Raw genomic sequence first — 72089 nt, forward strand, 5'->3', positions numbered from 1 at the left:
GTGGTCTTCCGCCATGTTGTACTGCCTCACCACAGACTCAAAAATAATAAGAGTCCACTGACCATGGACTGAAACTTTTGAAACCATGAGCCAAAATCATCATCATCATCATCATCATCTTTCCTCTTTTAAGTTGCTAATGCCAAGAATTTGGTCACAGCAATGAAAATCAGGCTAATACAATTGGTCCAGGCTCTGAGCCTCCTAGCAGCTAAGTAAAAAAAGGAAACATAATCAGTTTCTGACTTCTCCTTATCTTTATGGACCTTAGAAACAAAAATGGACTAAAAAAATTCAAGCACAACTGGATGGAGTCTAAATTGTTTAGAGGATCTCATCAAAAGGAACGCTGATTGTCAGCTTCATCCTGCCACCGGGATGGGACTCTTTCTGTGGCGTTTGTGCTGGGTGAAGGAGCCGTCAGACATTCAACTCTGGCCTGTGGGTAACCAGCCACTGGGTGGAGCAGGGAGATGACCGCATGATCGGATAGTGATGAAAAACGATTTTGACAGGCCAGAGCAGTGAGCTGAATCCAACAAGATGAAATTAAACAAGGACAAATGTTAAATGCTTTTCTTAGGTCACAGGGAAAAAAGGATGGCATAAACCCAGAATGGAGGAGATCTGGCTCATCAGCAGGCAATTAAAAAAGAAAACACACACACACACACACACACACACACACACATACATATACACACACACACATACACACACACACAATACCTGTAGGTTTTACGCTAAAACCATGATACTCAAAACAAAAACAAAATCAAAGTTTTTTTTGGTGCAATTTTGCACAAAACAAGGGATATAACTGTTCCATCCTTCTTTGAGATTACTAGACTACCTTTGAGATTAGATTCTGGGGACCCTACATTATGTCTATGGAAAATAGGGTACATGCCACCATTAAAAACAGGTTTTGAAAAAGCAAATTATTGTCAATAAGCTCCTCTACCTAACCTAGTTATTTCCATAGCTTACATGTCATTTTTTGTACTGCACACTGTACTTTAAATAAAACAAAGCAAACACATCCTATTAGAGCACATTTTGATGAGTGGTTGATGGACCACAAACCACAGTGGTTCATGGACTCCACTCCATGGATTTCAGGACAGTTGAGCAGGCAGAGGGTTTCATCATGGGGGAGAGATGGGCAAGAAAAGATTAGGCTGGTCCCAGGTTGACGTAAGGGTCATAAGGAATACTGGTTGTAAAATCCTCATAGCTTTTCAAGTGCCTTCTCTTTTAAAGAATGGATCTTATCCTCACAATAGGTTTGGAAAGTTTTGTTGTTTTGTTATTATTAATATTTCCATTTTGATAGATAGGCACATTCAGATAAAGATGTAAAATGATTTCAGAAAAATCACACAGCCAGTGTGCAGCCAGGCAGAGGCACAAGCAATGTGTTCAAGTACAGCAAGACACATTTAAGTTCAATCTTCAAAACAAATATCTTCCTGCAATTTGGACTTGAGCAAAGACAAGCAGCCATCTCCAGATTTCCATGTAGACGGTATCTCTAACGGAGCAATGAAAGAAATGTATTGAAGAACTGACCATTGCCGTGGCTATCAAAATTTTTGACCATAGCCTATATAAGAAAATATATTTTGTATCATCATCATGGGCACACACACCACGGCAAAAGTTTAACACACTAGATGGGTGTGGTGGCACACATCTATAATTCCAGCAGCTCGGGAGGCTGAGGCAGGAGGATCCCAAGTTCAAAGGCAGCCTCAGCAACTTAGCAAGGCCCTAAGCAACTTAGCAAGACCCTGTCTCAAAATAAAAAATAAAAAGGGCTGAGGGGCTGGGGCTGTGGCTCAGTGGTAGAGCGCTCGCCTAGCACACGTGAGGCACTGGGTTTGATCCTCGGCACCACGTAAAAATAAAAAATAAAAATAAAAAAAGTTATGTGTCCACCTACAATTAAAAAGTAAATTTTTTTTAATAAAGGGCTGGGGATGTGGCTCAGTGGTTGAGTGCTCCTGGGTTCATCCCAAGAAAGAAAGGAAGGAAGGAAGGAAGGAAGGAAGGAAGGAAGGAAGGAAGGAAGGAAGGAAGGAAGGAGTTATTTTAACACACTAATGCAAATAATTACTGTGCATTCGATTCTTTTCTATTTATTTGTCTTTAGTGCTGACCTTTAGTGCTGATCTCATTTCCCAGGTCATTTCACCCAGACTCACAAACATGGAAGTAGAGAACTACTTATTGGGACTGCTTGGGTGGGTTAGAGAACCAAAAATTTCTCCCCAACACTGAAATGCAAGAGTACTGGGTCTCCCAAATTCTGTTATATAACTTTATAAAAAATACAAAGAACCCCAAACCCTCCATAGAAACGCTTTTTTTTTTTTTTGTCTCCAGTTTATTGTCTTTGCTCTCGTTCTGGTTTAGTGAATGTTTCCACTCTTGATTCTACTGCTTCCAGGATCATCTGTCCCCATCTATATACTACATCATGTGAAAAACCCTTTATTACTTGACATTACCCACCCCCAGCAGTTACAAATCCTGCGATCACACTAACAACTCTATTTCATTTTTGTGCACCAAGTTGAAAAACTTTTTTCAATGTGGTTTTTGAGAGGCCATGACCATGACCTTGAATGGCTGGTGCTAAGGGTCAAAGGAGGCAGTGTCTGCTGAGCACCATGGACGGGCCCCGGCCCAGGCCAACCCAGATGATGTTGAAGGAGGTGAAGCTGATGGTGATGAGGTTACCATGGTGAGGCTCCTCTCCTCTAGAAACCAAACCTATGAAATACCCCATGGTCTTGATGTGCCTTCTTTAAGCAAACACAAACTGGTTTCTAAAAATCACACCTTATTATTGTTTTTTTAAATCTCTAATTCTTTTGAGTAGTTCAAGGTCTTAGCATTAAGCTCTATGGTCTGCTGTTTCCCTGCCTTTTCCTTCTGGTTTTAAGCAGGACATCTGACCAGTCTCATTTTCTTCAGTCTCTCATAGGCTCCTGTGCTTCCTGCATCACTGGCAAGTTGCTATGTGCATCGAGATGTAATTCAGTGCCGCCAGAGACCAGGGTTAGACTAGAGGAGCTGGTCTTCTGTGGTTTGGTGGCTTCTGTTCTCTCCTAGAAATGTTTTCAGCTTGGAGATCATTCTTTTTGAACAATAAAGAAAAAAATATGACACTAAGCAGTTCAATCCTCAGGTCATCTGTGAACACCATGCTACTCTCACTCACAGTTGGGTCTGTCTCTTTATTGTTCAATTTATTTTGAGAAGTCTCAGCACATTTTGGGTTTGGGCAGCTTCCTCCTCCTCCTCTTCCTCCTCCTCCTTCTCCTCCTCCTCCTCCTCCTTCTCCTCCTCCTCCTCCTCCTCCTCTTCTCTATTGAGCACACTACCACTGAGCTCCATCCTCAGCTTTTTTCTTTTTTTGAGAATGGTCTTACTAAGTAGCTGAGAAACTTGCTAAATTCCTGAGGCTGGCCTTGAACTTGGGATCCTCCTGCTTCAGCCTCCTGAGTTGCTGGAATTGCAGGAGTGTGTCACCATGCCTGGTGGGGTTTGGGCCTCTTGGCACATTCAGGTGGTAGGTGTTTAAAGTCCCTGGCCAGACTGCTGGATTTAAACCTCAGTCTTCCACTTACTAGCTGGGTGATGTTGAACAAGTTTCTTCACCTCTCTGTGCTTCTATTTCCTCATCTGAAAATGGAAAAAGACCTATTTACAAATGGAACAAGTCTTATTCCATCTATATTGCAGGGGTTTGTGAAGTTTAAACAAGTAGAATTCCTATAAGCTCTTGTGGCATTAGTTGGAACCCTCTAAAGGCCTCTGTTTTCTCTTTGCAGGTTATGCACTGGATGAAATTCCACAAAGGCCCTTGAAGTTTTGGAATTTCCTTCCACAAGATGCTTTTACTGAATAAGACAATCCCCGCAAACCAAATGTTCTCTCTGATGTGTGGATGATAACAGACAATAAGTGTGTGTGTATCGGGGGGGGGGGGGTGATAGAAGTTCATTGGATTAGACAAAGGAGGATGAAGGGAAGGGAGGGGGATGGGAATAGGAAAGACAGTGATCGAATGAAACATCACTTTCCTGTGTTCATATGTGAATACGAACATCATGTACAACCACAAGTATGGGATCCTGATTAGGATAAGTTATACTCCACTTATGTATAATATGTCAAAATACACTCTACTGTCATGTATATCTTAAAAGAACAAGTTTCTAAAAAGTGGAAAAAAATGATGTTTTTCCTGGATCTTTTGATACCTGCTTTCATAATGGCCAGGATGTGTTTGACTACACTCAACATTTGTGTTGTTCTCTGGTCAACACACCAAGAGGAGAAAGCCACTTTGTCTAATTCCAGCCACTTCCCCGTCAGGGAGCAAGTTGCTCTTTAGGAGTCCAGTATTGGCCATTCTTTGTGTTTCTTCTGATTTCTAAGCGACAAAACCCTGTCTGCTAGGCAACCCAAAACGCATCAGATGTGCAGCTTGCAGCAGAACAAAATTCCCGTATGTGATAGGAAACCACGCTCCCTCTGCACCGTAACATGCCTCCCTGCTGAGTGTCCAAGCTTTCCAATCGAGATAACCATCCTGATGCTGCACAGAACAGTTCTATCCAGCAGCAAAAATGCTTGCCAAAGACTAGACAGATTTTTAAGGACCTGAGGCCTTCATTTCTAGGGAATTACTTGTCCACAGGAGAGCAGCAAGTGCCAGGGAACTTCAGGCATTGGAAATAAAAGCCAAATAAAACAGCCCCAGCCTCAAGGAGCTTCCAGTTACAAGGGCACCAAGATTAATCTAGTCTCAGGGTTAAACTTGAACTGTAGCCACGTGTCTCTCACATACACAGGCCTGACAGTTGACTCTTTCTTGAAGTTTTGTCAAATTTCTAAAGCACCTAGGTCACCCAAGAGGTGATCCTGAGGTCATGGACAATGGAATGAGAACAGCTTGGAGAGACATGTGACATTGGAGAAACCTTGCTAATTGATATCCAGAAGGGCAGCTGGATGGGAATTGTGCCTGGATCGCTGGGGAGGGGTGGGGGAGGAGTGGGAACTGGTCTCTCCATGAAACAGAAGACACAGGGAGAGAATGTTAGTTCTGGGTAAGTTTTACTTCATTAAAGGGAAATGAATGACAGTAACAAAAGTAATTCTATCAAAAGTCTCCACTGATTTTTAACAAAAAGGATGGCTCTTAAATTCTCTGTCCGATGGCTTGATTATTTGACCTGGTTTCCCTTTTAGTTGAAACAATAATTTCATTTTTCTGCACAGGAAAAACAGTTCTTAGCATGGGGAATGGTCTCTATTCTCTCTAGACCTCTGTTTAAAATTTTTCTTAAAATAGGTGATTCCTCCTTTTTTTTTTTTTTTCTGAAATGATATGGTATTTTGATGAAGGCCTTCTAGATCTCTTGAAATTCTGGTCGTTTTCCTTATAATTTTCAAAGTGATCTGTTTCAATGAAGAGTTTTTATAAGAAGTTTTTTCCCCCCAAGTTTTGTAATAAACTGAAAAATGGTAGCAAAAGAACAATTGCAAGTAAACTAATAAAATAGAATATATTTATTATAAAAAGGCACAACATAACCTGGTTGGATTAAGCAGTGATTTGAGATAAGCCCTGTGTGTGCTCAGAGTTGGGGGCGCACAGCATTTGCACAATGATGGCCCAAGAGTGGGAACCAGGGAAAGTTCTAAGAACACATGTGTATAAAGGTGTACAGAGAGGCAGCAAGTGACCTGGGTGACAAGATGGCTGAGGAAATCCACTTACATGGAGGAAAGATTTATCTTGACTCAGTGTCAGAGGTTTCAATCCATGGCCAGTTGGCTCTGTTGCTTTGGGGCCTGTGTCAAGGCAGAACACCATGGCGGGAGTGAGTAGTGAAGCAAGGCTGCTCACCCATGGTGGCCAGGAAGCAAAGAGAAACAGAGGGAGGCACCCATGTCCCAATATCCCCTTCACAGACACGCCCCCCCCCCTCCACTGGGGCCCAGCTCCTACAGGGTCCACCACCTCCCCCTGATGGTGCCATGGGCTGGTGACCTAGCCTTGAACACAGGGCTTCTGGGGGACATTTAAGTTTCAAGCCATAATTCACATAATATCTCACTGGGAAAGAGGCACCTACTTACTTCAGTTGTTATTAAACATCTGACAAATGAGACTGCAACACGGATTGAGCCGGACGGAGTTGGGCCGGGGATAAGGGGACTCCGATTCACACACAGCCTGCCTTCATTTCTCTCATGCACTTCCTGGGCCTGAAGATGCATAGCTTCTGACATGAGGACTGGCCTGGTACTGCGGGGAAATGGCCTGCTGAGTAGTAGTTAGGATTCAGGGGACTCGGGGGGGGGGGGGCTGGTGGGGGGACAAACAAATTCTTAGAGATAATCATCTCAAAAAAATGCGAGTCTTTGCACACAGTGCCTGCAGACCTGAGTCCAGGGGCAGTTTTGTACCTTGGCCATCATGGAAAGGGCTATTGGCTGCTTATTGATCTTTCCTGTCACACTGGAGCAGAGTGATAACAAATCACTGTCACCAACATCATCTTGGAACGTGGAGGACAGCAGTCTATGCACACATCATGTGACCTTCTTCCTTGCACTACTAGGAGGATGAACAGGAGGAGAGGAAATTGATTTATTGATTAAATGCATGCTAGAAGAAGGAATCAGGGAGGCCAGCACTTAAGCACTTGACCGAATAGCAGAAAGTGATTATTCTAGTTGCAGGAACTTCCCAAGTGACCCAGGGCAAGTCACTTAACCCCTTTGCCTCAGGTTTCCTCATCTGGAAGAGGACTACCTTGCTCAGTAACCATGATGGGGGAGCATGAGGACTCGCTCAGATGGCTAATGAGTCAGTTGGTAGGGTTGACCTCCGAGTGGCTCCTCTACTGCACCTGTGTGGGGAAATCCCTGGGAAACTTCTGCACCTGTGCTAGTGCCAAGGCTCAGGAAGGGGCTATGAGGCAGGCTTGGCCAAAGAGGTGCCATTAGAAAAAGGAAGAAAAGCAAAGAGAACATCAGGTCCTACTAAGGGCACATCTTTGAATAAGACAGGTGGCACATGCACTTTCTCAGGATGAAGATACTCATAGAAGGTCATGCATTTACTGAAACATAAGCCACGTACACCTAATGTATCAAAAAGCCAAGTTTTGGTGTGATGTACAACCTGCCATTGAAACACATCGGTACTGGGGATTGAACCCAGGGCCTCATGCAAGCTAGGCATAGCACTCTACCACTGAGCTACACGCCAGCCCTGAGACCCATCTTACACAGAACATGGTGCTGATGTACACCAAAAGTTGTGTGATCATCTCTCCACAGTTAGAGGTAGCTGGCATATTTGATTGGCTTGGGACAATGTTTACCTGATCTATGGAAAGGTTGTTCTTAAATTTTGCATTTTCTTTTAAATCTAGAAACACAATAATTGGGAATTTGTAAGTTAACCTGGAACAACAAAATCAGACCCAAACAAATCTATTCAGTCCCAGTTTTTCAAACTATGAAAAAATCAGTCACTATTTTTCTTTGGTCTAATGAAGTGATTAAGACACCAGGAACACAAGTCTCTTGACCCCAGTCTTAACAAAGAAGGATTCTTTTTTTCTAAGCAATAAAAATTGCTTTGAGATTTTTATGCCTCTGTATGCTTCATAAAGGATGATTAAGAACATCTAGAAGGCAAAGGACACGGTACCACATCAGGATGGTTAATTTTATATCAACTTGACTAGGCCACTGCACCCGGATATTTGGTCAAACATCACTCCAGATGCTGCTGTGAGGGTACTTTCTAGATGACAATACAGTTCAATGAGTAGATTCTGAGTGTGAGTGAAGCAGATCACTTTCCATCTTGCAGGTAGGACATATCCAATCAGTTGAAGACCTTAATAGGAAAACACTGCATTTCTGGGAGGAAGAGGAAATTCTTAGCAGACAGCCAGAGATCCAAACTGCAACCCTACCTTGCCCATGCTGGACTTGTCAAGCCTCCACAGTTGCATGAAACAGTCTCTTAACATACATCCCTTCCCATATCCATCCCATCAGTCCTGTTTCTCTGGAGAAGCAGACACTGAGATAGGTATTACCAATGTGTACCAACACATTTTTTTTTTTTCTCCTGAATCCATAGGATTGTACTTTCCTAAAAGCTCAAAAGTTAACACTGGTCCTGCAACTTGCTTTGGATATTCAAGTGGAAGTGATAGGTGTCGCTTCTAAGCCAAAGCACTTAAGGGTCCCGGAGTGATTCTTTATGTGCTCCCACTGTGGCAGCAATACCAAAACCTTGCACTGAGAAGGTGAAAATATCAGGTTTCTGTGTATATGGAGCACGAATGAGAATTATGTTGTTTCAAACCACTGAGATTTGAATATTTTAACACCAGTTGGTGTGTGGGGCAGGTTGTCCTGTGTTGCAGTAACACCTAATCAACTATACATATTACAAATTTGCAGTTTTTTCAACAGGGCTTCTATTTGATGTAAGTCCTGAATAGTGGTTTGAAATACTGTATGCACTTGAGGGTAAGAAAACTGTTTCTCTAAAATTATGTTAATTTTTCACAAATTGGTCTTGCCTTTAATCCAATTATAGGTATAATATTTTGCCACAATGATCAGCATCCATTCCATTATAAAGCCCAGAATACATGGAGTTCATAGGGATTTTAACAGTTTTGGAAAGTAGGCCTTGAAAACTGGTCTATCCCCACTGTTTCAGGGTTTTGTGATTTTATGAAGTTCTAGAATATGTCCATCTTTCTATCTGCCATAACTCTGAAATTATTAAGAATAAAAGGAGAGGTTCAATACTGCAGATGTATCAAAACTGATCTTCAAATAAAATAACATCCATTGTGACTGTTCAGTTTAACCATAGAAAATCTGGCTTGTGCTAGGTGGGGGGAAAGAGAGTTAAAATAAGAGCTGAACCACATGGGCCTGCAGAGAAACAAGAGATAAATAGATGGAAATAATTAGATTTCAAAATTATCCAGTCCTGAGTTTATCTAGAATTTTAAGATAGAAACATACAGTTAAGTTGATCAAATTGGAAGTATTCAGATTTTAAAAAGAAGTCTGTTTTGGTCCAATTAAGTGTAGGACCATTTTCCCACATAAATATGTAGACCTAGAATGGAAACTCTATTGCTTCATTGTACGTGGAGGATGTGAACAATGTCATACTTACTTTCCTATCCCCATGAGGCACAGCAGTGTCTGCCTGCAGCTGTTGTTCATTAAATGCTAAACTGATTTCTGCCACCGCTTCCTCAAATCCCTACTTGCTGGCCACCTCCCCTACCTTCTAAAGGAAGGAACAGAGCAAGGAATGGTCAGGGCTATCTCCACTGTTCTCTCCCATGTGGAGTGGATCACTGCCCACTCCTACAGTCCTGCCCCTTTGGATAACTGGCTCCAGTGGTGAGTCAACTGATCTGTCAACATCAGCGACACTCACACGGTTGCACTGCCATGTACCAACAGGCAGCAGCTACTGGAACTAAAGTAGCTGCTGGCTATTCAGACTCCAGAGAGGTAGGTCATGGCTAACACCGCACCTCTCAGGAGTCTAGTTCAACAACCATCAGGGCAACCTCACTAAGGGCAGTCAGCATCATGCTGCCGAGCACCAAGCCTCCTGAAACAAGGTTGGAAGAGAGAAGAATTGCAGTTGTCTTTCTTTCATCAACAATTTCTTTTTGTGGAAGAAAAACAAGGGTTGAAGCAGTTTGGCTGTGAATTGCAAGGTCATTGCGTGGGCTGTAATCTGCCTTGGAATACAAGTGTGAGCCAATACTCTCGAGGGTCATTTGCTTTGAGGACAAAGTTCAGTGCAACAAAAGGCGTTGTCGGACCACAGTTAGGAAAAGTCTGGATCCTCAGGTTGGAACACTGGACTGAGGTCACCGGAGAGTCAGTGTGCTTATCAGAGCCCATTCCCCTCTTGAGGTTGCTTCTGTGCTTAAGATGTAGATTACCACAGCCTCCAGGGTGACAAGCCTCACACACCAAGTGGATGCTACTATGTTTCCAGGCCTTAAGGAATCCCTTATGCATTTGTTACTATTTGCCACATAATTAGAAAACTCCTAGCATGCACTACATATTGACTCAAACAAGAGGCTCAAGATGTAAACCATCTCTCAGTAACATTCCCTCCCTGAATGCTGAGATGGAGAACATAAAAATCAGACCACATGTCTGCCATCTGTATTTGTACTTGTCAACAGCTCTGTTTTGGGATAAACAGTTTTGAAATAAGAATCAATTCAACTTGTTGGAAGATTAGCCAAGGAATAGCTCAAAGACCAAAACAGAATGTGAAGTCAGATAGTCTAAAAATCAAACACAATTTTGTTTCTCACTAAACATTCTGTTTTGTCACAGCCCAGGAGAAGTGTGGCAGCCAGGGTTTGAGGAGGGGGGGGGGAGGGGGCACAGAGACAGGGAGAACATATTTAGTCAAGTGAAAAATTCTTCAACCTAGAACAAATGTCTTTGCTTTGCTGCAATTGGAAATCATTCACTGACCTCTAGGAGACTACAGTTAAGAAAAAAGTAATTTTGGCATTTGTACTTTGTTTCACAGTTCTACTACTTGAAGGTATACCTGGGAGACAGCTTGCGCTGGTCCAAGTGCATAATGCAGCCTTTATTATCATAAAAATGGTAGCATTTCCCAAAGTCGATCTTGATTAAAAGTAGTTCCATGGATGAAAACACTACTTTACCACAGAGCTATTAAACTGGAGAGATGGCAAGGGGAAAATAAAGACTCATATACTGAAGGGGAGGTCAGGAAAGAAGTTAGCAAAAATAGGATGCTAGATTGGTGGGAGATAACAATGGAATTGCTTTTAGAGGTGGCTGATGTGAGTGAGTGAAGGGACAGTCACTTGGCTGCCCCACATACTCTACAAAACAAATGAGAACATGTGTCCTCCACGTGGAGGGACATCCATTTTCTCCTTAAAAGAAGTCATTTATAAAAGAGCAAATTGGTGATTTGTACTTACAAACTGGACCCTTTTCAAGCCCCTGTCAAGAAGTGATAAATTATTGAAGCAAAGTATAAAGTGTTTTATTTTCCGTGTACACATAGGAAAACCTGGTGAAATGTTTCTGTTCACCTTTCCTGAGTTATTAATTAAAAAAAAATGTTTCCGATTATTCTCTGATCTTCAAAATAAATGGCACAAACGCCACACACGCCCCTCCAGAGCCAGCACTCCTTCCCACCTTCCCCCCTCATGCCCCCACATCCTTCAGCCAGGCAACTGTTTCAAATTGCACCCCAGCTCCAAACAGGGATGCTGCTGAGACTGGGCAGGGAGGGAAGAGGAGGGCCGATGCAAGCTCACACAACGGTCTGGTGTCCATTCAACCACAGCACCAGATATATTTGTTGTTACTAGAGACAGAGTGGAACTATTCAGAATGCAGCAGGGTGGGGGGAAGCTCATTAGTAATTGTGCAGATCCCCTCAGCAGGAGTCACATAATCCAGAGACACTGCCTTTTGCCAGGCGATATGAAAGCCTGGGGTTCCTATCTGGGACAACTTCACTCTTGAACACAGCTCTGATTTTAAAGAAAGTTTTCCCCAAAGCCAATTGCTAAGCAAGTTAGAAGAAATTCTTTCCCAATCACAGCTTAGCAACTGGAACCTGAATGAGTTTATGAGCCCTGGGTTTTGCTTTCATATAAATGACTGAGTTGCACGGAATGGCTCTTTCTCTCCTGTGGCCACGAACTGATTAACACTGATGTTACACTCCTAAAAGGAGCAAGGAAACCTAAAAGGTCTAATTGCACAGGCGGAGTCACAGGGTGACTGCTGACAGGAAGGTTTTTGCCCAACTGGTATATGGTTAATTCTTTAGAATTTCTCTCCCAACTCAACTGGGATTTCCACTCAGTCTGTGGAAGTGCCACTGTTAGAACCCCCATGCTATTTTCTATCTAGGTGACTGAATCAGCAGCTGAACTTCTGACCTCATGGCCTCTTTTTATAGTCTCCAACGGAAACTGGATGCCTTTGTTGAACATTTTTCACCCAAGTATCTTGTATGTGAGTAGAAGGGGAGAGGATAAAGGAGGAAATCTCTGGAATGTTTTAATTATATACCCATACATGCACCACTGTAGTCTGCTGAATAAATAAGGCAAAGCGAATGACATGACATTTAATAACCTTGTAGGAAAAAACAGACTTTGTCTCTTGTTTTTAATTATTATAGCATTCTATACACTGACACAGAAGTAAAAGAAAATGACTGAAACTTAAATGTGAAAACTCTTTACAAGTCAATCCACAACTTTATACATTTATCTTACTCACATGTCAGTGAAAAGTCACCAACTACTATGAAATCAGGATAACTTATAGCACAAAAGAATCAAAAATAGAAAAACTTTCATTAAAAAATACATCCAACTATGAAAAGAACTGCTCCTTGGTGTCTTCACATCCTTCTCTTCTGCGTACTTATGTATAACACTGAAAAGACAAAAATAAATATTTAGCAACTGCTGTTAAGTATCGTAATAGCAAGTTTTAAAAGCAAATTTTGGCTTGACACCTCGCAAATTTAAAAGGAATGCTCACAACATACAATTAATTCAGGAACAACTACACAACTTGTTTTATGAGTCTAGACCTGGGTTTGATTTCTTATATGACTGCAACTAATCTTTTCCATCCACTGATTGACTTCACAAATTGTGGCCAGAATGATAAACAGGAAAGTCCCTTAACTATAAGACTTGTTCATTAGTAATCGTGCAGATCCCCTCAGCAGGAGTCACATAATCCAGAGATACTGCCTTTTGCCAGGCATTGATATGAGACTACTCTATCATTAAAAGCACAAAAATGGTACTTTTATTATCAAAGTAAATCTACCAGGCTAGATTTCAGATTAGGAATAGTGTTTTTACTCATCTCTCCAACATAATTGTAAACCTGCTGCTCACCTTTTCAATTGCACCAGGATCAACAAAAGCTGAGTTGTTTTTTTTTGTTGTTGCTTTTCCAGGCACCAAAGCCCTTAGTCTGAGTTACCTGACAGAGACTCAACCTTTGGTATTATCCAGTTTTGCTTTGCTAGTCTTGTCATGACCCCCAAACAGAACTCAGTGGGGTATGTCGTATTGTGAGAATAAGACAAAACTGGATGATGGGTCACTGGTCAAGCTGTCACCAGAGGTACATTCCTTCCCTAATCCCCACCATGAGTATTCAGATTCTGACAGGTTTGTTCAAAGTGAACATTAAGGGATGTCTTGGCCAAAGAAAACAGCTCAGATTCATCAATTAAGTCAGGATTCTTCTTAGGAGCTGAAGAGGTGAACTGGGAATCCAAAGATAACAACTGCATTATAGAAAAGGCCATATGAAGGCAAGCACTGAATGCCACAAAAACACCTCTGGGGAAACTGGACAAGTCTTAGGTACGAGGAGCAAGTGAAAGGCTCCACCTGTCATCACTCACAGAACATCCTGTGGACTGTTGCTATCAGCTGTCTTAAGGCAAGATCATAACACTTCTTAGTAAAAAGAACACGAAAAATAGGAGGAGAAATTCTACACCCTGGAAGCATCAAAGCATGTATATAAAGACATGATGCAGAAATGTGGTCCTGCAAAGATAGAGGCTAGAGTATCTACTATATGACTCAGGAAATTTCACCCATAGCACAGAGATCCAACTGCTAAGGGAGGCAAAGATCTCCTTGCCAAGAAGCAAAGAAATCAAGAAAAAAATCTGAAGTAAAGAACCTGAGAGCTCCATTTGGGGAACAGGACCAAAATGTCGGAGTTGGTCAAGGGATAAATGCCATAATTCAATTTCTTCCCCTTCCTGCCAAAAATTCAAACATGACTTCACTGGATAAGTTAACTTGTGTTTTGAAATGAAGTACTTAAATAACCACAGTAATCATAGCAATATATTAGCAATTAAAAAGCTGAGTACTTCAGAACCATATTTCCTATTTTTCCATTTTTGCCCTATTTAAGGTATAAACCTCTACAAAAAGCATGTGAATGCTTTATAAAAAAAGGTCAAATAGGATAAGCTAAGCACCAAATTATGTAAACTCAACAGAGCAGGGAAACAGCACCCGTTCTTACCAGACTGTGAGAAGCAAGAATATGTGTTGGGGGAATATAAATATATGGAAGAGAATGGGGTTCCAGATCAGTATACCAACATCCCTCATCAGCAAGAGAAGGAGAAAAGAATTTCTAGTTCCACAATTCCATGATGCACCTAAAAAAAGAACTGGCAACACTGAAAATCCAAGACTTACAATCATTTAAAAAGAAAAAAAAAAAAAATCTAAAACTCAACCTTCAAATGATCTAGAAAACCCCCTAGTACTCCTGATTATAAACATTTGAAATAAAAGGCTTATTTCAAATGCTGTAGAACTATAGAGTGAAGAAATATTACCATTGTTTCCTCGGATAAATGCATCCCCATACTTATTCTTCAGCTGTCCATTAACATATTCTTCTGTCTGCTCCAGGGCTATGTTCATGTAGCCATCCAGGCAAGCTAAGACCCCTAGAGACAGAACGAGTCAAAAACAAGATATACAAAGTAAGTAAGAGTTGAAAATTACAGGGCATATCTTAGAACTGACAATTTCTTTATTCAATAGTCCTTAAATGCATAATATAAAAATTCACACTGATAACAAAACCCAATAGACTTAAGCACAAAACAAGCCTTTATTCTACGGCACTCTGAACGAAGGCTAGGAAGTGCATAATGTGAACATGGTCACACATCACCACTACAGGACAAGCAACGAACTGTCACTTCCCTCCTGGAATGCTTGATCACCACAGCAACTTTAAAAGCCTTCACAAAAGTAACAGAATAAGAATATTCCAACTAAAATGCCATTCTCTGGACACCAAAGAAAGGAGTGGGCAATTATGCATGGACAAATGATCCTCGGTTCCAGTGGCATTTCTTACTTTAGCCACTAAGTGAAATACGGGTCTGGCAGATTTATTTCACTCTTTCACAACATCTACTGCAGCAGATGAATGTACTCCAGGGTTAAGAGGAAGTCTCCACAATCTGTTAAAATAATAGAAGAGGAGACAGCAGGTGCTCCTGAAAGAACATCTCAAAGCTGTGACTCACACTGAAGAGCAGCTTGAGAATACAGGGCAACATATTGCATTATAACACATCCCATTCTGTTTTGTTACAGTTATAATATTTTCAAATCAAAACTAATAAGAGAAAAACAGCTAAAAACATTCTAGGGAGCTTTCAAGGAAACAGTGTGAGTAAATCACTTTAATTGTGTTAAGACAGTATAAATTTTGCAAAATTTGACCAGATGATTTGTTTTCAAAGGCTGAAAATCTGTAAGCCTCTAACTCTCAGCATCTAATTTAAAGTGCTATTTTCTAGGGGAAAAAAAGAAAGAAAATAAAGCAAAACCACACACTACAGATTCAATTTGATTAACCAAGTCAACAGTTTCATTTAAAGTCTTAACTTCATTAATATGCACCTCACTCTCTGCTTCTGCCCCCATTATCCTCCACACAAAAAAGTTTCTTTTCAAAATTGTGTGTGTGTAAGGAGAGCACAGACATTAACCTAAGGGAATTCGGAGAGAGGCTGTAAACTTTCAAAGAACCAGAATGGACTGTGAACTATTAAGAACAATTATTTCCCAGCAAAAGAAAGCTTAAGACACAACTTTGCAGTCTGGTTCCTGCTGGACTAGATTACATCCAAATCACAATCCTAAATGAGCAGGAAATGTCTAAGATATGATATGCAACTATGAATAAAAGCTAAACAAAATGATTATTTCAAGATGCAAGGTTCACTTCTAATGGGAGTATCTGTTTTCGAAGCAAAAGTTAAAAAAACAAACAAACAAACAAAAAAAACCTGCTCAGGAGGTTAGAGTTATAGTCCCCTTCCTTCTCCAGGAGATTAAAAAGTACTACAAATAATAGGAAACAATGTTTTCTTCAACATTAAAGAGAAAGAAACTCTGTCAGAAAGTTACTATTTTTTTTTTTGGTACTGGAGATTGAACCCAGGGGCACTTTGCCCCTGAGTTCCATTCCTAGTCTTATTTATTTATTTAATTTTGAGACAGGGTCTTGCTAAGTTGCTGAGGCCAGCCTTAAACTTGTGCTCGATCCTCCCACCTCAGCCTCCTGAGTAACTAGATTACAGGAGTGCATCACTACACCAGGCTTTTTTTTTTTTTTTTTAATTATTTGTGGTTAAATAATAAGCACATTCTTTTAGTAAGGCCCCCTACATAGTGTAAAATATTTTGCTTTAAGAACACAGAGATCATGGACAGACAATCATAAATGAAGAAAAAAGTATGGTTATTTCCCATGTAAAAGGCTGTTTGGTCTTGTTAATAAACAAAGAAAATACAAACAAAACTAAATATCACTTGCTGCTACTTAGATTGGAAAAGAAAAATAAAAGTTCATAAAGGCTCTGAGAACATAGAGAAGAAAAAATGTTGGACCTAATGGAGGACCAGCCACCTGGCAAACTCAAAAATCCCAGCCTAGGAGATTTATCCAGAAAGACACTACACACTCAAGATGTGCTAAAAAAGCAGTTGCTTTTAATGGCAAAAATTTGTTAAATAAATCTCAGTAGTCATTAAAGGAAACCAAGTAAAAACAAAACTGGTACAGTCACATGAGGGATTCCTATGTAGCCACTAGAATTTTTTCCATACTGTCACAGAACTAAATGTGTTAAATAAATAAATAAATCAGGGTCATGTGCAGTTGATTCCATTTATGTAAAATAATATACAGAGAGATAAAAATTGGGAAGGCAGATTATCTCTGGATGGTAGAATTTGAGGAGATTTTGTTTTCTTTACTTTTTCTCCATGATTTGTTTTTAAATTCTTTCTTTCTTTCTTTTCTTTTCTTTTTTCTTTTTTTTTTCAGTACTAGGGATTGAATGCATGGATGCTCTTCTACTGACATGTCCCCAGCCTTTTTAAATTTTTTATTTTGAGAGAGGATCTAAGTTGCCCAAGCTAGCCTCAGATTTGTGATCTTTCTGCCTCAGCCTCCCAAATCTGTGGGATTACAGGTGTGTGCAACTGTACCTAACTCTATTTGTTTTTAAATTTCTAAAAATAAAACTAAAACATGTATTATACCTTTATAAATATTTTCCTTAAAGAATACAGAGGAAACAAAGTTAAAAAGACTGATGCCTTCAATAAAATGGGTACTAAGAAAATACTGAACACAAAAATGTCCCCACCCTAATCAACAGTCAAATATACTCAAACCCGAGAAGTCTAGTGATCACTTTATCACCTCCATAGGGCTCATCAATAAGTCAATGGGTGAAAAGCAGTATACAGAGACTTTATAATTTCTCAGTAACTGGTATAAATCCACTAGTTATAATACAAAATTCAAATTAAATTAGTCATTAATGTCGACAAATAAAGCAAGCTGGGCACGGCATGTGCCTGTAGTCCCAGTCAGGAGGCTCAGATGGGAAGACCACTTGAGCTCAGGAGTTCAAGATCAGCCTAGGCAACAAAACAAAAACAAAGAAAGAAAAAGAACAAAGGAAGGGAAAAAGCAGTAAAGCAGTGGCTTCTTAACAAGGTTCCTGACTTAAGCCTGAATTTGAGTCCCAGCTCCTCCCTTTCTATGTGGGGATAATCAAAAGAGACCTCAAAGGATTCATGTTCGGATAAAATGAAAATGTGTTAAAAAGATCAACACACTGACATGTAGTAAGTTCTCAACAAAATGATGTCTGCATGTGCAAAAAGAGAAAGCTCAAGAGATTACCATCATTAATTATCTAGAAGAGACCAAGGCCACAAAACTTTGCTAATGAATTAATCATCTATACTTGTGAAATACTCTACGTAATTTCATGTATCTTAACTTTGCAAGATTTGGGGTTTAGCAACTTTTTAAAATGAAATTTGGTATCACTCCTTCTGCAAAGTTAATTTCAGAGCCTCTTAAAGAGTATGCTCTACAAGAACAGAAAGGCACCACCCAATACCCCACACATCACATAACTGGGAAAGTCAGGCTATAAAATGATGCTGCTCAACAGCCGCCTGCCAATCTGAAATACTTCTGCAAAAACAAAGGCTGCTGCACAAAGGCGTTCTTCACTACTCGGTTATTCCTATCTGAGTTGATTGTGAGTCCCTGGCTCCCACCAGGGAACTTTGGTTATGTATCATCTCCAAAAGGAGACAGAGTTCACACAACTAACAGCGGAAGTCAGAAGAACACACTTTGCTGTTAGATTTTTCTCTCTAAAAGGAACCATCTCAGAGGTACAAAGAGGTAGAAAAAGAGCTGGACATAAAAAATGTTGATGATCAATGCTTTTTTGGTCTATTGGGTACCCTGAGTAAGTCACATTGGCTTATTTAGTTACACCAGTGAGGATAAAACATGAAAATATTACCTCGATAATCCACTCCAGAATTTAATTTTACCACAACTGGCCGTCCGATGATTTGCTTTAAGAAGTCACTAGGGGTTTGCTTCCGCAGACTCATTTTAACAATCCTGATTAGAAATATGAAAGGAAGCAATAAATGTAATGACAAAAGTTAATTATTCAACCAAAAAAACCTTGAAGCTAGGAAACTGAGTAGGTAAGGACCACGTATGAAGACTTGGTATTATTATTCCACTGCTACTACTACATGACCACTAACAAGTTGTCAGTGCTTACTATGAAGCCAAGTGTTTTACATGCATTATTTCATGCAGTCCTCACAACATGGTTTCATGGCAGGGCCTCACTGGAGCGCTCTGTATTCACAGAGCAGCTACTCCTTGTCACCTGTCACTGCTATCTCACACACAGCATACCCATTACAACCACTACTACACTCACCATTTAATGAACACATATTTTATGCTGAGCATTCTATTAACATCTTTAAAAGCACTATCAAATTTAATCTTTACAGGAACCTCAGGGAGAAGGTCTTTCTATCCCCATTTTGCTGATGAAAATAAAGACACTGAAAGATTAAATAATTTTCCTCTAATGTGATGAAACCAAAATATGATGTAACAGTCAAGTTCTAACTAGTCTCATTTTAAAGTCTTCTCTATATACAAAGGCACATTATGAACAACTGATGTCTAAACAGTACCTATGAGGATAATTATTATAATCATTACTGAAAACTAATAACTGAGTACACTACTCAAATTGGTTTTTTGTTTTCAATCAAAATAGTCAAACATTGTTTCATAAATATCACTGCTTATTTTACTTCCAGTAAAATCACCCAATGATCTGATTCAAGTTCAGGATCATTGTTTGAGATGTTCTCAAAGTGAATCTGTGTATCTAAGCAGTTTGGTAAGCTGAAATGCCACGAACCAGTTTTCATTGGTTCAACAAATACTCATATGCAAACACTGTGCAAGAAATTCAAATATACATCACACACAGAAGCTGTGACCTTAGGACCTGAGAATCTAGAAGAATCATCTAAACGCTTGTTGAAGGGTCATAAGTAAATAAGTGATTACATTTTCGGTAAAATAATTTTCTCTTACCAGGAAAAGCCAACACCTAGGTTAAATAAAATACAAATTTAATAACTATCATTTGGACCATCCACAGTACCCACCTACAAGGATGGTAATATTTTTTTAAAAATATGATCAAGTAACTATTTTGTTCAGCAAGATTCAACTTTGCCACTGAATTGCCAGCTCATTTTTTTAAAGCAGCACAGCCTCAATAGATAACTAAAATTACAACAACTATTACTACTACTACTTAGTCCACATAGCAATTTTATTTATGTGTTTTCAGTGCAAAGAGAAAAATTACAAAGTAAATACTGTAACAGATTCAGTACCTTTAATGAGTTTAGTAAAAACAAACAAATGTTCTCATTCATCTATAAACTATCTATTTATGTCCCGCATATTTACCGTTTTATGGCTAAACAACGATACTCATCTCATCTCATGAATCTTAGAATCATTTCCTATTGCAGATGTCAAATCCCATTATGCCAGTTTCTTCATGTACAAAATCGAGATAAGGTCAGCTGTCTATTTAGCATTTAAAAAAACACACTAAAATACACTGTGATGGGAAAACCTAGTTCACAGGTTTAAGTGTAAGGGATTAATTAATTATTAGTAATTTCACCTATTCCTAAGCATTTACAATTTAGGATGAAAAACACTTGAAAAGCAAAAAGTGAGAAGCAGAGTTAAAAGTTAATGTTGGAAGAGAATACAAACCCAGATGACCAGTTGCTTGACAGTATCCCTTAAAGGCATTAACTTTCTGTACCATAAAAAAACAAACAAACAAACAAACAAAAACAACACAGATATGTTCTAAGCTCTCCAAAGGAAACACCTCCATTAAGCCTCAATTTTAGTCCAGTTAACATCAATCTCTTCCTGAAGGCAATCAAGCACTGAAACTCTCATGGAGCAGCTACAAAGTGTCAGACACACAGGCTGGAGATGCAACCACAGCCTTTGGGCCCTTGGAGCTATACTCCAGAGGAGGGTTAAAAAAAAAAAAAAAACCAATGGAGATTTTTACAAAGGCTGTATGCAATCGGGTAGAATATTTATGTATAGAGAAAGAAGTAGGCAAGATAGATCAGAGGATTTCTAGAGGTGACACCTGAGCTGAGTGTGAGGGAAATGGAGTGCACCAGCTGAAAGGAGAGAAGTCTCAGCAAAGACACTGGATGACTGGATGGTGTGTTTGGATTTGAAGGTCACATCTACACAGGCAAGGAGGACACAGCTACATTCGTTTGTAGGGATCATAAGCTTGAGCCTCTGAGTCAGTTTCCCACATTTGAGTCACTTGAAGATTCCTGTCGGCGGTTCTAGAGAAGGATTCAGGGTCTTCAGGGTCTGTTCGCACAATCCTAGGAGACTGGCATGAACTGGCAAGTGTGGGAAATACTGTCAAGGACAGGGAACGGAGGATTCTAAGCAGAATTGCCTGATTCCACTTTCTGCTTTAAGCTGCGGAAGAGAGCAGGCCATCTCAGTTTTGGTATCTTGGTTTGGCATTTGGTTGTATGTAATACAACCTGGAACTATTTCCTTTTTTTTTTTTTAAACAGGTCTTTTCTCATTCAAAAACCCATAAGCCACATGAAAGGAGGGACTGGTAACAAGCTTCTCATTTGTTTCCTAGAATATCTACATTCTGTTAGAACTCTTGAAAAAAATAACATTTTAAAAGTTATTTGGGAAGACTATGGTTGCCTCAAACACATTTTATCCATCACTTTAGTAGAGCCATATCTTTTACATTAGTCTTCATTAGGCCTCCTTGGTACTCCCTGTTACTTAATGACTTGCCCATAAATCCATTTTGTATGAGTAAATTGGTCTTGACACCACAATTTTTCCCATCACTTGGCTCAAGTAATTTTAAGTTTTCATCTTTTAAATTGGATAAGGCAGAAAGAACGGTTCTGACAATTTCTGAAGCAAGAGATAAGACTCCTGAACCATAAACACGTAAGAGGAAAAAGACCTCCTTTCTGCAGGGTCACCTTGGTAAAACTTCTCCCTTTAAAATTAAAGCCATCATCACCTTCTATGACTCCTATCCCTCCCCTGACTCCTACTCAGGCTTGTTTTAAATGACCTATTTTCACAAATGGCTATTAAGTCAAAGGCAGTGTACTTTCTGTCAGAAGCCACAGAAAGGTCTATCGAGTATGAGGACATCTGCATACTGCTCTGCAGAGGTTTTATTTGTTTGCTTTTTTTGGTAAAAGAATCAGGGGGAGAGGGATCAAACTTCATTCATTCAATGATGTGCTTATGGATTCATAAGCAATTCACACAGAAACCCTATGAAGTGGATGATGAACCAAGGCTTGACCCCAAAGCTCAAACCTTTTCAAAAGTACATGCTGTCTGTCGCCTTTTTGAATACGCCAAGATTCCCCTATTAAACCTGGGGAATGGCCGTGGAGACATGTAGATCTTATTGAATAAGAGTAACTAACAAGGAGGGAAAATTACCCAGTGACAAAGTACTGTAAATTTGCCTGCAAAGAAATATAATAGCTGAGTGGAAAGAGATTTGATGTGATTCTGAGTTATGCTATTGAACAGAAAATCTGGAAGTCCTTAATTCTTGGCAGTGTTTTCCTATAAACCTTTACTTATGCCTAGTGTTTACAGTTTAGGGTGGAAAAAGAAAATCTGAAAAGCAAAAATTTGCATGGAAACATAACATTACAACCCAACTAAATGCAGCATCATACAAAACTATCAAAGTCAGAGGAGGGTGCCCCACTGAGAACGGCTCTCCACACAGCACCCGACTGAGACAGAGGAGTGCCTGCTCTTCTGAAGAATTCATACCAGTCCTTCCACCCCAAGCACAGGATTACTGCCTCCTCTCTCCAAGGGCCAAGAGAGTCCCCTCAGAGCACCTCTTTCCACTGTCAGTCACCACCCTTCTCAGCTAGTTGCCCTTCTCAGGCCATTTTGTCATTTTCCCATTTGCCAACCAATCTCCCACAGTAGATTCTAACAGCTCAGGGACAGAGAAGGCATCTTCCTCATTTGGTATCCTGGTTACCTGAGCAGACTGCCTGAGTCTGTGAAGAGACATTTAAGACCAGTGCCAAGCAAAATCCCAGTCCCATTCTCTCCCCACCCCCACCACTCAAACTACAGGTTCAGAGGCTAGTAACTATCATTTATGACTTCAGCAGTTATCAACTTAGAAATGTCTCTGTTGTTGAGCACCAAGTAAGAGAAAGAGAAGGGAAAATAGAAAAATTTCTGTGTTGTTGAAGAAAGCGAGACATCCAAGTCTACAGAGATGCTTGTTAAAAATGCAGAGTCCTGAAGCCTACCTCAAGCAAAAGGCAGTTACTTACTTGTAAATTACTATAATTTACAATTTTTCAAGTTCCCCAGATCATTCTTATAAACCACTGGTTCTCGACTAGGGGTGACTTTGCACCCTACTGTCAGGGACATTTAAAAATGTCTGGATGGGCTGGGATTGTGGCTCAGTGGTAGAGCGCTTGCCTGACATGTGTGAGGCACTGGGTTTGATTCTCAGCAGCACATACAAATAAATAAATAAAATAAAGGTCTATCAACAACTGAAAAAATATATTTTTAAAAAATGTCTGAAGATTGTCATGTCTGAGGGTGGTGCTAGTGGTATCTGGTAGATAGAGGACACAGATGTTGCTAAATATCCTACAATGCACAGGAAAGCCCTCCACAACAAAGGCTTATCTGGACCAAAATGTCAATTGACAAAACTTGCTAACTAAAATAAAAAACATTGTTCTCTGGACTTAAAGCAAAAAGGAGTTTTAAAGAAATCTTTGAGCCAGGCACAGTAGGGTGTGCCTATAGTTCCACCTATTCACTGAGGCAGGAAGATCACTTGAGTCCATGAGTTTGAGACTAGTCTGGGTAATAAGTGAGACCCTTTCTCCAAAAAAAAAAAAAGAAAGAAAATAAAAGAAGTCTAAGAAATGAGAACCAATAATTATGTCCTAGCCAAATAATGGATTATAAAATAATTAGCTCTCCATATCCTGTGATTTTCATGGATCACCATACTAAAAAAAAAAAAAAAAAAAAAAAAAATACAGTTAGACCTATACTGGTTATATGTAAAGTGAACATGACTTTTGTCATTATTTCCTAAACAATCCAAAAGAATATTTACGTTGTGTTAAGTAATCCAGAAATGATTAAAGTTATAGGGGAGGATATACATAGGTTATAGGCAAATACTACGATGTTTACATAAGGAACTTGAACACCCATGGATTTTAGTATCTGCAAGTGTCCTGGAACCAATCCCTCTCAGATACTAAGGGACAACTGCATAGCTTACTAGGAATATTTTATTCTAATGTATAGAGAATCTGAAAGCAACTGAAAAAAATCCTGAAGGGAACTGCCTTTTTAAATAATGGGTTTCTAGTCCTAGCCATGGAAATGGTCACTTTCCCATTTATCAGTATTTTAATTTCTTCAACAATTAAACTCTTTTATTAAGTAAAATTCTAAAAGGAAAGAATAATCCAGGTGATGTAAAATTAAAATTCTCTTCTATGCCACATTCAGTGAGAAAGCATCTTGAGGCAGATAAGGGTACTCACTTGGGAGGCAGGAAACCTGAATTCTAATCCCATCTCTGCTATTTAATTAGCTGTGTGACTTGGGTAACTCATCACTCCACCACTCAGGCCCCAGGTTCCTCATCTGCAAAATAAGGCAGTTATGCTAGATGACCACTGAAGTCTCTTCTGCTCTAACATCCAATTAGTCTATATCATAACTCCACTAATACACACACACACACACACACACACACACACACACTCTCTCTCTCTCTACTGAAGATTCCTGCAAAAATATTTTAGCAAGCACAATCACTAGGCATCACTATTAATAATAAAATTGCAAAAAGAGGCTTTGCTAGTTGATGTGTTAAGAAATATACCATACAGTCATACCTGAATGATATCAACTACTAACACTTGATTGAAAAAAAAAAAAAATTGGCAATGTTTATGAACACCTTAAAAATACTCTGTTAGAACACAGCATCTAATGATTTAACTTCTGAGAATTTAGTCCATGGAAATAATTTACAATACAGTTGAGGGGTAAAAAGTTTATCAAAGTATCATCTGAATGTATTATCTGATGCTGAAATGGAGCAAAGACTCAAAAACAATCCAAATGCCTCAGTCAGGGAAACGGCTGAATACCTGATGGGACCCACGAAATGATAAAGTAGCCAGCCAACCAAAAGAAGAAATGGAATGAGAAATGATACTTAGGAAAGGTTTTTAAATGGAAGTGGAAAACTAAATATACTGTTAAGTGATAAAAACATGCAGAGTCTTAGCTAAAGTCGAAATTAGCACATACAAAAGAAAAAGTGGGTGTAGGTTGAGGGGTTTTGTGCATATCATTTTCTTTACCAAAGACTGTATTTTCAATTTTTTTTTCCCTACAATAGTCATGTATTAGTTACTACGGAGAGGCGTGAGGAGGACATTAAGTTACCACCAACATGAAACGCATCATCTTAATCCTAGACACCCTAAATAAAACACCCGCTATGCACGCGCGCACAAGGACACAGAAAACTTCAGGTGACAGGACTTCACACCGTGCAAAAAAACATCGTGAGGCTCCTGACTTGCCAACTCGGTGGATGGGCCAGACGAGCTCTTAATTCCTGGGGCTAGGCACAGTGACCGAGGCCCCGCAACTCCCTGCAGCCCAGGGAAGCGGGCGAAGCTGGGCCTGGGTTTGGGTCCTCTTTCCCGCCATACCCCGGGTTCCCAACCAGGGCAGCCCGGGAACCAACCCCGAGCCAGCCGGAACCGCGCCGCTCCTCCAACCAGAAACCTCGTGGCCACACCAGGCGCCCAGGAGAGAACGCGGCGCGGCTCGTCGCGGCGACCCGACACCCCCGGGCGCCGGGGCCCGCTCCCCAGGCCCTTTCCGGGGCGGCCCGGTCCGGTCGCTGCAGTCGCCGCCCGGCGCGACACAATACTGGGGCCTCCAACCCAGGGCTGCACGCGACTCCGTCCTCGGCCCGCCAGGCCGCCGGGCTCACCTAGAAGCCGGGATCCAGCACTCTCACCCCCTGCGCCCCACGAGCCCGGCCTCCGCGGACAATCCGAGCGAAAACCGAAACCGCCGAGGCGGCGGCACTTTTCTGCCTCAGCCAATCAGTGCTGTCCTCTACTACGGCAGCTCGCGGGGACCGAAAAGCCGGAGCGGGCCGGAGCGCGCGAATCCAGGAACTCTTGTTTAGTGGCAAAATTGGTGCAATGGGGTTCGAGTAGTAAGAACTGGCGTTCTCTCTTCTAATAGAGAGCCGAGTGCAAAAACCGAAATAAAAATATGAAACAAACTGGAGATGATGTTTTGGATAAGATTTCTTTACAGAAGTGTAACAAATAGTAAGGCATAAGAAACTGAAATGCATTCTTAAATAATGGACTGTATGTACCCAGAAATGTCCTTGTGTCATTTAAAGCAAATACATAAAACAACCTCAAGTCTTTAAATACACCTTTGAATGTTAATTAAATATATAAAGGCTCAGACACTATTAGCAAGAGACTTTCCATGGGAATGTTAAATGTTACAAAAAATTAAAGTCACTAAAACAACTGAATTATAAATGATACAAGTTATATTGCATTACAGAATAGTTCCAGTTGAAAATAGTATGCATACCAGTGTAACTCTACATCGTGCACAACCACAAGAATGGGAAGTTATACTCCATGTCTGTGTAATATGTCAAAATATACTCTACTGTCATGTATATCTGAAAAGAACAAATAAAAAAATAAAATTCAATTTAAAAAATAAAATGGTATGCAGATATAATTTAATTGCTACTATGGGAACTTGATTTGGAATTTTGCATGAATTCTCTATAGTGTAGCTATTAATGGGAAGGGAGAGAAAAAAGAAAACTATTCCCTACACACAAATCCTCATCAGCCTAAAATTTACACTTTAATTCTATTTATGATATAAAACACTATAAACAAAGTGATAATAGCTTCAAACAACAGATCCTTAACCCTGGTAAAAGTTATAGAATTTAAGGTGCAGAATTTTTCTCAGATGAAAAAATGTGTTCCCTTTTTTTAAGTCTAACGGCAAAAGAAAGGAAACTTTGGTTGATATTATGGAAAGAGAACAACTAGTTCAGACCAAATAGTTACAGATTTATTGGAAGGTCTGTATTTGAAGTTCTTGCAATATAAAATTGAATGTAAATAAAAAATTTAAGTAAAGTACTATTTAAATCAAATAGCTAGCTGCAAGGAACAAACATGGTACCATATAAAACCCTGTCCCTAAAAACTTTCTTCATAAACGAAGTCAAATTGCACCACATTCCTCACTGATTGTTTTAATTATTCAAAAAAAGTGTTTGACTCAAAGCTGCTTTCCCTCTGCCCTAGTCCTCATGGAGCTATAAAGCCTGGTGTGGTGGGAAGGAGCAGTGGGGCATTCTCAGGACTTGGTTCATCTGCAGAACAGCTGCCACCTTCTCCAAGGGACATAGATTTGTAAAGTCTCAACTAGACAAATAGTTTGGGCCAACAAACATATAAAAAATGTGGTTGGTCCCAGAAACCCCTGAGCAGCTTAGATTTGGCCTTTACTAACTTGCAGGCAACTTTCCATTGCCACATTTTTTTTTTCATCCTCTTTTATTATATGAAGAAAACATGTGCAAAACTTTTTTAGCATTGGTTCAAAAACTTGTCTTTGAAACCATGTACATAAGCCTTGCATTATTAAGGAGACTTAAAGTCATAAAAAATGATTTGGAAAGACTGGGTTTAATTCAAATAGTTCAGTCTGGTTGCTACAATTAGTGAACTTACAGTGGTATATCATTATCATCCAAAGTCCATAGTTTACATTAGGGTTATACATTATGTGGGTTCTGATAAATGCATAATGATGTGTATCCACAAATAGTTTCGCTGCCCCCCAAAATTCTCTGTGTTCCACCTATCCAGCTCTTCCTCCCCACTAATCCACGGCAACCACTGATCTTTTTTTACTCTTTTTCCCTTTTCCAGAATATTGTATAGTTGGAATCATGCCATACAGAGTTGGTGGCACACCACTGCATTTTCCCTTCTCTGTAGCCTTTTCAGGTTGATTTCCTTCACTTAGTAAGATGCATTTAAGAATCCTCCATGACTTTTCATGGCACGACCACTCATTGAAGTGCCGTATAATATTCCATTATCTTGAAGTGCCACCGTTTACTTAGTCATTCACTTACTCAAAGACATTTTGGTCGCTTGAAAGTTTTGGTAATAATAAATAAAAGTACTGCCAATAGGCAGGTTTTTGCATGAAATTAAGTCTTCAACCCATTTGGGCAAATGTCAAGGAGTATGATTGTGGTAAGATTATGCTTAATTTTGCAAGAAACTGCTGAGCTGTCTTCCAGTGTGTCTGTATCATTTTGCATGCCCACCAAGCAGTAAATAAGAGTTCCTGTTGCTCCTAATTCTTACCAGAATTTGGTATTTCCAGTGTTTTTGATTTGGGGCCATTCTAATAGGAGTGTAGTTGTATCTCATTGTTTTAAGTTGCAATTTCCTAATGACATGTGAAGTATCTTTTTGAATGCTTATTTGACATCTGTGTATCTCTGCTGAGATGTCTATTTTGGTCTTTGGTCCATATTTTAAATCAAATCATACTTTTGAATAACTATGTCTTTAAATGTTTTATGTTCATAAGAGAAGGTATCATGTCTAACTTATTTTCTAAAATACCAAGAGCTCTGTGAACATGTGGGCAATTTTATAAAGATGATGATGATGATAAATAAAAACATAGAATTGGATTGGCCAACACTCTCCAAAGCCAATTTCAATACCTAACATCACTGTTAAGCTTCTAAGAATACTGGTTGGTCTCATTTGAGCAATGCATTAACCAGTGTGAAGTGCAGGTGTAGACCCAGGCCTTTCCTTGACCTTCAGACTGGGCAACCAAAATACCTCAGCTATGATGCTGTCATTTGGGTACTTAAGGCACTATTATCTACTGTTCCTCATGGGATGTGAAAATTACTTGCTAAAGAAAATGGGAAGAAAGACACTCTGTTTGTTGAATATCTTGAGACATAATACAAGCTTATTGGTTGATGGGAAAATTTCTCAGGAAAAGCAGGTCTTGTTTTTAATCCCAAGAAAGGCTATGATTCTACACCCTGGGTAAGTGGTTTCAGACACCGTATTTGAGATGTTGAAGTAAATGTTTGGACTCCATCAGCCACTATTTTGGTATGACTTGAATTTCCAGAGATGGGCTCAGGGTCTGAACCCCCATGAACAAGGTCTCCCAAATGCTGCGACATTCCCTGCTGCGTGGTGAACTACGGAAAACCTCTCTCAGCTGTAAAACTCAGTGAAATTGGTGTGAAGCTGCCCTTGTATTTTAATCAAGATGAACTTGAAAGGTGAACATTGTAAGTGGGAGAAATTATTTATAATTTGGTAATAAAAGTTTATGTCTAACACTCCAAATTTCATACATCTGCTATGTGCGGCCCTGAGGTATAAAACAATTGAAGTTGGCTTTACATTTGGCCTCATATGAAAGGTCATAAATTAGAATGATGGCGTTCGTCCTCTTTCCTAGCTCACAAAATTTCCATATTAACATCTTCACCTCAAACATAAATGGTTACCCAGCTACAAAGGAAAGAGTTGTATTGGCCTTTATGAATTATAGTTTATGTTGGAAATCTGTGGGTACATAAGGCAGCTATTCAGCTTGCAGTGGTGCATACCTACTTCAGTGAAGCTAATTCTACCACAGTGAAACTAATTAAAACCGTATGGCTAATTTAAATAAATAAAGTGCAATATATAAAAATTTAGGAATATTTTAGATATCAGCAAATGCTTGCCAAGGTATGTGATTCTTTTAACTCATAGTGCATTTTTATATCTTCCAGGGATTTTCTCTGCTAGAAGACCTCTACTGAGTTTATTTAAAATTAAACTTGCTTTCAATTTTCAAAATGTCTCTTTCTAATGTGGTTTTAACTGATAATGTGAAAAATCTGACTTTTTTTAAACTACAAAACACATTTTATTATGATATATAATAACTAAATTCATTCCAAAATATTGATGAATTGGACCAGTACTTTATGTTTAGACTTTTGAAAAATGTTTATAGCAAAAAAACCAGATGTCCTTAATTTTCCAGTGTGGAATATCAAATCCATATGGTTTTTTGGTGTAGGTTTCTTTCACCAGCCCATTGGTGTAGTTAAAATACAATATGTTATATACTCACAGGGTCAAGTTCAAGAACAACTTTCGAATCTTAGGCCTTCATCCAGGCCTTCATGCAAAACTTTAAGAGAGAAAGTTAGTTTTCCGTAATTTTAAGCATTAGAATCCATTTACCAAATTCTGCATTAGAGAACATAATGTACCCAAAGTTATAAATGTGATTGCATGTCTTAGTCTGTTCAGGCTGCTACAACAAAATACATCTGACTGGATAATTTATAAACAACAGAATTTATAGCTCCGTTCTGGAGGCTGGGAAGTCAGATCAAGGCACCAGATAATTTGGTATCTGGTGAAGTCTTGTTCTCTGTGTCATGGATGGTGCCTTTTAGCTGCACTATGCAGAAAAGGGCGAGGGAACTCACTCAGGTCTTTCATAAAGGGCACTAATCCCATTGTTAGGGAGGAGCTCTCATGACTTAGACTCTTCCCAAGGCCCCACCTCTTAATACCATATCAGGAATGAGATTCCAGCATACAAAATCTGGGGGAAAACAAATTCAGATCATAGAATAGCATAAGCTCTTTTATCTCATCTTTGTTTTTCCTAAGTAGTTGACTTTTTTTTTCTCTCTGTTATCAGGACAACCAGATGTCTTTGTAGTCACTGAATTCCTTGAGCCAAAAAGTACACCCTTCATCACCTAAAACTCTCAGGAACAAAGATTAGAGTTGTTTCTGTTGGGATAAAATTTGCATGAATATCTGGATCTGTTTCTAGAAGATCATCCATCCATAGAAGGTGACCACTTGTCTCACAAATACAACATTGTGTCTGTTCATATTTTTCCCCCAAACAACTGGGATCCAGGTGAGGGTCATGCATAGCTGTAGTCCTACCTACTTAGAATGCTGAGGCAGGAGGATCAATTGAGCCCAGGAGTTAAAGGCCAGGCTGAGCAACAAAGCAAGACACTGTCATTTAAAAAAAAAAAAAAGACTAAAATAAAAATAAGAATTGGGGAACTAACAATCATTTCATAAATGATAACCAGAGGTAAGAGTAATAGCCTCTTACCTTGAGAATCTTCTATATAAACTCAGTTGAGAAGAGTCTTAGCTGCCTTCTTTTGGAAGGAGAAGCAAGACCTTCTGATTCATGCTGAGGAACTGAGCCAAAATTTGCAGAAGATACAAAATGTGGGGAGGACTAATACCTTCCAACTTCATCAAGGGCTAGGGTGAATGTTACAATGCTGGCTTTGCTTTATTGACAGTGGATGGGCGAGGTGCTAAATAGTGGATGAATTAGGATCTATCCTGACATTATTTCCAAACTGCAACATGTTTTTTTTTCTAACTTTTATATTATCTTTTTGTGCTTGTCAAAGAAAACGTGCTCCTAAATGTAAGTAGAATAAATGACTAAGTGAATAAATCGTCCATTGATCCCAGAATAAGATCCTCTGTGTACTGCAGATTTAATAAATATTTAATGGAATATAAAGGAAAATGAGGTGTGTTGATGTGGACTCTACCAGAATTAGAATCTAAGCACATCTTGAACTTTATTCTCCCAACCCCATCACACAATTAATTAAAAAATATTTCTCCATCAATGATTAAGTGGGCTGAAACTGATGATTAAAGTCCAAATCTGACTTTTTGCATCCATTTTTATCTCAGAGCAGCAAAAAAATCTGAGTCCTCAATGAATCTTATGTTGCTTTCCTTTGTACACAAAGGACACGCCAGTTTCCCTGCGGCATATAAAGTATTGATTACACATGAAGGGAAATTAGGGTCTTATAAGTACCACCCCACTCCCAAAATCACTCAAAGAGGCTTTATAGTATAATTTATTGTGAGAACAATTAAATAGTACATTTATAAACATTCAAAACTAAGAGAGAAAGAGATTCTGGAGGAACTCTTTTATAAAAAAAAATTGATTGCTTTTTCAAAATAGAAAGAAAGATGGTTTCTGTTTTCTTGGGAGTCAGTGAAAACCTTTTTATTTTCTTCCTTTCTTTTTTTTTTTTTTTTTTTTTTTTTGTGGTATTGGGGATGGAACCCAGGGGTGCTGTACCACTGAACTACATCCCCAGCCCTTTTTAGTTTTTTATTTTGAGACAGGATCTCACTAAATTTCCCAGGTTGGCCTTGAACTTGGACTCTCCTGCCTCGCCACTGAGCAGCTAGATCAATAGGCATGCGCCACCTTGCCCGGCATTCTCTCCATCTTTGAAGTTCCTTGATTCCTAAATCACTGACATTTTTCTGTTGGCTCAAGAGTGCTTGCCTAGCTTTGCTATTATACGACCAAATGTGAAGCCCTGAGTTTTCACACATACCTGCACAAAGTGCTGCAGAAGAAAGAGTGAATGAACATTTTGCCTGGAAATAGCTGTTTCCAGACAATGGAACAGCGATTGGTTTTATCCTGTGGACATTTTCAAGACCAAAGCCAGTACTAAAGCTGAGTCCATACATCTGTCAGAACCTGAAGGAGGGGGAAAACTGGCAATCATTAAACAGTTCGCATTGTTCTCCCTCAGTCTGTTCTCCTCCCTCAGCATTAGTCCAAGATGTGGACTCAACTTAAATGTCCATCTCTGGATGAATGAATAAGGAAAACGTGGTATATACATACAGCAGAATATTATTTAGCCTTAAAAAAGAAGGAAATACTAGCATTGGCAACAACGTGGATAAAACTTGCAGACATTATGTTAACTGAAACGAGCCAGCCACAGAGGGACAAAAACTGCATGCACGATCCAACTTACCTGAAGTGTATGAAATGGTCAGACCCACACAAGCAGAACGCAGATATGGATGCCGGGAAATTGGGGAGAAGCCAATGGGGAACAGCTGTTCAATAGGGTAAAAAGTTTCAGGTGTGCAGATGGAAATGGTCTCGAGACCTGCTGTGCAACATTATGCATAGTTAGCAATACTATGCTGTGTACTTGAAATTGGTCAAAAGGTTAGATCTCAGGTTATGTTAATAATAATAATAAAACAAGCTGATTCAAAAAAAAGGGGAAGCAAGGAGGGACAAAGGGACATGGGTTATATTTTATTCTACTTTAACACTGTGCATCAAAACTTTTAAGCCACTCACTGTCATCCCTGGAAAATGAAAAACCTCCACCCCCACCTTCACCCAACTAGAATAGTGGCAGCTGTCATGAAGTCAAGGGCACCAAAGACTTTTGCAATGAAGATACCTGTGATTATTTTCAAGAAAACCCATCAGTTAAACCACAGCGTGACACATTATTTTATACTGTTATCATTTTATTTGTTTAATTGTATTTTTGGTTCTGGGAATTAAACTCAGGGCCTTGCACATGCTAAGCACCAAGCTACATGCCTGGCCCCTCTGTTAGCATTTTATACCACACTTTAGAATGTAGTTCTACTCTGTCCATGCACTTGGATTTGGAAGGGCAGAGGGTCTTCCAGAAAGGTTTTGTGTTTTGTTAGCTCATGTCCAGCCTTGACTAACAAACTTGTATTTCACTATATGACAACACATCCAAACCCAAACCAGAAGGTTATTCCAAAACTGGAAAAACTGACGGCTTATTAAATGTGTGTTTTTATTGAAGATGGATCGAGAACTGAGGGCAAACATGAACATTTAATGAGACAGGTTTATTACTCTTAAGGCACAGGCAAGTCCTAAGTGAGATGTGATCATTCTTTTCTTCTTTTTTTAGATTTATTGATGCTTATTAGGCAAGTGTGGCATATATTTTTAAATAAATAATTTTGATGAAATTACAGACAAAAAAGAGGGAATGTCAGGACTGATCCCTTATTTCACCACTCCCAGGCAAAGAGCCTTGGAAGGATGAAGCTTTCCATATGATTCCTCACATCTTTTTCTCACTCTTGTTTTTGCTCAGCAAAATACACACTATTTTACAATCTAATTTGGTTATTTAATTTTACCTTATAGAGATCTTTACATTTTTGTAGCATTATAACATTCAACAACAAATTGGCTAACCCATCCTTGTTAACAAATACATAGTTTGAGTTCTATGTCATGAATAATAAATATATCTAAATGTCTGTGTATGGGTATTCTATGTATATATATAGAAAATATATATACATATACACATATAGAAATATAATAGATAAATCCCCCAAAGTAGAATCACCATTTCTAATGCTTTGCACATAAGCAGTACCCTAGGAAAGCCAATTTATATTCTTTTAAGAATAAATGAGAGTGCCCAAACAAAACTGTTTTACAAATAATCTGACTAATTGGTAAATGTTTGCCTGCTTTTCTATCTTTGCTTGTAGAGGACAAGTTTTTGTAGGACAGGAAAATGTCCAGTCATGCTCCTGTCCCTACGCCTCACTGCATGCCTAATCCTAAGGATTCCTAGTCATTGTAATTTTGCTTATTTGTATAAGGGAAACCCAACTGTGTATGCTCCAAACACTACAGAATCTGAAATTCTCCTGTTAACACTTGGTAAGCACTTGTTATTTTCCAGGTACTGCTCTGTGAATTTTATGGGTATCAATTAATTTAACCTTCATACAAACCCTTGAAATTACTATAATTATCATCTCCAAACTATTAATAAGTTGACTGAAGCTCAGAAAAGTAACTTGCTCAAGATCACACGACTAATAAATTTGTGGATATGAAATTTGAACCCAGGAAACTAATAACCTTTCCAATTCATGATCTTTAAACACTTTCTTTTAACCCAGCAGTCATGGGTCAAATAGCTAACTTCTTTCTACCTATTATTGCATTTCAAATCCAAAAGTTAGTGATTTTGTAATCAGTGAGTTAAATAGCAACAATCTTTTATTATTTTTCAGGGTCTGTGAGTAAGATTTTGAAACAGGCCCCGATTTTCTGGCTCAGGGTCTTCCTAGGTTGTGATCAGGTGGTGGTTAGAGCTAAAATTAATGGCAGACTGCAGCAGCTGGGGGTTAGCTGAGCGTCTCTCTCTTTGTGTGGTCATGAAACCACTCACTATGGTTGCTCTACATGGGCTAGTTGTGCTTCCTCACAGCATGGCAGCTTTAGCAGTCAGATAACTTACAAGATGGTTGAAGACTTTGGGGATGAGCATTTCAGCAAGTGAGGCAGAAGCCTTTTATGATCCAGTCTTAAAAGTTACTTAGTGTCATTCTGCAGCATTCTATTGATCAAGACAGTCAAAAAAGCACCTCCAGTTTCAAGGGTGCCAATCATCACACCTCTCAATCTGAGAAGTCTCAAAGTCACACTGTAAAATAACATGAGGGGTGGGAGAGCTTGTTGCTGCCCACTTTGAAAATTACAATCTGTCGCACAACGAAAAATTTCTTGTCCATAAAATATGCTTTAAAATTCATTTTTTTTGTTACAGAGCTGATAATGTGTGTGCTGATTCATTCTTGTTTGTCAGCAACCCACCCTTCTGATTGATAGAATATACTTATAAAATGACACATTGGCAGTGTATATTTACAAGGCGGAGGTATAGTTTATGGCTCTGGAACAAAATGAACCGACTAGCCTGTATGTAAATTGAGCCTGGGACCTTGGCCTCATTGTTCAGGATTTTCAAGTTATCTGCAGAATTTCAACAGATTTTTCTGCTTCTAAAATATTATCCTTATTGAAAAACTGTTTTTTATTACATACTGGAATTAGAGTCAATGTTGCTGACTGTAGCAGAGCTGCCGTTCCTCTGTGGGGCCAGGGATATCCAGTCAAGTGTTTGCCTCTGGCAGCAGGCCAGCAATAAAGGGCTGGTTGCAGAAGGCAAAGGCAACTTGACCTCTTCACCACGCAGCAATGCCCACTGCAGTGGCCCGTCCTCTTCTAGCTGTGGGTTTTACTTACTAAACAAGGCCAATTTAGGAAGATGTTTGGAGGGCCAAATAGTGACCTCTGCTGTACTATTTACTTCTTGGTTCTAGGTGAAAAAGGTAAAAAGTCCCCAGAAGGGAAATGTTCAGAGTGATCAAGTCCCTCCTTTGTGGCTTGGGGGATGCTGCGTTTCCTTCTGTTGGTTGGTTTGTTTTATAGAGCTTGTCACTGATCTCAAATGAGTGGCGTCGGAGGACCCTGTGTTTCTGGGCAGGTTAGCAACCCTGGCTGGGAAGTCGCTGCTGCCACTGTGCTAACTGTCCCTTGGGGCCTGGAGGAGTCACCAACGGCTCCAGCGCCTGGCTTACTACTTCCAGAGTCAGGCCGTGACTGGGGCACTAGCCCATTTTATGGGAAAGCGTGACCGTGATTCCAAAAAGAAATGGCAACCGACAATAACAACTCCCACCTGTGTCACTGCAGAGCACAGCCAGAGAAGAGCTTTCTAGACCCAAGCTGGACTCTGCAAAGCCCGAAAGGTGAAGATTCCCCCTCCCTCTAACAGAAGGATCATTAAGTCAGGGATTCCCTTCATTGATGATTGAATTTGATGCTTAGGATGATGATTTGGTTTCATTTTGAATTGTGGTCCCCCCTGGTCCAGACTCCCCTTAGGTAATTTTCCGGGTGATGGCATCTGAACTGCTATTTTCTACCATCAGCTTCTATACACTGTCATTAGTTTTAAGTTGTTAACTTTTGTAACGTGGTCTAAATTTTCCAAGAGGGGGAAGAGAGGGCTGAACTTCCCCTTGAGAATAGTCTGTTGATAACTTGAAACATTGCTTCGCCTCACTAGATAGCTGAGTGCCCCAAATTCCTCATTTTGCAGCATTTTCAAAGAGGATTCGTGGCCCAGAAGGACCACAGAGTCTTGTTCCCTGTTTTGTTTCTAGATATTTGCAAACCTTGTTGACCGTCCTCATCTGGATTTCTTGCTTTCTTGAGACAGCTACAGAGTAGGTCCCAGCTGGTAAGGCTGCAGTTGGGACAGAGAGCACAGAGTACCTCAAACCGAGTTATCACAGCATGTCTGATCTCCAGCCACCTCTGGGAGGTTTTTGTTTTTTGCTCTGAGAAATTGAATAGTTGGTTGCTTATCCAAGCTTTTCTGGCTTGTATAAGCATGCCTTTTCTCACTTGAATTAATCTGTTAACTCATTTGAGGTTTTCTAGTCATAAGTCAAATGGTCGAGACATACTGAATTACAGATAAACACCATACACCCAATTATTTCACAATTTACCTTCAAATATTATAATGTGCAGTCTACACAGCATTGTGTCAAAGCAAGGGAAGAAGATTTGTGTCATTTCTATTCTTTTGTCAATGTGATAAATATAGATTGTTATAGTTTAGCTTTTTCTGACTGCAAAACAAGCTAATTCCATCCTATGAAAAGTTCTGGAGATTCATCAGCTTTGAGAAGCTGGATTATCTGTCTTTAAGGATCCGTAGAGGAAGCCAGCTGCCAAGCACAGCTGTGCTGACTTTTTTCTCTTAATGGGATGCCCCAAATAACCCCACATTGATCTTAGTGGTCACTTCTGCAGAAAGAAATAATAGTATCTAAAATCTTACTTCTTACAGCTACCACATCAGAATAAACTTCTGAGATGAACCCAGAAATTTAACTGAGACTCACTCCTTCACGAATGGATGGATGATCACGCACATGGCCTGCATCTAGTAGTGTTTGGGGGTTTAATTTAGGTCTTTAACTATGAGATCCCTGGAAACTCTAAGTGCCTCCTTGCCTACAAAGGGTTTATTTGAAAGGCTGAAACTCATGAAGGGAATTGGTTACAGGAAGAATTATGAGTCCCTCAATAATTTTTTTTTCAAATTTTTAATCTTAGGTGGAAACTAACCCCCACATCTTGTGATAAGATTCCTTAAACCTCACCTTACGTATACACAGGTACAAAGCAGGCAGGTCAAACCAGTTCTTCCAGTGAGTGATGATTTGGCGGTAGTCTTCAAATATACAAAGAAAAAACTGCCATCCAACACAAAGGCTGCTTCATGTGTGCACTGAAGGTGAACTGCAGGTTAAGTATTCCTCTGCCACTTTTCAGACTGGACAACTAAAAATGAAGGGCTAAAATCATTGGATATGTCTAATGATTTACTATAAGAGCAAGTGTGAAATGCATGCATTAATAAATCTTACTCCAGCTCTATTTCGTATCTAAGCTATGCCAGCCAGCTTTTTAAAGCCTGAATTTTAAAAACTTAAAAAAGAGAGAGAGAGAGAGCTAGCTCTTTGAAATTTGCTTATATAACACTCAGCTAAGAAAATGTATATTTATTTCTTAAAGTAATGTCATTACTAGAAGTCTACCTCTTTCCCTTTGACAGTAAAACAGAGTGCTTATCTTCATATTTTCATAATGAAAACTCCCCAAGCTCAGGCTACTCTGGCAGATTTACAACCTTTGAGCAGGAGAACTGACAGGCATTTTAATATGAAAGGAGATATGATGTCTTTAATGTACAGTGATGTCACTTCTAACAAGGTGGAAGCAGCCATCACAAGTCAGACCCAGCTGCCTGCAGATGAGACCTCTTAACCTAGAGAAAGGTCACCCATAACGCAGGAAAGAAGGGACTCTCAACTCAGGTGCAAGGGCACAGTTTGAGGTTGTGATCGCAGCCTATCGTGGATGTGCATGCAGGAAGTTCAAGCTAGGGGCTGTCTAGACAGGGCTGACCTTGAAGAGGGAATCGGTAAGGCACGGTAGGGAAAGGGTAATGAAAATCCTCCCGGGAGTGTTACAAAGAAAGCCGATTGCCTGTTGCCCATCTTCTTTCTCCTCTTTATCCTCCCCTGAATAGGTCTCATCTTGAAAGTGATATTGACAGCCACACCATCATTAGCAGGGTGCTCCATTATTATGCCTTGAGAAGTGACAGTAAGCAAAGGCGAGGAACTTGCCATCTTTTATTTGCAAATGAGACCTTAAAGGTTTAGCATTTTGTGTAGAAAATATTGGTTCTGGTTTGGAAAAGAGCTTTAAATTCTCAGAGGCTGTTATTCAAATGTCCTGGTCCTAAGCCCCTACTTAAAACCGCTACTGACTTCTGACTGAGCAGGAAGGATTTTTATCCTTCTGCTACATGGCTAAGTCCCTCCTACCTGGAAAAGAGTGAAGGGGCCTCGTAAAGGTCATTTCCCATGAAACCCTAGGCACACCGCCAGGAAGTCGGAGAATGGGGCTAGGTGTGGGATTTTCAAGGAAAACCTTAATATTCAAAAGTTGGGTAGGTTCTCTATTAAACAACAACAACAACAACAAAACACCACTTTCATTTATTCTTCAAAACTTCTGGAATTTCAGGGGTTAACTGAAGAACTTGGAAGGTTTTGCCAGCTCAGAGGATAGCCAAGCATTTAAAATTTGCCAGCACAATTAAATGTACTTCTCTTTAATTAAACGTGGGCACATTCAGCCATCTACACGCTCAAAATTAAGTATCAAAGATTTATTGTGCAAGGGAGCCAAACAGCAAAGGCAAGGGTCAGAATTGACCAATATCACAAAGGACTATAATTTTTTTTATTATGTTATTATCTAATTAATTTTAATGCAGTGAGACAGCGGTTATGAGCTTGGGCAGGCATTTCTGGGCTATACTTTCTCTGCCGCTTGCAAGTTATGTGATTTGGAAAACTGGCCTAATTTTGTTAGGTCTCAGTTTCATCATACGTAAAATGGGAATAATCACTTCATGTGATTCCTGTAAAAATTAATTGATCTAATAAATAGAAACCTCTTCCTTACCCTTCTGTCTGAAGCACATTTGTGTTAGTCAGCTTTCCATCGCCATGAGAAAAACACCAGAGAAAATCTTCTTTAAAGAGGGAAGATTTATTTTGGCTCACGGTTTTAGAGGTTTCTGTCCACGGTTGCTGTTTCTGAGCCTGTGGTAAGGCAGAACACTATGGGTGGAGCAAAGCTGCTCACTTCATGGCTGTCAGGAAGCAGGGAGGTGTGTCAGGAAGAGATAGAAAAGAGCCAGGGTCCCAATATTCCCTGCTAGGACACACCCCCAGTGACCTACTTCCTCCAGCAGATCCCCACCCACTAAAGTTTCCAATACCAACCTTGCGCACATAAACCTTTGGGGACATTCTAGATCCAGCTCTAACAATGGGTGAAGCACTCAATCTCCTATTAATAGCACTATTATTATTTTAAAAAGATAAATATCCATCCAATCATCCCACTATAATCTCATTTTAATACTTCAGAATATATAAAATTACCTTATTCACAATAAGTATACAGATTGTAATAGAGAATATTTTTACTTCATTTTGCTCCAAGTATCATGCTTTAGTCTCTAAAACAAAACATGTGGCTCTAGGACCATAGGTTAGAAAACCTTGCCTGATGAATTTGACCCAAGAATGGGTACAAAGCTGTGTTCAAATCTTGCTGATATCAACAACCCCTCAGGCATGTCCTCCCAAACTCCATGTGACTCTAACCCAGTGACTCGAGAAAGTTTTGATGTGCACAAGAAAATCAGCAGAACTAATAACTTCAGATATTCTGACTTGGTTAATTTGGACAGGGGCCCAAGATTGCCATTTATTCTGATGGAAGTGTTACTTGCAGAATGATGCCTGCCCAAGGTTAAGAGGGTGAGCTTTTGGAAGAATACGTAGCTTCCTTCCTCATCCTGGAGAAGACTTGGATTACCTTCTGCTTAGGAGGTACACTTTGATCCTCCTTAGATCTGGAAGATCAGGAGTGGGTCAGGTTAGAATAGAGAGGGGAAAAAATAGGGCAGATTTCTTAGGCCATCTTTTTTATAGATTCTAAGGGAGAGAGATGAGAGTTTATTGATGATTTCACTAAAGCAGAAGGGGTGAAAAGGACATGGCTAGAATAGTGACACAATGCTGAACACTGTGCAAATGGCTGGAGCATCCTTTGCTTTTGTGTCTTGGGTTCTAGGTGCGACAATAGGCAGTAGAAGAGAGTTCACGTTCAGTGGAAGTAAGGGAGCCAAACAATAGCCTTGGGACATAGGGGTCAAGGTCACAATACATAGCCTATACTCGTCATGGCCCATGTACCACATCAGTTCTAGCCTTTCATTTCCTTCATGTTTCATTACATGTACATGTTTATACATTTACAGTGAGAACTTTATAATATTGTAGAACATGGTGCAGCCTTGTGAGTAAAAATACTGAATCAAACTTCCCATTAGCTTATAAATGACAAATAAAATAAGAGACAGTTTCTGGTCCAACAGGTAAGAAGCATGGAAGTCATCCCTACTGTCCATGCACCAAGAAAAAGCTAAACAAACTGGAAAACCAACAACACTTCTTAGACCCATCAGAGTATTAAAGTCATAGGACAAATTGTTGCCCTAAAACCTGGAGAGACAATCAGGTGGGTAAGGAGAATTACAGTTTACTGGGGCAAAAGCCTAACTGTAATCAATGAATTGCTAGATCTTGGTGTGGACAGCCTGAGAGTGAAAAATACCATCATGGAGGAGGTGAGGCCGACTTGGGGACCTCCATACTTGCATGAGTTCTTCCTCCTAGAGCCTACAGGTTCTCACAGTCAAGATTAGAAAACAAACAACAACAACAAAATCCCTTGTGCTTATTGCAGCAGGAGGGGAAATGTGATCATTTTGAAATAGCCCAGAGTTCTACTCTCTTTAATAAGGCCTGTCCTCAAGGGAAACATTTAGGAGGCTAATCAAAGTGAGTTTTACCAGAACCTGACTGACCTGTGGAAAGAGAAATATTCAACTTGAGCCCCTTCTCACCTTCCTCTGTCCTCTAAGAGGAAGAAAATGTCTGAGAAATACTTATGAAGGTCACAGCTCAAGGAAACAGACTCACTAAAGTACTGAGACCCAATCATAGGACTATAGAGTGCTTTTCCTCCTATCCCCACATCTTGCCAACACATCATTAAACATCCTCTAAAATAATAGAGGATTTCAACTGAAATAACTGCTCTAACCAGGTTTTCTTTAAGAAGATGTCTCTAGGGAAATTCAAAAACTTCAAAAAAGACAAAAACGTGGCCATTCGAGGAAATTTTAGCCTCTGATACCTATAGTTACAGCAAAAAGCATACCAAGTCTAACTCCTATCCAGATAAACATGAAACCTTATGTTCTTTATTTAGTGCTTAGTTCTTATTATGTAGTACATCATGTTCTGCTTTCAACAAATAACAAGGCATAATAATCAAGCAAACAAACAAAAATTGTTTGAAGAGAAAAGTGAGCTTCAGAATCAGATATGGCAGAAATTTTGGAATTATCAGAATAGGCATTTAAACCAATTGTGATTAATATGTTAAGGTTTCTAGTGGAGAAAGTGAACAATGAGTAAGAACAGATGAATAATGTAAGCAGAAGAATAAAAATCCTGGAGAGAATCAAAAGGAAATGCTTCAAACCAACACCATTATAAGAGAAATGAATGCCTTTGATGGGCTTTGCATGGACTTGACACAGCTGAAGAAAGAATCAGTAAACTGGAAAATATATCAATAGAAACTTCCCAAACTGAAACTCAAAAAGAAGAAGAAAAAAAATTATACATATCTCAGAATATCCAAGAACTGTGGGACAATTACAAAAGGTATAAATTCCAATCACTAGTCACTGTGGAGGAAGGAGAATCAAGTTCCCCTGATGTCATACATCCTTGAGATAAAATGTAACGGAGCATATCTCCTGAGCTGTTCTCACTCCTCACTTTTCTCAATGGTGGGAGACATAACTTATTTAATTGGTGAGTTTGGTATAAGGATTTAAATATCTTTGGTGATACCAATTCTCTCTCTGTCCGTTACTTCTTCTCCACCATGCAAAAAGTGACCTGCCTCAGTAGGGAATACTATGTTTTTCAACTTCCACCTTTTATTATGTGAGTAAATTTTATTCTGGTAGAAAACTTCAGAAACCCACTTTTGTTATATATTATTTCAGCACAAGTTCCATAAGAAACAGAAACTGATATGAAGTTTCACATGCTAACTTTTGTAGAGAAGGGGAACAATCAAAGAACAACTGGAGGGAGAGTAAATGAAGAAGAGAAGGAAGGAGAATGAATATAAAGAGGTTTATTATCAGGCTGTCCAGAGCATTGGGGAAAATTAAACACCACAGCCAATGACTCCATCATATGCAATATATCCATACATAGTAAGAAACCACTCTCTCAGAAAAGTCCTTTGTTGGGTGTAAGGGGAAGAACTAATTGATAGTTAATCCCCAACCCATTCTGTGTGCTGTTTCTCATTGATTATAGTCTGCCCCATGGGTTGTTTCTGCCTTTACATTTCTGGGTTGCATGATCTGTCAGATCTCATATCCTCTGGATAGGTGAGACCAGATCCTCAGTGGGACTCATCAGTTTGGTCTTAGTTACCAAAGCTGTTGAAGCTTTCATAATGGCACCCATGATGGAGGTAGTATTCTGGCCCCTGGGGATGTTAAATAAAGAGTAGCCAGGGTTGCCTCAAGACAGTCAGGGCCCCATTCCCCAGGCACATTTGAAGAGTGCTTAGGCCATAGTAGCAGTCTTAGCTTTTCTTGATAATCAGGGTGAATTATACCAGCAGGATAATTTACACACACACACACACACACACACACACATTTTGCCTGCTGTTCTACTAGCATAAGGTGGCCAGGAGGTAGTTGCAGCTTCTAGTTCAGCATTTCCTCTGAACTAGGACCCCACTTCTGGAATCAGGACTCTTAACATAGGAGAAGCTAAGTTTGTAGAGTGTGAGAGGCCAAATTTACTCTTTAACTGTCTCCCTTTCACCCTGTTGGAGAGGGGGATGGGGCTGGCCAAACATGACAATGCTGGACAGAAGAGACTGACAGCTTATGGGTCACATATACTCACAGCCTGTGGAAGGAGAACACCACCCTCCACGAGGGGCCACATAGGGCTGCACTTGGGAACAGTGAACAACCAGAGGCTGTGGGAGACCAAAGTCTGTGGATTAAATTCAAATCCTCTCCTCCTTCATCCACTGGTTGTAGCCACCTATCTATGAAGCCATAGTCTCATGGTCTCATATTTATTAAAAGACAGCCATTGGTGCAACAGAGATAGGTGGCATGAGATTTGGGTCACCTATATAAACAATTTTTAGTATCATCTGCTTCAACTTGAGCCTAGGTTTGAATTTACCATTCCATTCAAATGAAGTTTTTGCCCAATTTTACAACTCATGAATCTGATAATACTGAGAAAAATGTTCATGGAGAAATATTCTCAAGTGAAATATCAGCTATATCTAAATCAGAAGTCAAAATTTCACCATACCTCTTTCTTAGTGGCAAGAAATACAATAAATGATCTTTTTTCCCCCTTTTCTGGGGAGGAGCTGTGCTGGTGCTTCAAGAAACTTGACTCCTAAAACTTTCATCAATGTGGGAGACCCTAAATTTCTGTGAAATTTATCTCCCACCATCTGGCATGCATGTGACCTTGTAGGTACCGAGGGTTCTGGAAATCTTCCTCTGATCACATCTGATTAGCATAATTTTATCCATATTGTAGACTAGTGTGATGTGCTATGAAATGTAAAGGTAGTCATGGTCCCTGTGATGTGTCTTATGACAGAGAGCTGACATAGGACTAAGGCAAGACCATAAAAGTATCTTTACTGCTTGTGTTAGGCCCTTTGGACTATTATAACAAAAATACCATAGACCCAGTCGATTACACTTGATCTTAGCCAAAAGGCCGAGAAGCGATTGACCCAGTCGATTAAACAGCAGATATTTATTTCTCAAAGTTCTAAAGGTTGTGAAGTCCAAGATCAAAGTGCCAGCAGATTCAGTTCTTGGTAAGGACCCTCATCCTGGTTGGCAGATGGATGCCTTCTTACTGTATCCTCACATAGTGGACAGAGGCATCATCTCTCCTTATAAGGGTGTAATCATGTTCAGACGGGCCCCACCTTCAAGATATAATTACCTCCCAAATTCCCTATTTCCTAATACTATCACGCTGGGGATTTAGGCTTCCACACATATTTTGGGAGGATACAAAATTCAGCACATAGCACCACTGTTGGAGAAGCTAACCCACCATGAGCCCTGAGTGTCCCTGAGTATTGCTTCTGATGTGCCAAGAATGCAAGGCCCTGATCACCCTTTGCCCAGGTGATTTTTCAGGGTGCTTTTGCAGTGAGCAAACTTGAGGGATGAGGTAACATTTCCTTCCAGGCAAACAAAAGATTTAGGATAAAGGCAGTATATTTCCCAGGCTCAGAGGTCCTCTTCTGTAATGCAACCCACCAAATAATTAGACATCCTCCAGGTCCACCCATGTCATCACCCTTTTCCCTTCTGTGGAACTTGGGTGGCATCAGGAGTCAATGCAATGAACACAAAGCCCTGGTTACTGCTCTTTCTGTTGAGTGATGAAGCCCTTTGTGTCTGACCCCGGAATCTTATGTCTTTTTCCAACATCCATGAAGCTGACAGGACAACTAAGCTTGCAAATAAGGTGAAACCTCAGGTCCTACATAGTTTTTGACAGTCAAAGGAGAGTTGCTTCATTTCTTCCCTGCTGATAGCTTTTGAGAAGAAAATCTTTGCTAAATCAGTAGTGATCTCTTCAGTGTTAGAGACTTGCTATCTGTAGGTCTGACATGGTGACTCTGAACAGGTCTACCCCTTGGATAAGTTTGTGAGAGTCCACTGTCATTCTTTATGATCCACCATATTTTTTGCAGAAACTAGAGGGTTGAATCAAATGAGAAAAATCATGGGAATCCCTCCAACTTTGATAACAGTGTTAATCTCTAATTCTTCAAAAATTTTGCTGTTACTTTTGCAAAATTTACTTTTCGTTTCAGCTGTGCCACCCTTATAATCAAACAGTTTCAGTGGCTTATACATGGCCACTAGTTCTCAGTCAGGGATGATTTTGCCCTCCCATGAGACATGACAATGCCTAGGACCACGTTTGTTTGTCACATAGAAGGCATTACTGGTGTGTAGTGGGCGAAGACCAGCAATGCTAATAAACAACCTACAATCCCCAGAAAAGTTCCCACAGGAAATCTTGCTGGGCTTAAAATGTAAACAGTATTGAGGCTGAAAAAACTCATACTTAGCTCACAATGACCCTTACTCCCCAGGACAGGTAATCAATTTGAGGGTACTGCTAACAGCAAAGTATTTGATTTGATCATACATTTGGAAAACAGATAAAAAACTGCAAAGTGGGTACCCCCCAACCACTGAACCAACCAGTGGAGAGACTTGATCTCCATAATCCTCTGTTCTAACTAAAGGATCATGATGGTGTTTTAGGTCTCTTGATATGGATTCTCATCTCATACTCTGTAGCTAATACTCTTTGAAAAATCTATGGGTTTATTCTTTCCCTAATGTGCAGACACCCCAGCAAATTTCTCCTGAAGAAGAAATAGGGGAATATTTACTGTACATACTTGCAATAGCATTGCAGGCTTCTTCTCAAAAGGATCTAAATCTCCGTCAATCAGTGGGCTGTGGGTTTGTTAACTGACAGGCCTGGGAACTCAATGATGGAGCAATCATGGAAGTCACTGATAGCTTTTTGCTTAATGACTCTTGATTTTAAGTTAACTGAATCAAGTGTCACTTTAGTCAATTTCCCATTGCTTCATCTTAATTCATATTGGGGTCTTGCTGCTCATTATGGTAATTAGGTATATCTTCCCTTGGATAGTTAGTGGGTGCCACCTGGTCTTTGATAATCCAGATTAGAGTCTTATTGGGGCTTTTAGCACTATGAATAAAAGGGGCCCACTTCCACAGGAGCATCTCTCACTGTGAACCCTAGAAGACACCTACCACCAAGCGTCTTAAATATGCTGGTGGTCCACCCACCCCACCCCTATTCCCATGGTTCTCTTATTGCCTTATGAAGGGCACCCTTCTGGAAAACATCAGCAGGTGGCAGATCTTGCAAAGTGAATGCATTCTATTTGCCCATTTCCTTGAAACTTCTGACACCTTTCTCACAATTATGTCAAAGAAGTTCCAATATCTCTTCCTTGTTCACTTCAGGCCATCATGGTGGCTAGACCTGGAGGAGTCATTACAGTAGCATAGAGGGACCAGCTCCAGGTGTCCTTGTCAGACCACCAAGTCTAGAGTCACAAATAAGTGTATCATAGCAATTCATTGTCACCTATCCACCCTGGCTGCCTCCGATAGTGTAAAACCCCAAAGATCCATCCTCATGGGTGTTCCCTCAGTTCCTGCCCACACATTTTGTCAGGTTCAACACTTTGACCAGTGCCTGCTGTTTCTTCGGTGGGACCCTTACTTCCTTCTGTGTGTTTTCCTGGAAAGTATTGCCATGAGGGGAGGTTCCTGAGGGTCTTGAGGAAAACCTGAGAACAAGCATCATTTTGGGAGGCCCCTACTGCAGGTGAGATTGCATGCTCCCCAAGCAAGGGGTGGTTCTTCACCCCAACAAGGGGACAAGGCCTGTTTCTGCCAGCCAGGAAGATCCCGGCTTCTCTATGCAAATGTCCCCATCCCAGGTCTCAATTTTCCACTCTTTCTCTATTAGACCCTGACTTCAACATGGGAGACCCGTTGAGGCTGCATTTAGTTTTCGTTTCAGCTGTGCCACCCTTATAATCATATCCTGAGCCAATTGTAAGTACAGCTGCAGGATATGAAGAGTCTTATTTAGAGCTTTCGTGGAGGCCCTCTGGGTTTCAGAGCATGACTTAAATCGATAATCAGATACTCTGAGTCTATCATTTTCTTTTTGCAAGACCTCAAATGGCCCCAAAGCAGACACCCTGTACTACAATCATGTTCCTCTTCAAGGGTGAAGAATCATTCCTTGCCTAGAGAGAGCATTTATTGATCAAATGTGGAAGATCCATGATTTTCCAAAGCTTTACTCCCTAACGATACTTCATCCCAGTTAACTATGAGTGAAGGAGTAGCAACCGTGAAGCCACTTTGGGGCTATTATCATCCATTTACCTGACCACTTCAGTTGGATGGACATCAAATCCAAAGTCCTACTCTGAGGGTCTCCTTTCTAGGACACTTCTTGTACTAATTTTCTTAGTAAACAACGCATGAAGCAACGTTTGTGTGCTAAGTCTTTATTTATCAGTAGTCTAATTTCAGGGTAGCCGGAGTCAAGGAAAAATGGAAATGAGGCAGAGAAGGAGGAACAGCAAATACCATGACTGAGCTGGTCACAGATTCCCAGGGAAGAAAACAAACCAGTTGCTTAATCATATAAGAAGTATTGCTCCATACAGGCTGCATGAACCACCTTCCAAGAACAGACCATTGAAGAGAAGTTTTGTTATGTAACAAACTGCCCAGGAACACAGTGGCTTAAACAGCCATTTACTTTTGCCCTTGCTTTTGTGAGCCAGGAATCTGAGAAGAGCTTGGCTGGGTGGCTCCTCTCTGATCCAGGTGGCATCAGTATAATTGCTGAGCTACAACATCTCCTCCTAGGATGGCTGTTGGCTGGTTGCTGGCCCTTGACGGGGGGTGGGGGGGGGGGGGCTCAGTCGGGTTTTTTGACACATGTTGATTCTCCCTGTAGTTGGGACTTTTCTCAACTTTGTGGTTCAATAATTTAAATGTCTTAAGGAAAACCATCCTAAGACAACCAGGCGAAAGTTGCAAGGTGCTTTATGAACTGTCCTTGAATGTTCAAGAATGTTACTTTCATTATTAGTCAAGTCCCCAAGGCCACTATAGATCCAAGGAGAGGGTTAAGTAGACTCCATTCAATGCAAGGAATGGCAGAGAAATTGTAGCTATTTTTTCTTTGGCTTTTTTTTTAATTGATTTTATTTTTTTAAATACATGACAGCGGAATGTATTACAATGTATTACACATATAGAGCACAATTTTTCATATCTTTGTATAAAGTATGATCATGCCAATTCATGTATTTATACATGTACTTGTCTTTTTGCATTTCAATTCTTATTACACATATATATCACAATTTTTCATATCTCTGTTTGTATATAAAGTAGGGTGATGCCCAATTCATGTCTTCATACATGTACTTTGGATAATGATGTCCATCACATTCCACCATCTTGCTAATCCCGTGCCTCCTCCCTTCCCCTCCTACCCCTCTTCCCTATCTAGAGTTCGTCTATTCCTCCCATGCTCCTGCTCCCTATCCCACTATGAATCAGCCTCCTTATATCAGAGAAAACATTCAGCATTTGTTTTTTGGGGATTGGCTAACTTCACTTAGCATTATCTTCTCTAACTCCATCCATTTACCTCAAATGCCATGATTTTATTCTCTTTTATTGCTGAGTAATATTCCATTGTGTACATATACCACATTTTTTTTTGTCCATTCATCCACTGAAGGGCATCTAGGTTGGTTCCACAGTTTAGCTATTGTGAATTGTCCTGCTATAAACATTGATGTGGCTGTGTCCCTGTAGTATGCTGTTTCTAAGTCCTTTGGGTATAGTCTGGGGAGAGGGATAGCTGGGCCAAATGGTGGTTCCATTCCCATATTTCCAAGGCATCTCTATACTGCTTTCCATATTGGCTACACCAATTTGCAGTCCCACCAGCAATGTATGAGTGTGCCTTTTTCCCCACATCCTCGCCAACACTTATTGTTGTTTGTTTTCATAACAGCTGCCGTTCTGGCTGGAGTGAGATGATATCTTAGAGTAGTTTTGATTAGCATTTCTCTGATTGCTAGAGATGATGAGCATATTTTCATATTTTTTTCTTTTTCTTTTCTTTTTTTGTCAGCACTGGGAAATGAACCCTGAACCCAGGGCCTTGCATATGCTAGGCAAGCACTGAGATACATTCCCAACCCTTTTACAGACTTTGAGACAGGATCTTGCTAAGTTGCCCAGGCTGGCCTTGAATTTATAAGCTTAATGCTTCAGCTTCCTGAGTAGCTGGAATTATAGGCGTGTGCCACTGTGCCCAGCTGCAACCATTTTTAATCTACCCAAGTCCACAGGCAGTGATAGACTGGCAGCAAATATCAAGGTGGTGCATTATCGAGTTGGACAAAATTTCACAAGGAAACAGCCAGATATTTGAACATTTCAGTCTCCAAAAGGGATGTTTGAGAAAACCATCTTGGAAAACTCCATCAAGGCCAAGAAGAAAGATGAAGGTATCTGCTTGTTCCTCACTCCTACATTCTCTTTTCTCTTCCATTGGCCCACATTTACCATATGAGGTGGGAACTCCCCTGCTCCTCTGGGTTGGGTCACTTAGCTTCCCTTCTCCCCACGGTGCAGCTGGGGAAGTCATGAACCATGATCCACTGCACAGTCCTTCTGGAAGAAAGCAGAAGGATCCACGGCCTCTGAGCCTCGGTGACAGACAAAGCATCCTTAGTGCTAGCAGTGATGGGCATGCTAAATCAGAACACGGGGAGGTCAAGATACCTGGTGGTGATAGAAATTGGTGCTGATAACTTAGGTGACAGTGGCAATGGAGAGACGGTGACGTTTCCCACTGAAAGCAGGGGGGGCCAAGTGAACCCTGGGAGATGGGTAAATTGGGTCTAACACACACAACTAAATCTGCCATTCAATTTACTTTCATGAGTACTAAAACAGATGTTTTGCATTTGTCTAGGGTCTCTCTGGGTTGAGTAGAATCATGTGTCTCTCTCCATTGGTTCCAAACTTGAGAGGAGTGGAGGATAATTTCTGTCGCCTCTCTAATAAGCTATGCTTATCCATCCTGTTTAATGTTTTAGAAGGTGTCTGTCAGCACTGTACCTATAGACTCCTGTTCTCTAGCCTTCTGCTGAATTAGTCCATAAAATGCCCCAAGAAGATGGCAGAGCATGAGATAAGAGTAAGATTGCCAGGGCTGGTGGTGTCCCCTAAACAAAGACTACCACTCCCGCCGAGAAATCTCCTACAGCAGTTCTCTAATGATTCCAGCAACTTCCCCCTCCCTTCCCCTAACAGTTCTGGGAATAGTGAGACAGCTCAGCCCAGTTCCCAGCCTACCGTACTGCACATCCCTTGTAGGTGTCCTTTAATGTGCCCCTTACTTCTATAGAGTCTTTTTTGGACATTCTCCTTGATTACAGAAGTTTGAGTGTGCTTTCTGTTTCCTGTTAGGGCTCTAATAAATGCAGGTAGAGACAGGAACTTAATTATCATCCTTAGATCCTCAAAAGTAAGCCCTAATAACCATTAGTGGGTTACTGGTAAATACTCTTTTGTTGTGTGTAAAAATAAAAGTTATATTACTATCTCATTGTTCTCCTGTAAGTAGAAAATAAAAGACTTCATTTTAAAATCAGTTTGAGGCTCATCGTAAGAGCCCCTGGGGCTCAACTAGACAATCTCTGGGCTGGAGTGAAATGCCAGTGGTATTCTCAGAGGAAATATATGAATCTCTCTTTTCTTACCATCTGCCAGCAAAGAACTGGAAGTAAAGAGGTAATGAAAACAGTTAATTTACTCTTTTTTGGGGAAATTAGGCAAATTTCAATATTGATTTTATTAAGTCAAAGAAACATTACTAGGTGGCAAGCTTCCAAAAATATACTTTTATACTTTTACCTGAATATAATTCAACCAACTATAACCCTAGAGGTGGGCAGTCCAATATGCTAGCTACCAAGATGTGTGTGCTATTTAAACTTGAATTAATTACAATTAAATATAATTCAACATTCAGCTCCTTATTTACACCAGCCACATTATACATGCTCAATATCTGAATGTAGGTAGTGGTCAGTATTGGACAGACAGATACATCGAGTATTTTTATCACTGCAGAATATTCTATTGAACAGCACTGATTAGAAGGCTCACCCCCACATTTCTTTGTGTTGTATTTTTTTAAACTATCACATTTATTGACAGTAAGTTATCAGATGCAGAAAGCTATATAAAGTAAGAGTGTGTCGTGCAATCTTCAGAAGCAAGAATTCTTTCTATATTGCGATCCTTTAGAGGAGAAAAGACTTTTTTGCCTTGTTTTATGAACTTTTAAAGTATTTGTCTTAAACTTTGTTCAATTGATTAAACAAGACAATGAAATAGGAAGATATTCAACCTTATTTTCTTAAATACAAACATATTGATATGTACACACACACTCATATATATATTCTTAGGTATTAAAGTCAGCATATTGGGATCTTAACTGATCCTGAAATTAATTTTGGTGTGAAGATAAAGTTTTAGTAGTCATGTATGATATATTCAAAATTACTTCTGTTCTAGCATACTGAAAGGAAAATTTCTTTTAAAATAAAAGTATGAAAATACATAAAGACACTCTACTCATTCATTCCAAGCAAGGTTAAAAATAATTACTATTTTAGCTACTTTTGAAATGTATTTGAGAATATTAATCATCAAGCATCCAGTCATCATAAGACTGATGAAAATTGAAAAAAAGGGGGAAAAGTCCATCATTAGTTAGTAAAATATCATGTTAGAATGGTTTAGTATATAAATAAATCAAAATGAGTGGTAAGTTTAACTTTCATGGAAGGTTTTTTAATTACTTTGCATGCACCTCAGACTGCATCCTTTATACACTTGAGATTAAACCATTTTGCAATTTTTCACTTTTAAACTCTGAAACAGAGGAGCTAGGGTTTTCTTAGAAGGGTTGTCATCATGGCTGAGTTGTACCACCTCTGGAAAATATGTTAAATGCCAGACCACATGGGTAGGCTCTGAAAGTACGCTATTGACTATTTAAAGTTGACATGCTGTTTTTCTGGAAGAAAAACAAAATTGAGGGACTTGGAAAAAAGGTAAATTGAGGTCATCTTGGACTAACATTGGCTGCTAAGATTTTTTTTCAAGGAGTTTTTTTTTTAATCACACTTTTTTGCTTATTACAAAATAATTCATATTCCTTACTAGAAATTAATTAATTAGAAATGAAATGAGTTAATTGTGTTAGAAAGCACAACTAAATAGATAGAAGAATATGAAAATGATGTTCACCATCCCTAGAGATAAATTGCTAATAATCTCGTATGTATTTTTCCAATATTTTTGTTTCCTTGCATAGAAAAAATATAGTGATTCCATCACTTGAGGGAGAAGAGGTGAAATTTTTAAGTTGAGATTGTATTTTAAATATTGTTCTTTATTTTTTTTCAAAAACATCAAAACATCTTGTATCATTAAAAGTGTTTATTAAAGCACCATTTTTTTTTTTTCACAAGAGCAGACAGAATCGTTCCTGGTTTCAGGACATGAAGGGAAATTCAATGTAGTTCTGGTATTAGGAATTGCATTTTCCTAGCTCAGTCAAGAGCTTGATTCAGACTGTTTGGTCTAGTGAGTCCCCAAACTGCCGGCTTTCAATTTTCTGTGGTCAAAAACAAATGACTAGAAAAATTAAACATCAACAAATGCCTCCTACTTTTATGCTCCCCAAACCTCGCTATAATTCTTTCAGTAGCTTTTCAAATCCAAGAGAGACACATTCATATCTCTACAAGAAGGTAGAGGACTTTTTCTTTAAAGTACTCAGAAAACAAGAGAACTTCAACCCCTAATCTTAAGTTAGACATGGGATACCATCTAAGGGGAGAGTTGCAGTTTTATCTGTAGGCAACTACTGGTGTTAAACATGAAAGTAATATCATCATTGTGTGCTTTAGGATCATCTATTTGGCAGCAAGGAGGTCCCTGGAAGCAATACAAGCTCACTCGTTCTGTGTGTGTGTGTGTGTGTGTGTGTGTGTGTGTGTGTGTATGTTGGGGGATGGTTCTTTCCAGATCTATGAAAAATGGCAGGGCAGGGCTGAGGCGTAGCTGCAGAGAAAGAGGAGGGAGCTCATTAGGCATATTTTTGAAATAGTTGATTCATCAGATCTAGGTAATTAAACCGGTAATCGTAGAGTAATGAGGGGAGAAAAAGATTCTGTGTGGTCTCCCGAGTTTATTTCTCATGCTACACAAGGAGCAACCACAGAAAGTGAGAGGGATTATAGAGGCAAAGGGAATGAAGAGAAGCAGCTCTGGGTCAGGCAACATGACATTGGTTTTGATCATACTAAGCTTGAGTGGCCGAGGGATGTCTTGGTGCAGTAGACAGCAATGGGAAACATCATTCTGAAACTCCAGAGAGGCACCCGGCTCAGAATGTCGATTTAGGGCAGTGTTTGCCAAAAGATGTTTTCCAGACTGCTACTGCAGGACTTCACAGAGCCTCCGGTTTGGCAATGCATGCTGTGAATCTCCAAGAACCAGAGATGTAAGCTGGCACTTCTCGAATTTATTTGAACATGAAACCTTGTGCTCTCTGGGGCATCATTTTGGAGATATTGGTATGTTGTCATCATTGAAGGCTGATAATGAATGGGAGCTATGAAGAAATATATTAAGGATGAAACTTCAGAGAATAAATATGGATATATACTTATAAGTATATATATTTATATGTGTATATATCTTCAGAGGAAAAAAAAAATATATATATATATATATATATATATATTTCTTTTTATTTTAATTTTGTATCCTGGTAAAAATTTTCCTATTGTTATGTTTCCCCAGAACAAATAAAATCCTGTCTTAAGTTTCACAATTTACCTCAATGTATTGGATACATTTTACATTTTAATGTCTACTCAGATATATTGTAAAATTTATTTTAACTCCGAAAAACTCTGTACCCCCAAACTGACATGCATGCTGGAGAATCTGTGCTTTTTAGAGATGGGCTACTGGAAAGAGAGGCTGGAAAGAGACTTGTGGGGAAGGACCCAAACAAGCAGGAGAGAGGCCCCACTGAGAAGCTGAGAAGTGAGGGTTACCTTTGTGTCAACTTGGCTAGTTATGGTGCCGCAAATAACTAGTCTAGATGTTGCTACAAAAGGTATTTTGTAGATGTAACATTTGCAACTAATTGAGTTTATAAGTAAAGAAGATTGCCCTTGATAGTAGAGAGAACTGGGACCAAACACAGAGCAGGCCCAGGGGCCTGCTGAGGGGCAGAGCCGCCCCCCACCCCCCTCGCCTGCCAGGTAGGGGAAGGGTGACCACCGACAGAAAAGGCCCAGTGGCCCAGGGCGGGACAGAGCTTCCAATCACTCCTGCAAGGTAGGCGGGCCTGCGACCCACCGGCAGAAGAGGAGCAGTCGCCTGCTGAGAGGCTGAGCCGCCCCCTCCCCCTGCGCCGGCATAGTAGAGGGAACTGGGACCAAAGACAGAGCAGGCCCAGCGGCCTGCTGAGGGGCAGAGCCGCCCCCCACCCCCCTCGCCTGCCAGGTAGGGGAAGGGTGACCACCGACAGAAAAGGCCCAGTGGCCCAGGGCGGGACAGAGCTTCCAATCACTCCTGCAAGGTAGGCGGGCCTGCGACCCACCGGCAGAAGAGGAGCAGCCGCCTGCTGAGAGGCTGAGCCGCCCCCTCCCCCTGCGCCAGCATAGTAGAGGGAACTGGGACCAAAGACAGAGCAGGCCCAGCGGCCTGCTGAGAGGCAGAGCCGCCCCCCACCCCCCTCGCCTGCCAGGTAGGGGAAGGGTGACCACCGACAGAAAAGGCCCAGTGGCCCAGGGCGGGACAGAGCTTCCAATCACTCCTGCAAGGTAGGCGGGCCTGCGACCCACTGGCAGAAGAGGAGCAGCCGCCTGCTGAGAGGCTGAGCCGCCCCCTCCCCCTGCGCTGGCATAGTAGACGGAACTGGGACCAATCACAGAGCAGGCCCAGTGGCCTGCTGAGGGGCAGAGCCGCCCCCCACCCCCCTCGCCTGCCAGGTAGGGGAAGGGTGACCACAGACAGAAAAGGCCCAGTGGCCCGCGGCGGGACAGAGCTTCCAATCACTCCTGCAAGGTAGGCGGGCCTGCGACCCACTGGCAGAAGAGGAGCAGCCGCCTGCTGAGAGGCTGAGCCGCCCCCTCCCCCTGCGCCGGCATAGTAGAGGGAACTGGGACCAAACACAGAGCGGGCCCAGCGGCCTGCTGAGGGGCAGAGCCGCCCCCCACCCCCCTCGCCTGCCAGGTAGGGGAAGGGTGACCACAGACAGAAAAGGCCCAGTGGCCCGCGGCGGGACAGAGCTTCCAATCACTCCTGCAAGGTAGGCGGGCCTGCGACCCACCGGAAGAAGAGGAGCAGCCGCCTGCTGAGAGGCTGAGCTGCCCCCTCCCCCTGCGCTGGCATAGTAGAGGGAACAGGGACCAAAGACAGAGCAGGCCCAGCGGCCTGCTGAGGGGCAGAGCCGCCCCCCACCCCCCTCGCGTGCCAGGTAGGGGAAGGATGACCACCGACAGAAAAGGCCCAGTGGCCCGCGGCGGAACAGAGCTTCCAATCACTCCTGCAAGGTAGGCGGGCCTGCGACCCACCGGCAGAAGAGGAGCAGCGGCCTGCTGAGAGGCAGAGCCGCCCCCTCCCCCCCGCGCCTGCAAGGTAGTCGGAACTGAGACCACCATCAGAACAGGTCAGACCTGCAACCGAGAGACAGAACAGGCCCAGTGGCCTGAGGAAGGGTAGAGCCGCCCCCCCCCCCACGCCTGCAAAGTAGGCGGACCTGCGACCCACTGGCAGTACAGCCCCAGAGGCCTGCAGAGGGGCAGTGCCGCTGCCTGCGCCTGCAAAGTAGGCAGAACGGCGACCACCGACAGAACAAGCCTAGCGGCCCGCAGAGGGACAGAGCCGCCGCCCGCGCCTGCAAGGACGGCGGACCTGCTACCGACTGGCAGAGCAGGCCTAGCGGCCTGCCGGCGTGGTAGGCACATTGCCCCAATTGGCGGAGGGGCAGAGCCGCCGCCCGTGCCTGCGAGGGAGACTTTGCAACTATACAAGACCAATATAAATATATAGGGGGAAAATTCAATAGCACAACAGTTTCACCAAGAAGAAAGGAACGCGAACAGTATGAAGAGACAAGGAAAGAAAGGACCACAAGCATTGCAGGTCAACTCAACTTTAGAAGAGGTAATAGCTGCAGCTGATGGAATGTCAGATAAAGAATTCAGGATATACATGCTTCAGATGATCTGGAGTCTCAAGGAAGACATCAGACAGCAAAATCAGACAATGAAAGATCACTTCAACAATGAATTACATAAACAAATCCAAGAAGCAAAAGATCAACTATACAGGGAAATAGAGGTTATAAAAAACAAACAAACAGAAATCCTAGAAATGCAGGAAGCAATAAGCCAACTTAAAAACTCAATTGAGAATACTACCAGCAGAGTAGAACACTTAGAAGACAGAACATCAGACAATGAAGATAAAGTATTTCAACTTGAAAAGAACATAGACAGCTCAGCAAGACTGTTAAGAAACCATGAGCAGAACATCCAAGAAATATGGGATAACATCAAGAGACCAAATTTAAGAGTCATTGGGATACAGGAAGGAACAGAGTTTCAAACCAAAGGAATGAGCAATCTATTCAATGAAATAATTCGAGAAAACTTCCCAGACTTGAAGAATGAGACAGAACCCCAAATCCTAGAAGCCTACAGGACGCCGAATGTGCAAAATCATAAGAGACCCACACCTAGACACATTATAATGAAGATGCCCAACATACAGAACAAGGAGAGAATTTTAAAAGCTACAAGAGAAAGGAAGCAGATCACATTTAGGGGTAAGCCAATCAGGATAACAGCTGATCTTTCAACACAGACTCTGAAAGCTAGAAGATCCTGGAATAACATATTTCAAACACTGAAAGAAAATGGGTTCCAACCAAGAATTGTGTTTCCAGCGAAATTAAGCTTCAGGATGGAAGATGAAATTAAAACCTTCCACGATAAACAAAAGTTAAAAGAATTTGCAGCTAGAAAACCATCTCTTCAAAACATCCTTGGCAAAACATTACAGGAAGAGGAAATGGAAAATAACAATGAAAACCAACAGTGGGAGGTAGGACACTAAAGGGGGGAAAATAATCAAAGTGGAAAACAAACCATGTTTAGTAACATAAATAAACAAATATGGCTGGAAGAACAACCCATATCTCAATAATAACCCTAAATGTTAATGGCTTAAACTCACCAATTAAGAGACACAGGCTAGTAGAATGGATCACAAAACAAGACCCAACAATATGCTGCCTACAGGAGACGCATTTGATAGGAAAAGACATACATAGGCTGAAGGTGAAAGGTTGGGAAAAATCATATCACTCATATGGACTTCGGAAACAAGCAGGAGTATCCATACTCATATCAAATAAAATAGATTTTAAGCCAAAGTTAATCAAAAGGGATAAAGAGGGACACTACATACTGCTCAAGGGAACCATACACCAACAAGACATAACAATCATAAATATATATGCCCCAAACAATGGTGCAGCTATGTTCATCAAACAAACTCTTCTCAAGTTCAAGAGTCTAATAGACCACCATACAATAATCATGGGAGACTTCAACACACCTCTCTCACCACTGGACAGATCTTCCAAACAAAAGTTGAATAAGGAAACCATAGAACTCAATAACACAATTAATAACCTAGACTTAATTGACATATATAGAATATACCACCCAACATCAAACAGTTACACTTTTTTCTCAGCAGCACATGGATCCTTCTCAAAAATAGATCATATATTATGTCACAGGGAAACTCTTAGACAATACAAAGGAGTAGAGATAATACCATGCATCCTATCTGATCATAATGGAATGGAACTGAAAATCAACGATAAAAGAAGGAAGGAAAAAGAATATATCACTTGGAGAATGAACAATAGGTTACTGAATGATCAATGGGTTATAGAAGACATCAAGGAGGAAATTAAAAAATTCTTAGAGATTAATGAAAACACAGACACAACATATCGGAATCTATGGGACACATTGAAAGCAGTTCTAAGAGGAAAATTCATTGCTTGGAGTTCATTCCTTAAAAAAAGAAAAAACCAACAAATAAATGATCTCATACTTCATCTCAAAATCCTAGAAAAAGAAGAGCAAAACAACAGCAAAAGAAGTAGAAGGCAAGAAATAATTAAAATCAGAGCTGAAATCAATGAAATCGAAACAAAAGAAACAATTGAAAAAATTGACAAAACTAAAAGTTGGTTCTTTGAAAAAATAAACAAAATCGACAGACCCTTAGCCATGCTAGCGAAGAGAAGAAGAGAGAGAACTCAAATCACTAACATACGGGATGAAAGAGGCAATATCACAACAGACACTTCAGAAATACAGAAGATAATCAAAAATTATTTTGAATCCTTATACTCCAATAAATTAGAAGATAGTGAAGGCATAGATAAATTTCTTAAGTCATATGATCTGCCCAGATTGAGTCAGGAGGATATAGACAACCTAAACAGACCAATATCAATTGAGGAAATAGAAGAAACCATCAAAGGACTACCAACTAAGAAAAGCCCAGGACCGGATGGGTATACAGCAGAGTTTTACAAAACCTTTAAAGAGGAACTAATACCAATACTTTTCAAGCTACTTCGGGAAATAGAAAAAGAGGGAGAACTTCCAAATTCATTCTACGAGGCCAACATCACCCTGATACCTAAACCAGACAAAGACACTTCAAAGAAAGAAAACTACAGACCAATATCTCTAATGAACCTAGATGCAAAAATCCTCAATAAAATTCTGGCCACTCGGATACAAAGGCACATCAAAAAAATTGTGCACCATGATCAAGTAGGATTCATCCCTGGGATGCAAGGCTGGTTCAATATAAGGAAATCAATAAATGTTATTCACCACATCAATAGACTTAAAAATAAGAACCATATGATCATCTCGATAGATGCGGAAAAAGCATTCGACAAAGTACAGCATCCCTTTATGTTCAAAACTCTAGAAAAACTAGGGATAACAGGAACATACCTCAATATTGTAAAAGCAATCTATGCTAAGCCTCAGGCTAGCATCATTCTGAATGGAGAAAAATTGAAGGCATTCCCTCTAAAATCTGGAACAAGACAGGGATGCCCTCTCTCACCACTTCTGTTCAACATAGTTCTCGAAACACTGGCCAGAGCAATTAGACAGACGAAAGAAATTAAAGGCATCAAAATAGGAAAAGAAGAACTTAAATTATCACTATTTGCAGATGACATGATTCTATACCTAGCAGACCCAAAAGGGTCTACAAAGAAACTATTAGAGCTAATAAATGAATTCAGCAAAGTGGCAGGATATAAAATCAACACGCATAAATCAAAGGCATTCCTGTATATCAGCGACAAATCCTCTGAAATGGAAATGAGGACAACCACTCCATTCACAATATCTTCAAAAAAAATAAAATACTTGGGAATCAACCTAACAAAAGAGGTGAAAGACTTATACAATGAAAACTACAGAACCCTAAAGAGAGAAATAGAAGAAGATCTTAGAAGATGGAAAAATATACCCTGTTCATGGATAGGCAGAACTAACATCATCAAAATGGCGATATTACCAAAAGTTCTCTATAGGTTTAATGCAATGCCAATCAAAATCCCAACGGCATTTCTTGTAGAAATAGAGAAAGCAATCATGAAATTCATATGGAAAAATAAAAGACCCAGAATAGCAAAAACAATGCTAAGCAGGAAGTGTGAATCAGGCGGTATAGCGATACCAGACTTCAAACTATATTACAGAGCAATAGTAACAAAAACAGCATGGTACTGGTACCAAAACAGGCGGGTGGACCAATGGTACAGAATAGAGGACACAGAAACCAATCCACAAAACTACAACTATCTTATATTTGATAAAGGGTCTAAAAGCATGCAATGGAGGAAGGATAGCATCTTCAACAAATGGTGCTGGGAAAACTGGAAATCCATATGCAACAAAATGAAACTGAATCCCTTTCTCTCGCCATGCACAAAAGTTAATTCAAAATGGATCAAGGAGCTTGATATCAAATCAGAGACGCGCCGTCTGATAGAAGAAAAAGTTGGCTACGATCTACAGTCGGTGGGGTCGGGCTCCAAATTCCTCAATAGGACACCCATAGCACAAAAGTTAATAACTAGAATCAACAAATGGGACTTACTCAAACTAAAAAGTTTTTTCTCAGCAAAAGATACAATAAGAGAGGTAAATAGAGAGCCTACATCCTGGGAACAAATCTTTACTCCTCACACTTCAGATAGAGCCCTAATATCCAGAGTATACAAAGAGCTCAAAAAATTAGACAATAAGAGAACAAACAACCCAATCAACAAATGGGCCAAGGACCTGAACAGACACTTCTCAGAGGAGGACATACAGTCAATCAACAAGTACATGAAAAAATGCTCACCATCTCTAGCAGTCAGAGAAATGCAAATCAAAACCACCCTAAGATACCATCTCACTCCAGTTAGATTGGCAGCCATTATGAAGTCAAACAACAACAAGTGCTGGCGAGGATGTGGGGAAAAGGGTACACTTGTACATTGCTGGTGGGACTGCAAATTGGTGCAGCCAATTTGGAAAGCAGTATGGAGATTTCTTGGAAAGCTGGGAATGGAGCCACCATTTGACCCAGCTATTCCCCTTCTCGGTCTATTCCCTAAAGACCTAAAAAGAGCATGCTACAGGGACACTGCTACATCGATGTTCATAGCAGCACAATTCACAATAGCTAGACTGTGGAACCAACCTAGATGCCCTTCAATGGATGAATGGATAAAAAAAATGTGGCATTTATACACAATGGAGTATTACTCTGCATTAAAAAATGACAAAATCATAGAATTTACAGGGAAATGGATGGCATTAGAGCAGATTATGCTAAGTGAAGCTAGCCAATCCCTAAAAAACAAATGTGAAATGTCTTCTTTGATATAAGGAGAGTAGCTAAGAACAGAGTAGGGTCGAAGAGCATGAGAAGAAGATTAACATTAAACAGGGATGAGAGGTGGGAGGGAAAGGGAGAGAGAAGGGAAAATGCATGGAAATGGAAGGAGACCCTCAGAGGTATACAAAAGTACATACAAGAGGAAGTGAGGGGAAGGGGAAAAATAATACAAGGGGGACAAACGAATGTCAGTAAAGGGGGCAGAGAGAGAAGAGGGGAGGGGAGGGGAGGGGAGGGGGGATAGTAGAGGATAGGAAAGACAGCAGAATACAACATACACTAGTATGGCAATATGTAAATCAATGGATGTGTAACTGACGTGATTCTGCAATCTGTATATGGGGTAAAAATGGGAGCTCATAACCCACTTGAATCAAATTGTGAAATATGATATATCAAGAACTATGTAATGTTTTGAACAGCCAACAATAAAAAATAAAAAAAAAATAAAAAAAAATAAAAAAAAAAAAAAGAAGATTGCCCTTGACGGCGTAGATGGGCCTCCTTTGATAAGTTCAAGGCCTTCAGAGCAAAGACTGGGGTCTCTTGAAGGAACTCTTCCTCAAGACTGCAACATAGAAACTGTTGCCATCACAGTGTCCAGTGAGGGTCCAGGTACTTGGGGTCCTGAACCAAGAATTGAGCAACACACACACAAATAACAGGCGAAGTACAGATTTATTAAAGGAAGGTGAAGGTGAAAGAGCAGAGTAAGGGGCCGGATCTCTGCAAATTAGCATCTTATATGCTGAGATGTGAGGGGGTCTCTTCCCTGTACGGACCTGATTGAAGACTCTACCTAATTTGCTCCCAATGGTTACCTTATGATACCTGATGAAAATATTGACCACTTTTCACCTCTGGGTTACTTTAGAAAACCTAACTAGAATACTGCCCACTTTATCCCGGCTGGTTGTTTTAAGATACCAAACCTGTGGCAGGAGTTATCATGGTGATAAGTCTTTAGTGGTGGGAGTTGTCATGGTAATGGGATTTATTATCAACAGGGACAGGACTCCTCTCCTTGTCTTGTCCTTCACTGGCTTTCTTCTCTCCCACCCTCCCTCCCTCCCTCTTTCCTTCCTTCCTAATTAGTTATACATAACAGAATGCATTTTGGCACATTGTACACAAATAGAGCACAACTTCTCATTCCTCAGACTGTACATGGTGCAGAGTCACATCAGCAGTATAATCATACATGTACATAGGGTAATAATGTCTGTCTCATTCCTCAGTCCTTCCAACCCCCACACTCCCTTCCTTGCCCTCACTCCCTTCCACCTAATCCAAAGTTCCTCCATTCTTCCCTACGACCCACACCTGCCCCCCCCCCCCACATTGTGGTTTGGCTTATTTCTCTAGGCATGATAGTCTCCAGCTCCATTCATTTACCTATAAATGCCATAATTTCATTCTTCTTTAAGGCTGAGAAATATTCCATTGTGTGTGTGTCTGTGTCTGTGTATGTATATGTGTGTGTGTGTGTGTGTGTATAATATATATATATATATTACATTTTCTGTATCCATTCATCTGTTGAAGGGCATATAGACTGGTTCAAGTAGCTTCTTTCTAATACCCTGTCTCTGCCATCTTGGTGTCCCTGAACTCCACCTAACAGAAACCTAACTTTCCAGCCTGCTGACCCAGCCTGATGATTGCAGACTTGCCAGTCCCCACAATCCTGTGAGCCCATTCCTTCAAAATAAAGAAATCCACCCTCTACCACCCCTTTCTCCTCACTGATATAGAAGCCAGGGAGAACATTGTAAGGAGAAGGCCGTGACCAGCATCATCCAGTGCTGGAGAGGGTCAAGTAAGATAAAGAGTAAGACATCACAAATCCAGTGGACTTTCAAACTCCCCCTCCAGTGTTCTCTGTGTGGGTGTGTGAGGGGGGGGCACTGGGGATTGAATCCAGGCCTCCCACATGCTAAGCACATGCTCTATGCCTGAGCTACACCCCCAGTCCACTAACATTCTGTTATTTCGATGTCTGAGAAACATTTCAAGCCAACAGAGTCACCTCTCAGCTGTGATCTCACTTCTTGCTGACAGCGTTGCAAGTTGAAACACCAAATTCTCCTAGGTATTAGTCCCCAGGAGAACCTACTCTTTGGAAGTCCAACAGCTCTTCGTACGGAATCTAGTGGGGTCAAAGAAACTAATTGGAATTCTCTTTGACGCCATCTTTTTTTTATATATACAAAGATTGAATTTAGTAAAATAAATTATCTGAATATTCATAGATTTTATGCAATTTTAGTTAGAGTGGATTTGCAGATTGTGAGTCTGTGTGCGAGTGATAAGTAAGATGGTCTTATATTTGTATAGAAGAATAATTATTTTGAGAATGGTCAATAAAATCTTTTTCCATTTTTTTGAGGCAAAAGGGTTTTAATGATTTACCTCATGCTACCTTCTTTTTCTTTCTTTGATGCCATTTTCTCTTTCATCATCTGTAACTAATTAGAATTGAGTCATAATCATGGCTTCCTTCTGGCTCAAATCCACCTTGTTTTTCGTTGTTGTTGTTTTTTCTTTTCTGTCCCCATGGGTATCACTGTCACCCTTTGCCTTCTTGTTGCCTGTAGTCTCAGGAGCTTGGAGGGGAAGAAGGACTTGAGGTGGTGGCAGTAAAACATGAATAGGAGGCCTGAGGACCCCGCTGGGGAAGACAGGCACGTGGTGTGGTTCAGGGACACCACCAGGCTCAGAGTGGAGAAGTTCTTGGGGCAGCGTGAATGTCACTGTCCCCAGTGCCCCACTTCATTGTCATGCTTGGGTCTGATACCTCTGAAGGGATGGGAAGAGCCCTCTCCACATTGTTTGGGGGGGGGGGGCGGTCTGGAAATCCCAGGCAGAACCTAGTTTTGGAAAAACACAGTAGAATCATGTAAAAGATGTGTAAAAGGTTGTATCCACATTGTTACAGAACACAGAAGCTGGGCTTGGGTAGATTCAGGCAGTGGTGTGCTGGTCCATGTTCAACAACCAGCTCCCTGAGGGAAAAAAAATTATGCAAACCCTGATTTAGATCTGGTGGTTTTCATGCTATGAACTTTCCTACCGTGGCCAGTTTGGAGCTATGGATGTGCTGTCATTAAGCACGGAGCTGGGAAGAGGTGGACATTTGCATCTTTATGCAAGATTTTCACTATACAGATACAATAGATGGAAATAACCTAAAGAACATAGAGCATAGAAAAATAATTAGGAAGTGATGAGTTTTGAGCATTTATGACTTTGGTTTTTTAATGTAATTTATTTAATTGATGGTTTATACAATTTAATTTCTAGTAATGGTTTTGTTTAACAATTGCAGGCAAAATTGCTGAGCGTGTAACAATCGGCTGTCATCAGCCTGTCCCCATGGGCTCTGGCATACCACTGACCCAGGGCTCCCAAGCAATGCACCTGGGGCATCAGCAGCACCCACAGCCTCGGCTCTGACAACTCCCAGTGCACAAGGTTTGCTTTGTCTGATGCTCACTAGATGAACTAAGGAGGCTCCTTGGCAGGATCAGCTGCAGCAAGTCTTCAATTTGCATTTCTGTGAAGGAGGCCTTCGTTCTCTCTGGTTTAAGATGGGGAAAAATAGCAGAGCAGGGAAGTCCTCTTGCGTTTCCCCAGCACGCCTCTTCCTTGCCAGTTGTTTTCCCTTTATTTCAATGCCTTTGCTGGCCAAAAATGCCTATTGAACTTTGTTCAAGTCTTGCAAATGCGTTTGGCTATAGTTTGCTTCATTTTTATACCTTGCCATCTTAGTTTTTCAAAATGAAGCTTTTCTCATTGCATTTATTTTGTATTCAAAAAAAAAAAAAAAGGAATCATGCCTTTATTTCAGGGGAACAAGTGGGGAAGCAGGGTTAACTAAAACGGCTGAAGAACAAACAACCATTAGAGGAAAAGTCACTATTCCTAATGTCATCACCCCAGTTTGTCTGTACCCTGGGACTCTGCAGTGCTCACCTGAATTTGTGTTTTAACAAAGTTCATTTCCCCTTGAGGACAGTTCTTAAAAGGGAGGGCATTTTTGTTTCTTTCTTTTTTTGTTTTGGTTCAAAGCGAAGTTTCACAGTTCCTTTTCATTTACTAAGCTCTTCAACTAATGGGAAGTGATCGCTCCTATTCCATTCCTGCATTCTACCGATCCCTTGGACATTTTTAGCTTCTTCTCTCATTTGAGGCCATATCATTGACCCAGAGCAGGGACTTTGTCGGACAGGCAGCTCCCGGGTATTTGCAGTTCTGTTTCTCCCTTCTCGACATCCATCAGATCCACATGCTCTCGGTCCTGACACCAGCACACAGAGAGGGCTGTGCTGTGTGTCTGTGATCCTGCCAACCTCCGTCCCAAGACAGGTTGTATCTCTGGGTAGGAAAAAGATGCTACACTTCTTCTTGTGCCCTCTGGGCTTCTCGATGCCCACATTGGTTTCTTCTGCTTACCAAAGAGAAATTTTCATGTTAATAGAAGAATCCTGCAGCCACAGAATTCTTTAATACTAATTTCTTTCCTAAAAGAAAAACAATACCGTGAAAACAATATGTGGTGATGAGAGATTTCCATGGCGACCGTTCCCTGGAGTGAAACATGAGGTTCTACTTTGGCCTCGCTGTCCACCAGGAAGGCTCTTCATGGACAGGCCTTGTCACTTGCTTCAGCCCCTGTCTGAGCCGGGACGGGACTGGCACATTGCCTTGTTGAAATTGGCTCCACACCTTGTTTAAGTGGGCATGCCGCCATACTAATTGATGGGTATGAGCACAGACATGCTAGAGAACTCTGTGCACATCAGATCTGGGTAGGAGAAGGGTTTCAGCCCAGAAATGTCAAAACAGCCCATTGTGCGAACTTTGTGTGCCAGGATGAAGAAGATGGTATGGATGCCACTGCAAATAGCTCGGAGCTGAATTTATTTTTAAATGTCCCCCAAAGCGGAAAAACACCAGGAAGGCATGGCCTGAGAAGAAGGAGGAAGAGGCAAAATTATTGACTTTCAAAAGAAATGGGTGGTGCCTGCCAACTGGAACACAAGAAGGTTGTTTATCCAAACAGTTCCTCGAGGAGGGTAACTTCCTAGCTGAGTACTCAGGCCGACCTAGAAGTCAGAGCTACTGTGTGGTGGGGGTCCCAGGTTGATCACAATGGGGTCTGCTGAGGGTGGGGGCACATATCATTTCCTGTCTGAGAAATGTCTTTTGAATGATTCCTTTTTTTGAATACAAAATAAATACAATGCTTGTCCTTGATGTCACAGTTCCCCCGGGATCAGCCAGCTCACCATCAAGTGCACCAAGCAGGACCGTCCCTTACCACCTGACAGTACCACCATCAGCCCCCATCCTTTGGTTGATTCCTTTCTTTTTGGGACGGAAGAGTTTCTCCCTTGGAAGGACAGCTTGGTACCAACCCAGTTTTAGTGCAGAAGAGAGAAAATTGGCAATAACAGAATGAGGAGGATGCTGCAGGGTGTTCTGAGTGTAGGTTAGTGGGCTATCTGTCCTCTCCCTCTGTGGCTGGCAGGGACTTTCTCAAACAACCTGGTGATAAATGGCCCAGGAGAAAATCCAGTCCAAGGATTCCAACACTGAATAACAGAGACACTGGATCATCACAATACAGGACCTAGGGAACTACACCTACACCTACACCTACACCTCGTGGAGATGTCATTTGTACCTCAATATGGCCACGTTGAACTTAACATACCAGACCAACGTACAAAGGAGAGTTGACGGAGGGTTAGGAAAGTGCCTAGTTGAAGACTTTAAAAATTCACTCTTTGAATTGCCGTGTTGTTTTTTCAATTGATTGGCCATGTACTGGAATATGGACACATGACTCATTCAGCCTCCCTCTGCTTTTGAATTGGCTCCCTTATATTAATCATTGAATTTTTGCACAAAGTAGACTGGGAGAAGCCATTGCTCTGACCCCCATTTTAATCGTCTCTACCTTCCCAGTTGCCAAAGTGCTTCATATTTTTTCTACTATTGAAGCCATGAAGTCAAGGTGCAGAGCTGCATAGTGTCAAAGTCAATGTGATCATGTTTAAATCACTTTTAGTCCCCCTACCCCTGCTTTTTGGGAAGGAGGGGTATGGCTTTTTTTTTTTTTTTTTTTTTTTTGATACGGGGGATTGAACCCAGGGGTGCTTAACCACTGAGCTGGGGAAGCCCTTTTTTATATTTTGTTTTAAGATAGGGTCTCCCTAAGTTCTTAGGGCCTCACTAAATTCCTGAGACTGGACTTGAACTCTCAATCCTCCTGCCTCGGCCTCCCTAGCCACTAGGATTATAGGCACACTGCCCTGGCTGGTATGGCATTTTATAAAAACCTAAAAGAAACAGAATCAGAATCAGGGTGGGGTTTGTAGAAACCAAACTAAAAATTCCTTAGTTTCAGCTAAATGAAAATAATTAGAAATAAGATTATTTTGCTTGTACCCCAAGGCCTCCATCATTCACTTCCAGCCCATGGAAAGCATTGAATTCAAGAACAAAAACCAAAATAAAACCCTCTGTATTATACTTGGAGATGGTAATGAAAGAGCAGGAAGAAGTTGATTGGATTGCATTCTTTGAAAGGTAAGCAAAATCTCTGGGTTTAATGGTTCAGCTTCTAATGTCTTCCAGTTGGGGATGGAGTCTCAGCCTCTTGCATAGAAACATGTGTCTGTAATTCCCTCCAGTCCTCCTTAGCATGACCTATGCAGGGGGATGTTTCCTTATCTTGGATTCAAATCACATACGTTTCGATGGGTCCAATCAAATCGCTAAACTGTCACTCCGTCCCTCTTCACACAAACAGCCCTGTTCACAAGGAGCTTTGAAAAGTTCCAGGTTGGTGGGAGTGACATGGGAATGTCTCAGACATTTCCTCTTCATGGCTAATTAAAGGTCAGAGGATAGAAGCCGGTCATTTTCCTCCTCACTTTTCCTCCTGTAATTTATTAATTCACCCTGCCTAATAACCTTTAGAATTCTAATTCCACAATTACCTCTGACATTCTAACTGCTGCTCAGAACAGCGCCCCACCCAGCCTTTCCCTTCGTGGTGCCTACTTCTGGAACAGAGGTGGTCTGTGATTGATAACTCATTCAGTTTTGAGTGTTTTCCTTCTCAATTCTGACTCCTCGTACACTCAACAACCAATTCTGTGCAGAGTTAGAAATGATTTCTTTTTCCCCAAAGGCACCAATCTGCATGAAGCGGAATTCATGATTCTCAGCGGCCAACCCTATGTTTTATGGGCACAGCTCACTGGATTCATTGGTGTCTATTACTTGCAGTTCCATTCATGCATTCCCTGAACCTGTCTTGACTCCATGCAGTCACCAGCCCAGGCCTCTGGCTGGTGGCGTCTGCAATTAGCTCTGCTGCCTTATACCATCCAAAATACTTGGAGCGAGTCTTTGGACCCAAAGGCCACTGAGTGACCCCCACCCCTGTTATGGGTGGTTATGACTAAGTACAAAGACTGGGTGACTTAGAAGAAATTCATTGTCTCACAGTCTGCAGGTTAAAAATCCAAAATCGAGGAGTCAGAAGACCCTTGTTCCTTCTGAAACCTGAAGGGAAAGGCTTCTTCTTTGCCTTTTCCAGGTGTGGTAGCCCCAGGACATTGGCTTGTGACAGCATCACTCCAATCCCCACATGGTGTTCTCCCCATCCTCTTCACGTGATCCTCTGTATGTCTGTATCTGTGTCTAAATTTTCCCTTTTCATAAGGACACCAGTTTTACTGGATTAGGGTTCATCTTAATCACCCACGTCTGCAAATACCAAATACAGTCACATTTCGAGTCCCTGAGAGTTAGGACTTGAAAATATCTTTTGGGCTGAGCCCAGTTCATCCCTCTGACCCTCAATCATGCTGGCCCAGTTCATCTGAGTTCATTCTGCAATTACTTCGAATTGAGTACCTACTATGAGCCACACACCAGTGAGGCACAAGGAGTGGTGAAGAAGCCTAGGACATTCCCCGTCCTCATGAAGTTTACTGGCAAAAACAAATGAAAAAAATGTGGTGAGAGATAAATTATACAAAACAAACAAACAAACAAAACCTCCAATAAGGACACCGAGGCATGAGGAGCTTCTTTAGAAAGGTCAGGGGTGTTAGGGGTGTAGCTCAGTGGGAGGACGCACATGTGTGGCCCTGGATTCCCTCGAACACTGCAAGAAGAAGAGGAGGAGGAGGAGGAGGAGGAGGGAGAGGAGGGGAAGAGGAGGAGGAGGAGGAGGAGAAGAGGGAGGAGGAGGAGCAGGAGGAAGAGGAGGGGAAGAGGAGGAGCAGGAGGAGGAGGAGGAGGAGGAGAAGGAGGAGGAGGAGGAGGGGAAGAGGGAGGAGGAGGAGCAGGAGGAAGAGGAGGAGGAGGAGAAGCAGGAGGAGGAGGAGGAGGAGGAGAAGGAGCAGGAGGAGGAGAAGCAGGAGGAGGAGGGGAAGAGGGAGGAGGAGGAGCAGGAGGAAGAGGAGGAGGAGGAGAAGCAGGAGGAGGAGGAGGAGGAGGAGGAGGAGGAGCAGGAGGAGGAGAAGCAGGAGGAGGAGGGGAAGAGGGAGGAGGAGGAGCAGGAGGAGGAAGAGGAGGAGAGGAAGGGCTTGCTAAGGAGGCTGCCAAGGGGAAGGTGAGGCTGCCATAGGAAGAAGGGAACAGTGTTGCAGGCAGAGGAATGGAGAAGTGAGGACACCTGAGAAGGGAAGAACACATGGGTTCTGGGAGCTGTCCAGTGGCCACTGTGGATAAAACGCAGCAAGAATGTGCCACGGTGGCCATGCTACTGTTTATAGCAGCTCAATTCACAATGGCTCAACTCTGGAGTCAACGTAGATGCCCTTCAACAAATGAATGGATAATGAAAATGTGGTATATATACAGAATGGAATATTACTCAGCCATGAAGAAGAATGAAAGTATGGCATCTGCCAGCAAATGGACGGAACTGGAGACTATATGCTAAGTGAAATAACAGTCCCCCAAAAACCAAAGGCCAAATGTTCTGATATGTGGATGCTAACTCACAGTAAGTGGGAGGTGGAGCAGGGCAGGGGGTGAGAATAGAAGTTCAGTGGATTAGATAAAGGGGAATGAAGGGAAAGGAGGGGGGAGTGGGAATAGGAAAGACAGTGGAATGAATCAGACATAACATAGGTTCTGTTTGTTTGTTTGTTTTGTATAATTTATCTCTCACCACATTGTTTTCATTTGTTTTTGCCAGTAAACTTCATGAGGACGGGGAACGTCCTAGGCTTCTTCACCACTCCTATATGTGAATACACGACCCATGACTCTCTATACAGCCACAAGAATGGGAAGTCATACTCCATGTGTGTATGATATGTCAAAATACATTCCACTGTCAGGTATAGCTAAAAAGAACAAACAAACAAACAAACAAACAGAAAGAATGTGGCACAGGTGTGGCCAGGAGCAAAGGCAGCCGCCTGATGGAGCAGGAGCTTGCAGGCCATGGGAACCCTGAGGATGTAACTTTGGGCGCAGTGGGAGACTATTCGATTTAGGCAGACATGAGCTGACCACTCCATCTTGTGTGGAAAAGGGATTGGAGTGAGGCCACAGTGGAGCCAGAGACTGGCTAGAAGGGCGTCAGTCGTCCTGATCTGCAGGCGGAGGCTGGTGGTAGCTTAGAGGGATCCAGAGCAAACTGGTTCAGAGCCTGTTTAGAAGGAGAGCTCACAGGGCCTCTGTTGGGGAAGAAGGAGAGAAGGGGACGCTAGCCTGAGGGGTGTCACCCACCCAGCCCTCCAGCTCTCTGCTGGGACTGCCTGTGTGGAACCCCTTCCTGCTGTCTGGCCAGCCATTCTGGTACCTATAGGTCACTCAGCTGACCCCATCTTGAAATTTCTAGTCACCATCCAGAAATCCTGCTCTGAGGCCCCGACTGGCGGGGTCTCATCTGTGCCACCAGCTAATATGAAGCACAAACCCTGCCTGGAGCCCAGGCCTCTGTCTTGACTTCGAGGTGAGAACGAGTTTTGGATTTTAGGCTCAAGTTCTCTCATCCCTCACTATGGTTAGCCTCAGCGTCCTGTTTTCCTGCCTGTTGTTTTGTGGAAGTGTCCAATCGTGTAGAGCCCCAAACTCTGATGAACTGTTTTTGCATCGCAGAGCCTAGGTTGACAGCTCTGTTCATTGCAAAAGACAATGGAATGAGCAGAACTGACTTCTGTCGGGCAGATGCACGTGCTTTTTAGTAGGGGTCAGATGTCATTCTTCTGGAAGTCAAGTAAGACTTGTATCCTAGGCAGAGGCAAGGCGGAGAAGGACCTTCACAAGCATTCTGTTTGGGGGTACCCTGGGGGACCTCCATTTCATGGCTCCTTGCCTCTACAATTGGGTGTGTCCTATGCATATTGGAAGATAGGCTAAGAATAATGAGGGATTTTGATGAATACCTCTGACAATCTTTGTTCTTATAAATTATTCCAGAGAAGTGATGTCTTCCTGGATGCTTAGACTAGTT

At 41.1% G+C, this 72089-nt stretch overlaps 1 protein-coding gene across 2 annotated transcripts; it reads right to left on the reverse strand.

Moving 5' to 3' along the window:
* Positions 1-12271: 12271 nt before the first annotated feature.
* Lsm6 (LSM6 homolog, U6 small nuclear RNA and mRNA degradation associated) lies at positions 12272-25828 on the reverse strand. Of its 2 annotated transcripts, XM_027926791.2 has the most exons (5): positions 25724-25825; positions 24249-24351; positions 18545-18648; positions 14519-14632; positions 12272-12561 (listed from the first exon to the last, which is right to left on the reverse strand). In XM_027926791.2, the coding sequence occupies exons 3-5, from the start codon at positions 18636-18638 to the stop codon at positions 12527-12529; spliced, it is 243 nt and encodes an 80-aa protein (XP_027782592.1). In that variant the 5' UTR covers positions 18639-18648; positions 24249-24351; positions 25724-25825; the 3' UTR covers positions 12272-12526. The 2 variants fall into 2 exon arrangements, with proteins under 2 accessions (XP_027782592.1, XP_027782593.1); XM_027926792.2 differs by lacking the exon at positions 24249-24351 and having other exon boundaries at positions 25724-25828.
* Positions 25829-72089: the final 46261 nt, after the last annotated feature.

This window comes from Marmota flaviventris, chromosome 7, assembly GCF_047511675.1.
Source record: "Marmota flaviventris isolate mMarFla1 chromosome 7, mMarFla1.hap1, whole genome shotgun sequence".
Taxonomy (NCBI): domain Eukaryota; kingdom Metazoa; phylum Chordata; class Mammalia; order Rodentia; family Sciuridae; genus Marmota; species Marmota flaviventris.

Coding starts and splice junctions, on each gene's coding strand:
- Lsm6 (XM_027926792.2), bottom strand. CDS start 18,638: ATGAGTCTGCGGAAGCAAACCCCTAGTGACTTCTTAAAGCAAATCATC. Junction 14,633..18,544: donor TTCTGGAGTGGATTATCGAG/GTAATATTTTCA, acceptor TTCTGTCTCTAG/GGGTCTTAGCTTGCCTGGAT. Junction 12,562..14,518: donor ATTTATCCGAGGAAACAATG/GTAATATTTCTT, acceptor TTGTCTTTTCAG/TGTTATACATAAGTACGCAG.